The sequence below is a fragment of the Vigna unguiculata genome, chromosome 1 (assembly GCF_037176805.1).
Source record: "Vigna unguiculata cultivar grain cowpea cultivar isolate G323 ecotype 2 chromosome 1, ASM3717680v1, whole genome shotgun sequence".
Taxonomy (NCBI): domain Eukaryota; kingdom Viridiplantae; phylum Streptophyta; class Magnoliopsida; order Fabales; family Fabaceae; genus Vigna; species Vigna unguiculata.
The window spans coordinates 33,935,679-34,002,368 of NC_140792.1; the positions used below are offsets into that span (position 1 = coordinate 33,935,679).

Here is a 66,690-nt window from a genome sequence, read left to right on the forward strand (position 1 = left end):
CGTTTCAAGCACATTTCATGATAGTATTTAAGTTAATATTGAAGCAAAAATGTGTCAAACAGTGTAAATAATTTAAATACTATCATGAAATGCGCTTGAAACATCAGATAAACTTAACAAAATTTGGTTAAAAGGACTAAATTCATGCATTTTGAAAGATGAAGGACTAAATTGATCAAAAGTTTTGATGAGGAACTAATTTCAAATTTCGCTGAAACTTGAGGGACCAAAAACATATTTAACCCTTATTTTTATTATCAATATTAAAATCAAAGATCAAACTAACATTACATATATCTTATTCTTTGATGATAAAAAAAAACATTACATATATCTGTTGAGTGTCTTAATTTAATCTCCATGTAAACGGTTGAGACATAAATATACGTGAAAATATTTATTTTTTTGATAAAAAAAATTTTATATATTTTAAATAAACATTTTTTTTGTATTTTAAAGTAATTCTATTAAGAAAAATACTTAATGATTTTATGGTAGTCAATAATTATCAATTACTAACATGAGTTTATTTTATTGTCAATATTACGAAATATTTCCACTAATTATATGTGTGATGTCAAGACTATATTATATAACTTACTGTTATAACTAAACATTACTGCATTACATAAGTTTAATAACGCATACATTTTCTCTCCAACTTTGAAAATATAAAATCTCACTTTGATGCGCCCTCTACTCCAACTCACAAACCTCTCTCCAAATCCTCTCGAACAATAGGTTGAATACTTATTATTATTATTATTATTAATCGTTTTTTTCTTTTAAATTTATTTATAAATTTCTAGTGACTAGTTTAATTAAATAAAAAATGTTAATATAAATAAAAAATTAATATTGCTAATATTTAATTTTAAAAAATATAAAAGTTCGGAAAATGCTCTTGGTTCTCAGACTCATCAAAAAGAGACCAAGATCACCTTGGCAAAGAAGAGGTTGTAGATATAAAGTAACGTTTAAGAGTAAATGTATAGTACAAAACATGATTAAAGTGCATTTGAACCTCAATTAATCCATAAATAGTGTAAGACCAAAACAAAAAAAAAAACCAATTAACTATCCCTATAAGTAGGAATAAGTGTTGAGGTAAAATGTTAGCTTTTTAACACTCTTAATCTATCTGTTCGAATATGATATAGGAAAAATAAGGACTTTAGTGTCTTAGTGTTTTGTACATGTACCTCACTCACAAAAACCGAATATCTAGAACAAACCAACTAAGAACATATCAGTCCTAGAAAAAAGCAAGACAACTCAATAGAGAAGTTCAAGGTTGTCTTAATTCTATAAAAATAGTCCTATAAAAATAATGTGTATGAAGCAACTATAATTAACTTTGTGAATTATGCCAGAAATCATTCTAACAAAATATTTTTCACGTTTTATTCTAATTCTATTAGTTAAAACATAGACATATTATCAAGTAATAAAATATATAGATCGTCTACCAACTAAGATACATTAGATGCTTACTAACATACATAAAGAGTAAACTATAAACAATCTTAAACATAATTATTTGATGAGCCAATACAACACTTATAATATTTTCCTTTCGGAAAAATTGAAGATAAATTATTGGTAAAAATAAAATCAATGGATCTTCTAGTTGAGGTGTTGCAAGTACACACAGTTAATGCAAATTGCCCCTCAAAATTTAACTGAGCCTAATAAATATTATTCTTGACTAAATTCCCATATATGTTATCTGCTGAAAATTTTTAATGATTTTAATTAGTTGTATAATTTTTTAGGCATTCTAAATGTAGTCAACCTTTAGATTCAAATGAATGAGTTCTTTATGGTGAATCACACAAAGAAGGACGATAGTTGAGTTGATATGCAATTCATTGATAATTAATATTCAATTTAATTGATAAATTTGCAACTATTTAGAAATAATATAATTTACTAGAAAAATTATAATGAGCGTTTATTGCAATTCAATCATAAGATTTTGATAGGCCCACTAGTAACTTTACAATAGTTAAATAGAGAAAAAAGATTTAGTGTTGAAAGGAGTTTTTTGGAGACAAAGATTCGGGGTCAATGTTAAGGCACCAAGAACTTAACTTCTTACGTTTGAGTTCCGAACATTACGAGATCATGCCATACTTAGCTACACACAAAAGTATTATCAAAGACACGAATCCATGATAATTAGAGAAATGGGTAGTAATTGAGCATAACAATATTTTTATGGCATAGTTATAACTTGCAAATGAATTAACATCTGTTATTTTATGTTATTTCTTACTATGAAATAAATGATTGTTATCAATAAAAATATTTCAATTCATCTCAAAACACTTGAAAGAAAAAAAAACTTAGATTAGCGTTACCCAAATAGGGATGGAAAATTTTTGGGTAAATATAATCAATGAATTCATGGTGTATAAAGAAAAGGACTCATTAGGTAACTTTACCTTATTGATTCCTTTAGATATGCAACCAATGAGAATAAGATCAAAAGGCAATGCATGAACGTCATAATCCACAAAAATTATATTTGCGTGTTTTGTGAAATATATATATTTATATTTGTATGAAATGATTACCATGCCTTGGGGTAGGAACAAAATATATGATCCTTTAAATAAATGGACCACTCTAAGAGGGCTAATTTGAGGTACTTTTGATCCTCCTCAAAGTAGATGAGACAACTTTGTTAGTGAGGCCCCAATCAATAAAAGGAAAAGGGAAAAAGGAAAAAATAATTTTGACCCATAGTCACCGTAACTTTGAAAGGAAAAATATATTTTTTCTAAGGAAATTATGAAAAATAAAAAATGTATACTAAGGAGAAGAAAACACAGAAATAAAATTTCTTCTTTTGAATTATACCCTAGAGAACTAAAGTTTCCTTTTATTTCCATTTTTATTTTCTGAATTATGATTATCCAAATGACATATGCTTGGTTGCTTTGATCATTTTCTTTTCTCTTTGATGCTTGGCGATTCCCCAAGTTGTGGGTATAGGGTATTTTTTGTTTGGGGAATATGGAGAAAAAACTTGAAGCAGAAGTAAGAGACCATGCTTCGACAAAACACACACACACAAGCCGTTATCACCATATGAGAAAGATTTTTGGAGGTTCCTTTTCCTTCTTTTTTTTTTCTTTTTTTTTTTCTCAAGGTGAAGAGTGATTAAAGGTTGCGTTTGACGTTCATGGCCATGGAATCAGATTGGTAAAAATCTATTCTTTTTATTATTCGTTTATTTGTTTTGGGACATCAATTAGGTCTACTTGCTCAGATCCTATTTGAGATAAACAAACTAAAGTTAAAGAAAGCCGCAGGGAAGGACACTCATTAGCACAACCCACACGAACAACCTTTGAAAGGTACTTCCAAACTGGAAAAGCAAGCATCATAGGATTAGGATCATCAAAATCCTTTTTCTTATGTCCACTGCTGTTTCACCTTCACAGTAAAACCATGAACGTTAATTCTCACAGCATTAAAAACAACAAACACAAAGAGTTATTAAGTGATTCTTCTAAGTGAGAATGTCACTGCCTTATCTGTCTCTATCTTGATATGACTATACTTGGGCAAGTATATATCATGTTCGTTTCCCACCTCATTCTACTTTAATTCTCAACGACATGTGTACATCACATATGTGTCGATTGCCTCAGCTGAAAATAAGGTTATCACATAAAGTTCAGACCAGATAGCATCATTATTTAATGCTCGCCAAAACTTCTACTCAGTTATTTAGAACTTCCCTTCCTCTTTGATCTGGGCTACTGCTTCAACTTGTAGTTATCGTTGTTGCAGAGACTCAAACGGAAAAATAAATTATTGCAGGAGAATCGTCATTATGCAAAGCCTTCCATCAGTATCTTTCTATAAAGTGATTCACTGTTGTGTTTTCTTCTACCAACAATAAAGCATTCGGTTAATATATAACATTCATGAAATAAATGACAAGAAAGAACTACTCAACTAAAACCAACATATACTCAATATGTCTTATTTTTAGTTGTTACTAGACTTTTAATAATTTCTTCACGCCAAGTCATGTACATGTAGAGTTAGATTGAAAATTAGTGATCAAATGATGGGTGAAACGATAGATCTAACTAATAACAATTTTTTTGTTAGGATAAGTTCTAATCCATATACACATCTCAAGTGTGAGACTAAATATTAATGGGTGGTTTGATAACAGATGACACGATAGATCCAACAAATAACAAATCTCGCTAATTCAGAACTCTAATACCATATTAAGAAATAAACCTTAGGCTTAACTCATTACTAGAAATTCTCATATTACATGAAATTTTTCTTGCAAATTTGTTAAAAAAATTTGCAAGAAAAGACTTTTTTCTGTCATTTTTTCTAAGAATTTTAATTGACAGGTAATTCCTTCGTGGGTAATCATTTCCTACAAAATTATAAAATTTGCAAGTATTTCCTACAAAATTTATTGCGAAAAGTGTTTTATACAAAATATTTTGCAAGAAAATTGGTAGCAATTTCTTGCAAATTTTTTTTTCAAACAAAATTTGTAAGTATTTTCTTCGAAAAAAATTTCAAAACAAAATTGGCAGGAAATATGAGGTTTTTTAGTAATGACTCAACCCTATAAAATCGACTCATAATGGATGCTCTGATAACAGGTGACACAATAGACATAACAAATAACAAATCTCACTAACCCATGACTCTTAATACCATGTTAAAAAATGAATTTTAAGTCTAACTCAACCTTACAAAACCAGCTTATAAAGATGAGCGTTGCATTCATTTATATACTTTAAACTTGCTTTATCTTTAATGGACATGGAATTTCCAACACTTCATGAAAAATATTTCACAACATATATGTAATTTAAAAATTATCTTTTATGTGAAAAAATAAATCAGAAAATTCTAGGTTTCTATTGTATTTTATAGTGAGCAGTACCAAAATTAAAGCGTTAATCGATGACTTTGGTATATTGGGGTATGTGGTGGCGATGGACATTTAATTAAAAAGAAAGTGTGATTATGATTAAGGGTTTGGATATGATTAAGTTTTTTAATTGCATTGATTTGTTGGATGAATGGTCTGGTTTGGTGGGGTAAGTGTGATTCTTAAAAAACTGAAAATGTTAGCCCTTGGCGGGGCCATGCATGCATAGTGTTGATGATATCTTTCTCAGAAATACAAGAAGAAAATTTAAAGGGGAAACTTTTCCTTTCAAAAAGAGAACTTTCACCAGCTTCCGAGAAGGATCCTATCCTTAGATGTTCATCTGAAACGAAAAATGAAAAGAGGAACAATTGAAAAACGAAAGGTTAACATCGCACTATGTTGCATGCATTACAAAAAAAGTCTCTTTTCTTTTGTGATTTACATAGGTAATACTACAAGTTACTCCACCATCTCACGTCCTCATCATAGCCTGAAGTTGAGGATGAGAATTCAAAATTGTTCCAAACATGTAGTATAAAGGCTACCAAAAAGACAAGAAAATATCATGCAGATTCTGATGGTAACAATCCTTACTTTTAAAAAATACTACATCTATAACCTTTTTTTTAATATTCTTCTAATGCTATAAACAAACTATTACTGAACTTAATTAATCTCACATTTAGAAACTTATTATTTTGTTTAGTCAACACTCAAAATATCCTCCTTTTTAGTTATTGAATTTAAATTTTAATCGTATTTTAGAAAATACGACTTTATTGTTATAAGACTGATCCATTTTTCAATTCGAAAATTCTCCAGTCATATTTCACTAATATTTTTTAGAATTATTTCTAGGAATATTTTATTAGAAAATTAGTATTTTTACCAATTAGTCACTTTCACTATTTTTATTTATTATATATCTTTTGCAGTAGAGAAGGATGCACAAATGGGATGTTGGTCGGGTTAATTAAGGAAAATAGTTAGTATATTTTCTTTTATATATGGATTATAATTAGGATACAATTTTAATTCTATTTTGTATTTTGATTCTTCTTTGATACCCTTTATTTTTATTATGTTTTTGGTTCACTTAAAAGAATAAAGGTTTAGAAATTCTAAGACAGGGTTGTCACTCTAACGTGTGAAGGCTAGGATTTTCTATATGTTTAACGTGTAGTTATTATTTGTAAGATTTTTTCTATTCTAAAGATAAACAAAGCTAACATTTTTTTACAAACTTTGATATCTAAATTATTTTTATTTCTTTTTCATTAAAAAAAAGTGTTAATGATTAAAATAATTGATGCTAATATCATAATTATATCATTATTTAAGTACATGATGAAATAATCAATGGATCTTGATATACTGGTTTTGATGGATATTCTATATATAGTAATACTTCAATGTTAAACTTCAAAGAAAATTGTTATAACTATCTTCATCTAATACTTGTCATTATATTCACTGAAGATTAAATAAAATTATTTGTTACATTGGTTTTGTTATATTATATTTTTATTGTATTTTTGTATCTATTATAACTAAACGAATTCGGAGAGTGTTAGTTTAGGTTATTAATGTTTACTTTTGATTAACTGTAATTAGTTCATATTCTATTATAGGTTAATGGTCCATATTATATTTGGTTAATTTGATTTGTTATATTATAATTGGTTAATTTGATTTGTTAGTATCATCTTCATATTTGAAAAAAACTATTATTATTATTATTTTTATCTTGCACGGCATCAATCGTCCCGTGCGGCAGAGACTAGGTGGACCAAGTCACAATCCAAGTGAGATTTTTTATAGGACAATTGTTGTGGGGGAGATTGTTGTAGGTGACATCAATTGTCCCATGACAAAGTCCAAGTGGGCCGGGTCACAATCAAATCGTGACGTTTGGACGGTTACACTCTTAAGTAACCCTGATTAATGACTATAACTTTTGACCTAGTGGTAAGCGCTCGATCCTAACAATTTATACTATTCCACAATTTTTAGGATCGAGTGCTTACCACTAGGCCAAAAACTATAGTGGTTAGTCAGGACGCAACTCTTTTAACTTAAGAGTATAACTGTCCCAGCGTCACGATTCGATTGTGATCCGGTCCACTTGGACTCTGTCATGGGACAATTAATGCCACCTGCAACTAATTATTATTGAGAAAATATAAATTCGTGTATTATATATATATATAGATGTAGTGTTTGAATTCCTGAAAATGATATTAAAATTGAATTAGAAAAGGATAATATTGATTTAACATTTATTAGGTATGGCAGAGGCATTGATGGAAGGCACACGCAGAATCTCTGCTTCTGCTTATGCTTTATAAGAAAGCTTCCTTCATCCTCACACCAGTCATTGAGTGCAACTTTTTTCCTCCATACCCATACTTCAATGGGATAAACAGGTCAGGCATGTGTTACATCCATCATAGCCATTTCACATCCTTCAACTTGGTATACCAAAATTTATTACTCAGATGATTAAAGAGTAGAAAAAATAAAGTTCTTTATATATATAGCATAAAGCTAGTATCCTAAATATGACTTTTTTTTCAAGACATTGTCTATGGAATATTAATTTTTAGTTAAAAATATGAGGAAAATGTAAGCTTTACTCAAGGTGGGTTTATTACGCCATTGTATATGGAAAAGGAAAGTTAAATGCATATTGATTATACATTTAAAATCCCTTATTTGAAATGCTGGATAATACGAAAAGATACAGGTTTGGTTTGAAGAAGTGCTTGCGTAAGTTAAACTAATTAATGAAGTTACATTTTAAATTCATATTTCGTCTCTTCTATCGCAAACTAATTGATGTTAGATAAATAATAAAACCATTTTAGAGGGAAATTTTATTAAAACTAACAAACATTTTTCAATTTTCTCTTCAAACTCCTACGTTGAGTTTTAACTTTAAAACTAACAAAAACAAACAATATATTTGGTAAAACTAGTTAATAAGTTAATTGGGCTAATTGATAAGCTAACTTCTAGCTGACAAACTGATTTTGTTAGCTGATAAACGACTTCATGTTGATAAGTTGACTATTAGCTAATGAGTTCTTAATATATAAGTTTCGAATTAATAAAGTTAGTTTATTAAAATACAAGTCTTTAGAAAACTAGTTGATATATATATATATATATATATATATATATATATATATATATATATATATATATATATAATAAAATAAAAGGATATCACTATTTACTGTATAAATAAAATGTGTATTCCTAAACAAAAATATAATTTTATATTTTTTTAAACGATTAAATTTTAATAAAGTTTTTAATACTTCTATTTTCTTTTAAAAAAATTATTTTTTATTTTATTTGGACAAATAGTTTCTATTTAAATTAGTTTATATAAAAAATATTAATCAAATTTAATTTTTATTTACTTTTCAAAAAATTAATTTAACTTTTTCATTTCTCGATTTAAGTTACTATTATATTAAATTAATTTTTTCTTACAATTTTATTGTGTGTGAATTTCATATAACATTAACATTTATATTAAAAATACATTAATAGATATGGAAGAAGTTTTTATGTTGACTCAAACTAAAGTATGGGCTTGGATCACCAATAAGTATCCTTCAACAACATTCTCTTATTCTGACTGATGTTTGAGTCCAATTACTTGCTTCCTCGCAATCTAAAAGTTTCATTTTTTTGGGGTGGTTTATAATCTTTTGACTCATCATGATATAGCTTCTCTGATTGTTGCATGTGGATTCCATTCACTAGTATTTGTAGTCTTGGTTTGGTTTACATCAAAAGTATTGTGAAATTAGCTTTTTGCATTGTCTTTGTGTGTATTTGTGGTTTCATATTTTGCACAGGATAATTGATGCTATTGGGGAAGGACGTTTAAGCTTTGTATTCAAAGCATAATCATGAAGGATCTGCTTCTTACTTGTAATCTTTGTGTCTTCTCTTTTGTGATGATTGTGAGTTACTATTCTATGTGAAGCTATGTGAAGAATGATGAAGGAAAATTATAGTTTTTTTTTTAATCTTTTATTATTGTTTATGGGTTGAGGTAACCCAATTACCTCCTATTAATATATATGTTCTTGTTGATAAAAAAAAATATAACATCATGAAACATTTATTACTTTAATTTTTAATTTTAAATATTTTTTAATTTGAACTACATAAAAAATGAAGAAATTATTCAACAAATATTAAAAATAAGGTAATATTTAATTATCTCTGTAAAATTCAAAGGTAAAACTAAATTAAGGATGATAAAAAATTATTAAATACAAGATGTGATAATAGATGAAAATTAAATAAGGTAATTTTTCTAAGTTAAATTAAGCTTATAATTTATAAATTTAAAACTTCTACTAATTAAGTTAATTACTTGAAGGTGTTTATCGAACACTTTTTTGTTAGTCACACTACTTTATAAACTAATCAAATAAATTTTTAACTAACTTATTAATCTCATCAAACATATTTTAAAATGATAGTTATTACGAGCCACTGATATCACTAACTTCTATTGGATTCAATGGCAGATCTTGCTTAATGATGTTGGGAGCCAAAAAATATACTCAAAATTTATATTTTTAATTATTATCATTAATACAATAAAAATTAATACATAATTTAATATAACTGTAACTACAAAACAAATCATACATATCTAAACTAATATTTTTTTTATATTTTTGAACTCATCAATAATTAAATAAAAACTAAAATTTTTAGCTATTTTTTTAATATAAATATGAAAACCTTTCTAAAGAATTAATACAAAATTTCTCATGTAATTTATTGAACTTTAAGAAAAGGATACTCTAATTGAAAAATATAATCATTAGTATTATGTTTCAGAATATGTAAAAAATAAATTAGTCTTGTTTTCATCTTCACATTTAGCTTTCCTTTTATCACTTTAAAACAATGAATCTATTATCTTATTCTTCATCAATATTTATCACAACCTAATAAAAGATTGAGAGTTCCTAAAAAAGATTAGAATCAAAAAATAAGTTATCATAATCTAATAAAAATTGAGAGTTCCTAAAAAATATATATGATAATGAAGTCACAATTAATATGAAAAAAACACATCTTACATTACTTTTACTCCTATATTCATAAAAAATAAACATAAGACTCATGAGATAAAAGATAATGCTAACTATTAAACAAATATTTTAGGATCAAGTAAGACATGAGAATTACCTTTTATCTTCAAGACTTAAAGAGAACAAATAAAATGAAAGAAAAAAAAATAATGAGTTTGTATTCAACTGTTTTTTTTTTCAAAAGCGAAAAGAAAACATGAGAGAATAAGAGATGAATTTAATATGTAAGAAAACTCAAAAAGATAATAAAAAATATGTATCTTAATAAATATTTTTAATTTTTAATATATTTGATTTTATGTTTTATCATTTATTATTATTAAATGTTATACTTTATAAAAAATTTTAAAAAAAATACCTAATTTAATAATAATCACTTTTTTAATATAAACTAAATATAATTTAAACTTTTTAAAAAACATTAAAAATTTCTAAATTACATATAATATAAAAAAAATTAAAAAAATTGGGAGGGCCATGCCCCCTTCCCCTCAAAACATCCGCCACTAATTGGATCAGTAAATAAAATGAATAAATTTTATTGTTTTTTTCATTTTTTATCAACAAATATTAGTTGTTCTCAATTATCCCTCTTGAATCTATCAAAATCAATCTTATTTTTCCATATTAATAATAGAAAATCAGGTCCACGATCTTTCTCTCTCTTTTCTTCCATCTAACTACTAAGTCATCTTATCACTTTATAGAATAAATTTTTATGTGTTTCTATACTGCAAAAATTAACAATAGGAGTTGGTTAAATGGTCAAACAATTTGGAGTTTGGACAAAATGATGTAAGTGAATTGGAATATATATATATATATATATATATATATATATATATATATATATATATATATATATATATATATATATATATATCAATAATAACTAATATATAAATAAAAAATAGACATTAGGATCTCTCAACACATGTACAATACCATCATACTATATATCCTTATCAATATACAAAACTCACAAATAACACTCAAACCCCGTATAAGATAAAACACAAATGAAATACATTTTATAATTTCTAAGAACATAAAATATTACAAAGAATTTATTTATACAATTGTACCATCTCCCACCAAATGAATTCAAAGTAGAGATGCTAAGATGAGTTGCAATCCGTGAGCCAACCTGACTCATCACGGGTTTGAGCCGGATTTGGTTGAGAAAAATTTATTTTCTTCAAAAGTGGGTTGAATTCAACCTGACTCACTTAATGCATAGGTTAAACAGGTTTGAGCCGGGTTGAAGGTGGGTTGACCCCACTTAACCCACCGACATTTTTTTTTACAATTTTTAATTCTTATAAACAATTTTTTTCTAAATTAGCATGACAATAATGTGTAATTTTTTATTTATATTTTGTTGAATAACATAACAGAAAATGTGTAATATTAGTCATGTTTTCTTCGACTATATAAGGACACTTTCAGGAAACAATTCACATATATTGGTGGTGAGCATGATAAAGACATTGGTTCTTGATTTTACTATAATTGTCATCTCATGGGTTGCTTAAAACATTATTTAAATATTTGAATACTTAAAAATAAATAAATTAATATTTTTTATGTAGGTTGATGAGTCAACTTGCTTAACCCACCAACCCGTGGTGGGTTGAGCCGGATTTTTAAAATTTATGGTTCATTATAAAATGAGCTGGGTTGGGTTCACTCATTTTCAACTCGGCTTGCGGTGGATAACCCGTATAAGTCAGTTTGGCTCACTTTAACATGTCTAATATGAAGATATAAATTTAAACCCTACATTTTGCTCTCTCATTAGCTATAAACATGAAATAAATAGCACAAAATAGTTAGATGTTATTATACATGATTAATAATATAGTCAAAATAATGCATATACATGAAAATTAACTCATTCAATAAATAAAATAACTTGTAGGTCAAGTTTATTAAATCCAAATTATCTATAATAATTAGTGTATAATGATTATTCTTAGATGTATACGTATGTTTAGTTACACAAATTTGAATTAAAATAACCTAATTTTGGATGATTGAAGTAATTCTAAGATTACCAGTTCAGCCTGGAACTAATTTTTAGAAATAAGTAGTGGGACCTGCAGATTCCTTTTTCAGTATAGTATTAGCGTCTATTCAGCATTAATGTTGTGCTATTCACAAATTTACTAACCAAAAAGAGATGACTTGGATCATGTCAGCCTCTCCAGCAAAGTTTTCTGTGTAGCAGAAAGCAGGACCATTGGATTGCAATCTAATGATTAATCAAGGGCTGTGATACTTCAGAATGATTTCATTGCTGCAGGTATCTACAAGATTTCGCATGTGTATTGCAGGTTTTTGAGAGGGTTGAAATTTGGACCTGCCACATGTATTTAAGGTGACGCTTCCCCTTTATTTTGTTACAGTAACTGTAATCTGACATAGTTTCAAATTTATTTTATTTTTTATGACAGATCTAATATTAATTATCACCTTGACCACAAGTCAGGTCTCTTGATAGATCTTGAAACCCTATGTCCAAAAACACACAAATTTGCAGAGATCATGTGATCACCTTGTCTCCTCAAAGAATATTGTCGGAAATCAATTATGGTAGTTCAGTCGGTGGGCCTGACGATCTTTATTTCAATGGATACATTTTCTTTATCTCAATGGAAGGCTTGAATTTCACCCCAATTAGTTAGATATATACTTGAAGTAATCACGAAACTAATAACCTAACTTTATATAGCTGAAATTTTTTTCTGAATGCAGTGACATAACCTAGGGTGTGTTTAGTATTTTAGTTTAGTTTAGTTTTTGGTCTGTTTGGTTTTCCTCCTAGGTAGCTTAGATTACCTATTATAGCTCCCTCCTTTACACCATTACAATTCATTTGTTTCTTGGGATTTTAGCTGCTTCAACAATGATGTCTTCTGAGGTGGAAAAAATGCCAACCAGGCAACAACGTTAGGCAGAATTATTGTTTCAGCTTTGGACAGTTTGAAGAAAACGCTTTAAGTAATTAAAATTTGAATCATATTTTCCCAATGTAAGAGGTTGACAGAGCATGCAGTATTACGCAGTCCATAAAAACCATGTAATTGGGAAGAACTGCATGATCTGTCTCCCGTTGATGGAGGTACGGTTTTCAGTATTTTCAATTGGAATTTATTGAACAACTTAATTGTCAACACGCTTTTGTACATGTTACTCATGAAACATTGGAAAAGTCCTTAATTAATTAATTAATTAATTAATCAGTTAATTAATAAATGCATTTGAATGAGTTAAAGCCGCCCCCATCTTTAATGTGGTGGTGAGAGAAAAACGTGCAGACACATTAAACATCTTTAAACCCTAACAAATCAAATCCTCTTGCTGATTGATTTGCATGTTATGTACTCTTTTTCACGATATTTTATTTTATTTTTGAATATGCCGTCTTATCAAATAAAAAGTAGACCAATAAGTTCACTTTCATTCTCCATATAAATCAATCAAGCCAAGTATTTTATCTTCTGTTCATCAACAGTTACTATAATGAAATTACAGTGCTATAGCTTCTGTACATATATACATATATATATATATATATATATATATATATATATATATATATAGTAGAGAAATGCACGCATGAAATGTACAGTAACGAAATCTTGTGTGATTTGGTCCATGTATTAACTCTGTGAATGGATCTTGGTGCAGACAAATAGAATAAAGGGCACAGTGTGAAGGTGACAGAAGGAGTCCCCACAGAGAGTTGATTATGTCTGCATAATGAAAACTTGGATATAGTATATGGGATGGATTAGTGTGTAGAGAGAATGTTAATGTAGAGATTGAAGAGAGAGCAGAAAGAACACATGGGTAGTGGAGCCTACAAAAACATAGGATCATAAATAAGGGATGAAAATGAGGGTAGGCAAGAAGAAAGTGGTGGCAGAAGGTGATTCTCTTCTCTGGTTAAACCCATAGCCATAAGTCCTTCATTTCATTAAGTTTCTCTTAGTTGGCAAAAAGGACAATATCACACAAGTCTTCCATCACTCAACCAAACTTAATGTCTTTGCACATTAGTCAGCTATCAATTTCCTAATTATTAATCACCCATTTTCCATTTCTAGTATTTTCCTTCCTTCCTTTTCAACCATACTATTGCCCCTTCAATAATAACTCTATACTAACAATCATGAACCATCACTATGTAATAGTTTATTTTTCACTACAATCATCAATGTTTTTTTCTTTATCTGTCTTAAGGTTTTCTCTTGGTTTTTCTTTTCCTCTTGCTTTTCCACGGATGCATATACCCTTTAAGGATGTCAAACCATCTTTATCCTATCACAACTATCACTAATTCTGCTTTTCTACGTAAGAACGTGACTGCAAAATTGAATAATTGGTGTAAGATTGTATCCTCAACTCTAACTTTGTGTGTCTTTAGAAATATAATGTTCTTGAAAAAGTGTCTTTGCTGCAAAAAATAAACGTCCATTCAGAAAACGCTCCCTTGTTTGTACTTTTTTTTTTGTGGGCACTCCCTTGTTGTACTTGTATAAGATGCCCCGCTTCTGAAAACATATTACGCGTTATGTTTTATTGAGTTCATAAATTAATTCATATATTTTACAGAGAGGTTTTCAATGTTTTTCTTAACATACACCCACACATGCGTATCATAAAGCATAATTTTCTTTAAAATAGATATGAGAAAATCATCTTTCATCAGAAAAAAAAAAAAAAACGCAAACAATGTCATAGTTTTCATAAATTTCTCTCTTTAAATGAGAGAGAGAGAGAAGATATTGTTTTGTATTAAGTTTGAAGTAGTTTATAATTTATGTTCAAAACAATGTTTCTTTATTATCAGGGTCTTACTTTTGTACGAGACTTTCATGATTGAAACTTAAGAAAGAAAGAACAAACTATGGTGTTCATATATACATATACCTCAAACTTATATGATAATGATAATGATATATAATGATAGAGCCAAACATTCTTAATTTATTAATTTGTACAGATCACAGCTAAGAGGTTTATTTTTGAACAAAGAAATGCATCTAGTAATGATTGGTACGCGAAAGCAATATGTACTCTACATCAGAGCATTCAGACACGACAGGATAGGATATGTACACTACGTAACCAATAAAATAAACGAATATACATGTTTTAGCAGGTACGTTTCCTGACATATAATGCAGAAGCTAAAATAAAATACTATATGTATACAAATTACAAGCTAAAACCTCTCTTTACAAATACAAAAATAGGTAATAAACGTTCTTTAATTAAAAAATAATAATAAAAATTAAGCATCGGATAAACACTACAATTAAATATTTAATTAATAATAAATATTAATGATAAAAAATTGTTACTTATTATAATGATTAATTTAAATACTAATTTAAAAAATAAAAAATTATTGGTTACTAAAATAGTTATTATTATAAATAAAAAATTATAATTGGTTACTAAATTAATCATTAATTAATTAGAGACTAATTTAGAAATTAAGTCATTTTGGTAACCAAAATGTAAGTAATTAATTTTTAGGCACCAACTTATTTTGGTATCAAAATCATGGTAGCTAATTTTAAAAACTAATTTAATGACCGATTATAATTTTTTATTCACTATTTTAGTACCAATAATTTTTTACTTTGTAAATTGGTATATAAATTACTCACTATAGTGACTAACAATTTTTAGTCACTACAACGGGTTACTAATGAAGCATTTTCTTATAGTGAAATATCTTTGTAAATAAATTTAGAAGAAAATAAAATCAAAAAATAAAATATCTTAAGAAATGAACTTTAAATATGATTTAATCTCTTAAAATCAACTTATAAGATGAGGTTTACATTCAGTTATATACTATAAATTTGTCATATTTTTATTTAAGATCTCCAATAGACCTCTTAACTTGATTCATATACACTTTGAGCATGAAATTAGACATTAATAGTGATATGAGATCTGATAATAGTCTGATAGCGAGTAACATGATTTCACTAGGATATGTTTTAGATGATTATGATACCATCTTAAGGGATAGACTTTAAAGTTAACTCAATCCTGCAAAATTAACTTGTAATGTGAGTATTCACTACAAGAAAACTATCAAAGAGTTTTATAACAACAAAATATATTTAGAGACCAATTTAGAACCCAATTTCATAAGTAAAGACTAATTTAGAGATCAATTTTTTGGTACCCAAAATCCAGGTAGCTCATGTTAGTGACCAGAGATCAATTATAATTTTTTTAAACTATTTTATTAATTGTCAATAATTTTTAGTTTATAAATTGATATCTAAATTGTTCAATATTGTAATTAATTATTTTTTGTCGTTAAAATTAGTCATTAATTTTCTTGTAGTGATTACTCATTTATTTATTTTAAATTCATTTTATTCACTAGTCAACGTGGGATCTCAATCAAAAATATTATTTTATAAACTAAAACTAATTTACAGGTAAATTAAAATTATAGTTTTTCACAAGTTAGATGAAAAGAGTTCTATATGTATAAGTTAGTTTCAAGCAGAGAAAATCGTTTTTCCATTTTGAAAGTAATTATATTAAAGTCACGGCAATAGTGATTTTTAATTGGTTAATAGTTAGAGTTTAGCACCATCAATTGACCATTCGTAATTGTGGTTATGTTTAAATGGTCGTATTCTAGCAAAAAATACCTGTTAACTAAGAATATCGTCGTCAATAAATTTTTTAAAATAATTATTATAAAAGTTAATATACTTGTCATGAATGACCATTATATTTTTAAAATCCTTCAAATCTTTTAAAATTATTAATTTTGATATCAGTCAATAATTCGATTACTAAGAATTACTGTCATTTTTACTTGCTAATATAAAATTTATCAAATTTTCTGATACTGATTGTTAGATTTATTTCTCTATTGTTACCTGTTAACGATAGGACATGCATTATAGTTGTTAAAACGAGTTTAAATTCGTGAACTAATCCGACTTATCATGACTTCGGTTGAGTTGGGTCAAATTTTTTTTACAAATTTTAATGTGGGTTGATTTTTGACCTGATTCACCTAGAATCTGACTCACCCGGATTGAACTCGTATTGAGTCGGATTGGTTTACCAACCCGCAAATAAAAGATCACATAAGTATTTTTTGTTAAGTTGAGCTTTACATTTGGGTTAAGTTAGGTTTTTTTTAGCCAACACAAATAATTTGTATTTTTGTGATTTTGGTTTGTATTTGAATTGTATTAAAGTTTATTTAAATGTTAATTAGAATTATAATTTAGTTTTGATTGAAAAAAAAATAAAAAATTTGTATTTTTTAATTAAGTAAGTTCGTGAGCCAACTCATTTAATCCACCAACCCGTGGTGAGCCGAACTGGATTTGAATTTTTTTGGTTTGTTAATAAATGAGCTGGGTTAGGTTAACTAACCAAGTGATCAATCCGTAGTGAGTCGAGCTAGATCAGACCAAATTACCTGTTTTGATATCTCTAACATGCACTTAAATATACATGCCACATTTTGCTTTAAAGTCTAATAGTATAACATATTTAAATATATAGTAAAAAATTTACATAAAGATAATGCAAAAATATTATATCACGGTCAATATAGTAAGTTTTTGTTTACTTCTAGCAATCGTATTAATATTTTCTAATTAGTTGGCAATATAAAACAGGTTTAAACTGTGCAAGCAAAATAAATCAATGTGCTGCATTGCCATTAAATGACAATGGAGATCTTAGAAAAATGGGGATCATCATTAAAAATATGAAGGACTGAAAATTATAATTTAATCTTTGCACATGGCCTATAAATATTTTTGGTATTGTTAGTCAATAAAAAATAAGTAGATGTACTTTAATAATTATTATAAAGTGAACATATTTAGGATGTTTATCTATGCACTTGGATCATATTGTTAAATTGCTGAAAATAAATTTAAAGTATCTATGGAGAATTGAAACTAATTGAAATTAAAATTATAAAAAACTATATGTGTGGATAAAATATATTTGAATATATATATATATATATATATATATATATATATATATATATATATATATATATATATATATATATATATATATATATATATATATATATATATATATATATATGCTTGAGAGTTTTCAAGCATGTTATTTGTACTACTATATGTATCCAAGATCATCGGTGGAACATTGTATTGACAGGGGAGAGTCATGGCTCTCTCAAAATTTTTGAAATTCTTTTTATATATATTTATATATTTTTTAAATTATAATTATATATTATTTATATTAATTTTAATATAGAAAATAATAATAAAAAATAAAATAAAAATTTAATGGAAATATTGATTTATAAAAGAGATTAGGGTTTTGTTTTTGCTATAAGATTTTTCTACCATATGAGGAGAAAAAAAATACAAAGAGATAGATTAGGAAATAAAGGTTGCAGAACATAAATTGAGATTGAAATATACATTTTTGCATGATCTCGAACCTAAACCTCCAACCCAAGTCGAGTGAAGTCGAACCTAACCAAAGTTGAGTTGAGTCAACCCATATTCAAGTTAAGCCGAATCGAGGCGGGATCACATTTAGTCCAGTTAGACTAGGCTTATATCAAGTCAAGCTTGGTCAAGCTTGATCTAGGGCTAGGTCAAGGTTGGCTCAGGTGACACCGATACAAACAGAATCGGGTTTGCACTACAATAATACATTTGATTAATGATCAAATTTAGTGACAAAAAATAATTAGTCACTATAGTGACCAATTTAGATACTAATTATAAATTAAAAATTATTGGTAACTAAAATAGTTTCAAAAAGTTATAGTTGGTCTCTAAATTGGTAACTAAAATAGTTTCTATTATAAATTGGTTTATAAATTGGTCACTAACTTTAGCTACCTAGGTTTTGGCTACCAAAAGAATTGGTCTTTAAATAGGAAATTTGTTTCTAAATTGGTCTCTAAACATATTTTTTTGTTGTAAAATTAGTTACTATTTGATAGTTTCCTTGTAGTGTTGACCAAGTTGAGTTAGACTCGTGCTGGATCGAGACATTGGGTCAAGGTCGTGTCAACCCAGTTGGATCGATCCTACTGAGTCGAGCCTACAACTTAGGTCCAACCAAATTGACTGAAATTCGGGTTAATCTAAACCACGAAAACCATACTCCTAAGTGAAATTTAAAATTCTTTAATTTTAAGTAATCCAATTATTCTAATGAAATTATAAAATTTTAATTTCTTTAAAAATTCCATACTCAAATAACATATTTGATCATAAAATATTTTAAATTAGTCTTATCTAAACACATTACATGATCTCCTAACATAGCATTGAGGCAAGGTGGGTATAAATAACCAAAGTGATGATGGGGTTTTTCTTTATTGAAGTGAGTGAATGGGGAAAGAGAGAGAGTGAGGCCTTTGAGTTGAGAAGAAGTTAGCCCAAAGCAAAGCAAGAAGGATAAGAGATGAAGTGGTACGTTGTCCAAAAGTAGTGTGCCGTATGTATGGGATGTTTTTCATGTCATCGTTTAGGGAAAGCCATGGTTCGTTCGTACCACATGTAAGAAATAAAGAAAGAAAAGAAATCCTATAGTATCTTGTCTTTTACTTTGAAATTTGAGCGTGTCCTCAATTTTCACCCTAACAACATTTTCAGCACCACACATTACTCACCCATGCCTTCCCATCACCCCTCAGCCAAATCTTCCTCATGTTATTCCTCACTTGCTCAGCCTTCTGTCGGGTGATTTTCAGATATACATCACTCTTCACATCACCATTCACATATCCAACACTTTCATTAGGTTAGTTATGAGTACTTATCAACAGGGTCTAGACCTAGACTAGCTACCCACTTCCTCCTCTTCCCAATAAACTCAATAAAGTCATCTTCCCATCATTTCCATTTTATACTACTTTTGCAACTTCTGTTAATTACCAATTTATCTTTTCATTCAAACTTTCATACTTGGTTCAACCAACTAGGTTAAACATTCTTCATGCTAACAATTAAACTCTACTAAAGCATACTTTACGGAGAGAAAAAATATAACAGTTAATATGGTAAAAAAGTGCATGCTTTCTCATAATAAAATTAGGGAAATAATAATTTGTCAAAGTTTTTCTTAACAAAATCCGTGTTGGTACATCATTTATTAGTATAAAATGATACTTTCACCCACTTTACGAGAGAAATGATACTTTCAAACATCATTAATCAGTACTGCCACGTCAGTTTTGTCTACTTTGTCAACAAAAAAAAAAACATCTTCCATGAAATTTTATACTTTTGTGTATGGAAAATATAGTAAAGTTGTTTTATGTTTAGTGTTTAGGATTTTACTGATAGACAATGTAAATATACCCCAAACCCTAAATATTACACTTGTTGTGAAATTGTTGATAATTTGTGAGACTTTATTTTTTAAAATAGATGCTGAGTTTTGTTATATTGAATGCATAGCGATAGGGGAACAGGTATATATGAATATGATGATTATGCAGCAACAATGGTACTCTTGATATATATACTGCATGTGCTTTATACAAGGATCTATTCCTTTTGGTAACTAGATATTGGTACGTATGGTAGATACGATAACAGAGGTACAAGAAAACTTTGCTTGAATATCTGTACAAAGGTCTGGTTTGTTGAGTGGATGCACCCTTTTTTTTCCTGTCTTTTCTTTTGCTTTCACTTGTTCCGTAACTGAAGGTGTCTTTATCTCCCTCTTTTCCATTCCATATGAATAGATATTGGAGCACCAATGAAAAGCTCTCCTTTTTTTTTTCCCTTATGAGGGAAAGCAGATTCAACATAGATGCACACAGCTTTTGTAGTCCCGAACGAAGGAGTTCCACAAGTTTGTGATATTTACAAGACATTAAATATTTGGGACATGGTAATCCCAAACCCCATTAATTTAAAACTGACATTCTCTTTGGAAAGCACGGGCATGAGTAGTGGTGTTGGTGTTGATGTTTCAATCACCATCCGTGACATTAACTGATTTTGAGTGGCATGTCTAGGGAATTTATGTGGCACCTTTAATGAGAATCATAAATGCAGATTTAGGAAATGGTTCGGCATTGGGGTGTGTGGCTTCACTTCCATTGCTTTCTTGGTCTCATAGATTTCAGCTGAATTTATTGACATGGACAAGGCACATGGAGGAGGAGGTGGAGGACTATGGCAAAATCCAAACGCTGCATGTGACCCCCGACTGTCACGTGCATCATCATCCATTTTATTTTCTCCTTTTTCTTTTCAAAATATCCGCTGCTAAATTCACTCACTCACTCTTGCTCATGGAAAACATCTGTCCCCACTTTGATGTGTGCCAGATGCTTGTGTTCCTATAATGTCTCAACGGGCTTGCGTTCTTTTTTCTTCATTAAATAGATTTTATGGGAGAGAACAAACACCAATAAAACTTGAATCTAATTACACATAAGATATTGACATCACTCTCAACCCAAAATCTTAACATAAGATATTGACATCACTCTCAACCCAAAATCTTAAGATAATGGATTTATGTATTCTTATATAGTGATTTACTTTCTCAATTCTAACCAATGTGGAACTTAGACTCATAGTTAAATTCCTAACAAATATTATACTGCAACATTATTTTCTGGTTTCTTCTTCCTATATATTACAAACATTTTTATCTCCATCTTTTTCTTTTGCAGAATGGATATTTTAGAACATAATTGTGAAGAATGAGGATAGGTTTTTATGGAGTGTAAGGTGTTACGCAAGTGTATTTGATAGATCGAAATATTCTTTTAAAATCTTTTAACTTGGAAAACTATTATTCATACGGAAAGCTTTCAGTAACAAATAAGGGTGCAAGGTGTTCTAGAACACATAGTTCAAAACAATGTCAAACACATTTTGTAACTATTTTTGTAATAACGGTGGAAGATATTTTCAAATGCGTATTCTGGAATTAGGTAAAATAATAACTCTTACGTAACTAAAAAATATTTCAGAAAAAAAAAATGATGAGGGTGGAAATTGGAATTTTAATTATAGAGGTTCATGAAGAAAAAGACATTTCAAAGGCGGTTGACTATTCTTTTTTTTCTTTTTCAGTTTTTATTGGGCTAGACCCAAATATAGATGGGCCGGAAGAAACTGTTTTTTTATTCAATTGTAATACAATGTGAATAAAAAGATATGTGAGGTGAGCCATTTGATTGTTAAAATGAGTGTAAGAAAATCTTATACATATTTTTTATTTTATACAAATAGACTTTTGGTCTTAATACGTTCGAATAATTTTTTTAATGCAAAAAATTAGTAATGAACAAGTTAATGTATTAAGTAGGGATTTAAAATCCCTAAAGGAGACTTAATTAAGTGTTGATTTTAATCTTAAAAATTAGTATTTTTATATATACGATTTATTTTTTCTCTCCAGTCATGATTATTCTCGTATTCAACCAATAAATCAGCTAGGGTTTAAAACAAAAATGAACGCATTTGAAATGTGAATACTATATTTTTCAAGACTCAGTGGGTTGATAAGAAGGATTCTCTAAATGGGCCCAACGAAAATACACAGCAAAATAGGCCCACTTATGATCAGAGGGAACAAATGTTTCATATTAGGTTATTACTTTTTACACCACCCTCTTTCTTTTGTTATTGGTTTTCCTAAATTATTTATATTTTTAACCAGAAAATTACTTATATATTTTAAGCAGATGTTATATTTTTCTAATTAACTCTCTTCGTTAATTTTAATTTTAAAATTGATTTGTAAATTTTCTTTAATAATTTATTCCGAAACCATGTTTTAGTATAGTGTGTGATTATCAGCAAATGCCTGATATTTTAAACCTGTTATAATCATTTTGATCGTCAACACCATCATAATTTAAACTTTACCTTGAACTATTCTGTTCACAGAATCAAACTACTTACAAGTGTTGCACCGTTCTTCGAAGCAATGAAGAAGCCAATTCTCATATACTAAAGAGTTTAATAAAAGAGACAAAAAAACTTTATTTCTTTTAATATGTATATAATGGAATCAATATATAATTACACCAAATCTATTCACACCATTAACGGATTCCAAGCTGTAACACTAAGTTATACCAATGCCAAAAACAACATCTTTCAAGAGGCAAGCATATATATATGCATGGTGAGGAAAGAGAAACAACACTTCAAATTCATTATGAACATGTATGTATATAACTTTAACTCATAAGACAAATCAAACATGAATAATCCTCAGCAAGTGACAGATTTTCAACCCCAAATGCGTTCCAGTTCACTGCATCATGAATGCCACAACAGAAGCCAACACAGAAGAATATAATGTCACCTCAGAAACAGACAAAGCAGATCCTGCACCAGTCTCCATTTGTGATGTGGGTGCTATTGCTGAATCCTGTGCCACACTTTTGGTTACGTAAAACATGCACAAAGTCATTACTGCAATGCAAAAATGGGCTTCAAAGCCACCAAGTTTTGCCATATTTCCACAGAAATGTTATGTTACTGTGAAAACCTGACCAAAAAGGATTGAACTGTGAATAGAGTTGTTGAAGGACAGGGTCAAGAGTTGAGTTTATATAGAACTTGTTACGTACTATGTTGAAAGGTTATCTCTGTGAAGTTGGTAAGTGATGCATCATTAACCATTCTCCATTACTATGATGCCGTTTAGATTAAGGCTTTTGTGACCCCACTAGGCTGATTAAAGCTAGTGATGCAAGGTGGTATTGTGTCCTCAATGAGCTTCTTACGTTACAGTTGCAGCAAAAATCTGGTACCTACCATTTATGATACTTTATTCCTGAAAAGACTATTAAAGTGGAATTTTTCTTTACTTTTAACTGAATATATTAATTCATTTCAAATCAACGATGTACATAATATAATATCTTACATTTTCATTCTACACAGTGCTCGATTTGAAAGGGTGGTGTTTTTGTTTTCTTTCATTGATTTTAGATGGTGGGAAATCACTTTCTGGCAGCTGAAGTGCATGACTTGACATAGCAACGGTGGCAAGACGCTGAGAGAGGACAAGTTGTGGTTCAAATATGGTGTCTTTGTTGCTTCATAAGGAGTGGTCTAGATATGTTGAATAATTTTGCAATATCCTCAGAAAGTTCATAAAAGGCACTAAATGGCAATATTTTTAGTTCACTATGGATAAAGATATTTTTTTCACATATTAAAGAAAGAAAGAAAACAATTGAAAAGTAAGAGAGATGGATAAAAATAAAATATTTTATTTAAGAAAAATAATAATAAATGTGTTTTTAGTCCTTAATTTTTTACTCGAAATTGAAAATTGTTCTCTCCCAAACTTTGATATAATTTAGTCCCTCAAACTTTAAAAACAAATAGATATAACATAACAAGAAAATGCCTAAATAACAATCAATTTTAGAAATAAAAAATAATCAATCAGTGTATTAACCAATTTAGATATTAATTTATAAATTAAACATTATTGGTATATTTTTCTCTTATTACAAAAAGAAAGAAAAAATTAAAAGAGCGATGGATAAAATAAATAATTTATTTAAGAAATACAATATTTAAATATTTAAGAAGTTCGTCTTTGTCTTAAACTTTGATTCAATTTAATTCTCATTAGTTTTCAAACTTCAAAAATAATAGATATAGTTATCCTCATCCAAACGTGTTAATTTTTGTTTAAGTGTCAAACAATGTTCAAATTGACATTGGAAGTTGACACGATGCAGCTCAAAATGTCAATCTGGAACATCGTTTAATGCATAAAAAACTGACATCATTGGGTTAACAGGATTATATACATTCATTTTTAAAGTTTTGAAACCAAAATATATCAAAGTTTAACATAGAAACATTCACATCAAAGTTTAGGGACTACAACTATATTTAGGGTGTGGGCTCGAGGATAAAGCAAATAAAGCACTCACTTTAGGCCTTCGGAAAAAAAAAACCCTCAAATTGTTTTTTCTTAGTACTAATATTTCTCTATTAAATTAATTATAAAATTATATTTAATAAAAAATACCTAAAAATTGTTGTTTAGTACTAATATACTTCTACTCAATTAATTATCAAATAATTTTTAAGCTAAAAAAGACCTCCAAACAAACATTTGGTACTAATATATCTCTATTAAATTAAGAGTTAAATATGTTTTTGGTCCCTTAACTCTCAGAGAATTTTGGAATTAGTCAATTTCGAAACTTTGGACCAATTTAGTCCTTCATCTTTCGAAATACGTGGATTTAGTCCTTTTAATCAAATTTTGTTAAGTTTATTTAACATTTCAAGTGTGTTTCATAATAGTATTTGACTTAACATTAAAGCAAAAATGTGTCAAACAGTATAAACAACTCAAACACAATCCTCAAATGCGTACGAATCATCAAATAAACCTAACAAAATTTGATTAAAAGGACTAAATCTACGTATTTCGAAAGATGAATGACTGAATTGGTCCAAAGTTTCGAAATGGACTAATTCCAAAATTCACTGAAAGTTAAGGGACCAAAAACATATTTAACCCTTAAATTAATTGTAAGTTTTTGTTTAAGACTAAAATTTAAATAAATTATAATTAGTGTATGCTTATTTTTATTGGTATTAAAAATAATATTTAATGAATTAAAACCTTTTTTCAATAAATTATAATTTTGTTTGAAAAAAAAGAATAATTAGTTATTTTTATTATCTTATAATTAATTTTGATCCTATTTTCTTGTTCTATCTTTCAGTGATTTCGATCTTAATTTTATTTTATTCTTTTATAATTAATTTAATCAATGTCATCAGCAAGGTGACATATGTCAAACTAGAGGGATTCCAATGTAAAAAATATCCAAATTTTAATGAGTCACCCTTCAAATGATATTAATATCAATTTAATGAAAAATATCGTATGAAGTCTATTTAACAAATATTAAAACTTAATTAAGTAAACAAAAAATATAAAAATCAAAGTAAATCGAGATTAAATTATTAATTAAGTCTATAATATATATATATATATATATATATATATATATATATATATATATATATATATATATAATAAAAAGCCACTAGTAACCTACTATAGTTATACTATAAGTTGAAAAGCCGCATCCACCTCTGAGGAGTTGAGAACCTTCATTGATGAAAGACAAGTTCATAGACTCTTAGGTTTAACTTCCCAATTCTTTCATAATTTTATCTCTTTAGTTATATAATTTTTGTTTAATTTGTAGTAAATTAACTAATGTCTTTAATTGATGAAATTAAAAAATTTATTAATTTTACATACTCAATACTTCATTATAATTAATAATTAGAATTTTATTGTAGATATTAGAATTTAACTTATAATATTATTACAAGTTCAAATAATACAATAACAAAAAAGATTTTTTTTTTGTTAATTTCTAATTTAAGATAACAAGGTCTAAAATGTCAACCTCTTTCAATGTAATATAATCTATTAACACAATTAAAAAGTATCAACTAAAATCACTTTGTATATAAAAATTATAACCTAGAAGAGTAAAATCACACAATTGCAATGCATTAAAGAAGAAAAGTAATAAAATATAAACAAATAATACTTAGCAACAAGTGTTCAATTTTTATAACTAAGGTGATAATACCTTAACAAAAAAATACATTCATTTAACGATTCAATTTTTTTTTTAATTTAGAATATTATATTGTTAAAATGAGTTCTGATGTTTTTCCGTTGGAGAGGTTTGTTAAAATATAATTTTTCGTATAGACACATACGTGTGGTTGTAATTTAATTAGAACTTGTCAACGCACAACATGAGGTTGAGAAACCTTTAATTAGAACGCATGTACGATGTATTTCAGCCGAAACCTACGATAAAGTCCTGAAAACATGCAAGACCATGAACTTCCAAAATAACTCAAACCCGCTTCTTTTAAATACCATGCAAGACCCGTCGTTGTAACTCAGACCTGCAAGCTAAGCAATAAAACAACACATTTGTCTGTTTCTTCAGCACACAAGCGGGTCTAAAACAAATCATTTTCAACTCATCATGGACATGAAGAAGGTCACTTGCGCCATCCTCATCGCTGTCGCCTCCATGAGCGCAGTAGCAGCTGCCACCGAGGTTCCTGCCGCGGCTCCCGGCCCAGACAGTGGAGCCACCGTGCCCCTTGTTGGCTCTTTGGTCGGTGCCTCGGTCTTGTCTTTCTTTGCCTTGTTCCACTAAGCCTTGTATATGTGGAAAAGAGGGTGCTGCAGAGAATAATTTATGAGGAAAATTGATACAAATGAATATGTATTTTGTAATGTTTTTGATGATTTGTTAATGAAATATTGATTTGTTTAATAATTTTATGTTGTCTTCTTGTAACAAGTATATCTCATCACCCTCAAATATAACCACTTTCGATCACTGCTAAAAGAATCTTAGAAAAATAAAAGGTTGTTCAATGTAGGTAATGGAATCACATCTTCTCTAAACAGTGTATTTTGTTCTGAATGAGTGCTCTATCGTATCAGGAAGAGAGAAATATAACCTCCTTTTGCGTCATCTTATCAGTATCAGATCATGGAATCGGGTATTCTATGTTAGCAATGAGACTTTCTGAAATAAAAATTAATCTCTTTGCAGGAATCGTCGTCTTAGATCTCAATTTTTAAAAGTATCAGCAATACTAATAAAGTTATTAAAAACTTTACGACTCAATAAATAAAATAACGCACAATATTTATTTTTATGGTTTCCAATATGGCTGTAATTTGCTTGCTAGCAATTTTGTCTCCATTTTTTATATGGTTGTAACACTTTCACTGCCCAAATGATTTAAGAATAGGGATAATGCAAGTGTTGACCACCCTTTGATTTTATAGGTCATGAATAACAAATAAACCAAATAAATAAAACATGAAGCTCTGAAATTCATGGTTACCTTTTAGTTAGGAAAAGGGGAAGTGAAAAATTTATACAATCAATGACGCATACACTGCTGGAAAACAAGCACAAATGACTATTCAACCTAACTAAAATAATTTAATTCATTTACTATAACCACTCAAGAAGATGTGGCAAGCTATCTTCGTCTCTCCAATCTTCAACCAAGCAACAATCTCGAACGGAACAAACTCATGTAACATTTGAGTTACACGTTTCTTACAATAATTTATAAACTTATAACCAGAACCTCTTGTATCTAGATCTGAGGATTACATTTTTGCGCAGATATGAGGCTTTTTGCCAGCCATATTGCTGTTTCTCTTGATGATACAGCTTCTTTTCCAAATGGTCTCAGAACCCCAGCAAGCTCGTCAAGTTTATCTTGCTTAAGTAGCTGAGCACATAATTCCAGCAGAGATTCCAGAGCATCAGCTCTTTGTTGGCAGGGACTATCCAACAGATTTGTCTCATCACCATCGACTTCTGTTATTACACTCAATGCAACGCCACTTGTCTGATCAACCTCCACCGTGCTACCATCTTTATGCGTGGAGAGAATGTGTCTGTTAGCTGTGTCATCAACCTTAACTAGAAGTGCATCATTACAATCAGATGTCAAGCCGTTCATATATGAGCCTTCTGTAAATACATTCAAGTGGTTTCCAGATTCGGTATCATTTTCCACCCTAATAGGATTCACAGTTAGTGATGGCTTTTCCTCATTGATGGACTTATCTTTATCACTGCTGCTACTGCCTGCACTGGACATTGTTGATTTACCAGAGATGTCATGGCTCGAATCTTCCCTCGGTGCTTCAGCATTGTCCAAACCTTCATTGCAAGAAGCGTCTTCAACTTCTGGGGTCACTGCATTAACGCTGCCATCTTCTAATTTATGAAAATGTCTAGCAGCAAATATTTGTTCCTCATGCAGTGATTCTTGTGAACTCTTTAAAGAGATTTCGTTGTTAGTCGTTTCCCTTGGAGGTCTACCTTTAAAGTCCTCCTTGCAGACACTGCAAATAGTTGATTCAGATGTTGTTGACCCATCTTTTGAGTCACTAATACTAGTAGAAGATTCCACTATGTAGCTGGTAAGATCAACCATCCTGGTCTCCATGTTGTCTTCTGCACTGGTTGAGATTGTAACAGCATCATTAGGAAGATTGCTTACGTGTGTATCTCCATTTCCCTCAATTGGATGAATCCGTTCCAAACGATTTACTAAGCTTGCTTCTTTGTCCTTATGGTCCTTGCCACCATTAGATTTATTAGATCTTCTTGTTTTATCCTTTGAATTAACTATGGGATATACTGGAAGAATATTAGAGGATGCATTATGACAACGAAGAACATAAGGTTGTAAAAGCGGATGCCTTAACAATTCAGCTGCCTGTCAATGAAGAGAAACATCATTAGAATCCACAATTCCAACCAAAGTGAATCAACATAAGATAGGTTCAGTTGAACTCACGGTTGGCCTGTGCTCTGGATTTTTTCTAAGCATGCTCTTGATAAGTTGTTTCCTGTCACAAGGAAAAATAATTGAACACCAAAAGCACAGCTTAAAAATATATCATGACAGTAGTGTGAGTGGCAATGGTTTGAGGATGTTACTTACAGTGTGGAAGAATAAACAATAGGCAGTGGAGAAATGCAGGATCTGTTTATTTTATTAATAAGTCCAGCCATGTCCTGTTTTATTCATTCAAAATCATGTGTTAATTGTTTTGCTTGTTTAAAATATATTGAAGAATAGAGACTATGTTTCCATTGATTAAAATAAATTCCTACAGATGGTTAAAGTTCTTACTGGAGCACGAAATGCCGGTTGATGTCCAGCAATCTCAAACATGCAGCAACCTTAACATACAAAGAAACATCATTGTTACACAACGTTAATTGTCATGTGACTTTGTCAATTAGAAGAAGGTGTTCATGAACCTTACCAAGAGACCACATATCTGATTTATAACCATAAGGTATATCAGCGAGGAGCTCAGGACACATGTAATTTGGAGTTCCAACAACCTACACAGGATACAAGTATGCAAACAAAAAACAGATATCACTATGTGAATCAAGTTAGGCATCATTTACCTTTATCAATAAAAAGTTCATAGCAATATATATATATATATATATATATATATATATGCAGAAATTTAATCTCTTTTGGCTGAACCAAACTATTCCCCAACCCGAAGTTATTTCTCCAAAATACTGAGACCCATTTAATATTGTCAGCTGAGATGCGTCAAATACTAGGCATGACAACCAATTTCCATTGGATAAAATACAGGTAACTTCCATCCTAGATGGAGGCATCAGATAAAAAAGCTAACATAGCACACGTGTACCATACCGAGGAAGTAAGGTCTTCTGCATTAAGTCGCTTTGCAAGACCAAAGTCGCCTGTAAGGATCATGCAATAAACATATTTCTTCAGAAAACAGTTTTTGAAAGCCAAAAGTTCAGTTTTCAAGGAATAATACTACATACCAAGCCGAATGTTGTTGTCTTTGGTGAGGAATATGTTGGAACACTGAAATTACATGAAGTAGCATTAGTGTAAAAATTATAACAGAATTCTTGATCAGCATAAGCAAATGAATATGCAATACCTTAAGATCTCTGTGGATTACACGATTAGAGTGCAAGTAGTCAACGGCTATCAACAACTGAGTCAGCCATTTGCAGACTTTCTGCGGGAAGAATTGACAAGTCAGGGTGGGTAAGGAACAGTTATAAGAGGAATTATCAAGGAAGAGCCGATTAAATGTATTCATTACCTCCTCAGGAAAAAATGATCCTCGAGCTTTCTTTATGTTATCTGCCCTGCTCCACAAAGAATGTAGAATTCATGATTAGGACTTCACATTACTGCTTGTATTTGTTCTTTCTAGCATATAAATGCACGCATGTATACTATGTTGCATGAATACAAGACCCACAGAATCCCAATTACTATAAGTGTATTTCATCTCAAAAATAACGATGCAGACAGTCAATATATCTGTCTATCAAACTTCTACATGGAAAGGATACTACGGACACTGCAAAAATTCAACATCAATCAACAAGGACTCCTTCCAGATCTCCATGATATGTATTAATTACAGAACATGTTCATGCCAAATTTTCAAAAGGAGGTTCCAGTGCCTTTTCCAACACCTTAACCTTTTAGGTCAAGGATCAGTTTTAAAATTCAGTTCTTGTCATCCTGTCTTATAATTAAAAACCATTATAACAGTTTGATTACTCCTTAGATAGCAGCTTTTATATTGTCAACATTGCAATTCCAGTAGGTCTTCATCTAAAATAATGTGTTAGGAGTTTGAGTACCATTCTGTTATCCTTGTTTAATAGATTACACTTTTTGGTTTAACATTTAGAAAGTATGTATTTAATAAATATTTTCTTTCCTCTTGAGATTAATTGAAAAGTAATAAGCTCAAATCCTTAATTTATGCAAGAAAGAAACAGTGTTACTAACAGAGATTGTTTTACTTACATGTCACCTCCTTCACAATAGCCAGTTATAATGCATATGTGGTCCTCCTACAAAATATAAAATATCAGAAACATGCCTATGAAGTGTGGTTAGATCAGAATGAGCTGATTGTCTGTAAATATTCAAACTTAGTTTTTCATCTCTATATAAATGTATGACTGAAAAGTTTTAAATTAAGAAGAAAAGTAGTTCCTACCTTCTCCACCCAAGCATCTTTGTACTCCACAATGTATGGGTTATTCAGCTTTGCAATCAGGTTCATCTATTACAGAGAACTGAGTCACTTTTATGTTGGTAGAAAGAAAACAATCATTTGAAATCAGCTTCACACAACCTCTTAGGATTGGATTAAAAAGCATGAGATCATTATTAAAAATATCCACTTATATCTATTAAAGTGGCATTTGGCTCAAAAATGAAAATGACATGGCATATGGTGTTCACAGCACTTTGTGAGCATAATAACATTCACAAAACAAACATCATCTTGTCTGTAAGTTTGATCAACCATGAGACAACAATAATGAGTAGCATATATCCTACCAGATTTCATAAATAAAAATTAATTCAGTTTGAGTTTACTATAGTAAATTTCTTTGTTTTTGCAGTGAAGATTCAATTTCATGATTTAACTAAATATCAGGCAACACGTTTATTTGCGGTATCAAAGAGGCATAGCCAGCAATGTCATATTCCTAAATCATTATGGAAATGAAAAATAAAATATTGAAAAGGGCTAACAGATAGTTAAGTTGGCCTGATTCATGCAAAGAAAATAAAATAGATTAAAACAAAAGTTAAATAAATAATTGCATTATGGACACCTAGGATTCCTCAGGTGGAAGGATTTGTTACACCAACCTCTTGGTGTGCAGTACGTTTGAACTTCTCTGTCTGTTTGGCCAACCGAATCTTTTTCAGCACATACCTACCGAGGATATGAAATTATGAGACATTATGAGAATGAGTCACAATTGAAGATGAAAGGCTGACTGAACTGAATGAAAAGGCTGGATTTTCATCGCCAACAATTAAAGACCAACATCCAAAATAGGAAAAACCAAAAACTTTTTCAAACTTTCTTCCTATGGTTGTCCATCATTTAACTGAAAAAATCAATTTCCAAGTTTCAACAGTCCATGTTCCACTGTTTAGTAGGAAAATTATTGAAGCACAAAAGCTCTAACTGCCATCAAACTTCTCAGGCTTCAACTCCAACAATTAAACACAAAAGTCTCTAAAAAAGTTGAATTTTTTCCTCATGGGGCTGTTCATTTTCGAACTGGAAAAATAAATGGATCCTCAAACCGTTTATGTAAGCATAGATGAAGCAGTGAAAGGTGTCATTGACCTACCTCTTTTTCTCGGACTTGTGAAGAACGAGGAAGGCAGAGCCAAAAGTCCCTCTTCCAATTTGCTCTATCACTTCATAGTCTTCCATCTTTTTGGACTTGGTGTCACCGTTCTCTGTCTCCATAGAAAATTCCAGAAGGTAGAAGACAAAGGGTGAAGAAGCAGTGAAGCAGCAGATCCTGATTTGCTACTACGAACTTGGGAAAGAAAAAGAAAGAAAAAATTCTTTATGGCAAAGTGTGTGTGAGTGTGAATTCTACTACCAAACCTTTCTACCCTTTTTTTCATCCAAGTGCTGTAATTGAAGACACCCCCTCTATGCTGAAGGGCATTAATTGGGCAAAGTAAATGTATCCTTATGGAATGAATTTTGGGGACTATTCAATAGGTCGTAGCAACCATATGAAGGGGCTTCACATGAAAGATGAGTAAAGCCACATTCCACAATTATGACACTAAACTACCTCCTCAGAAGACACAATTGGAGAGAGAGAGAGAGAGAAAGAGAACTCTGGTAAAGTAGAATATATCACCACCAAGAAAATTGAAAGGTTATGAGTTAACTTACCCAAAACAAAAGAACATGTAGAGAGAGAATGGGGACATTGCAACAAGGTCAAGTACAGACTATATATATACCAAGGACGTGGTTTCACATTTACATATTCTTCTCTTAAATTTTTAGTCAAACCAATATTGGGTTTATGAAACTTACCAGAGTCAAAAACAGATTTTACCACCAAAAATAAGATTATTTCTGAGTAAAGTCTATGCATCAAAAACAAAATTAGAACTTGAACATGTATATAGTAACTGTACTAACCTTCGATAAATGTTTTTTAATGTTGACACAAGAGTTGTAGTGGTGAGCGTATCATGGGTGCAACCCCACACAATGACTGAAAAGAAAATGGGGCTGGGGTAAAGGGCATTGGAGGACAGAACTTAAAGGTGGCAGGTGTGGTGTGGAAAACTAAAGAAAAAGGAAAAGTCTTGCTTGCGTTTGCAGACTCATGGGAGATCGTTCAAAACAAGGAATGTTCTTAGCTCGCAGATGTGATGTCACACTCCGTGTACCTCAATAAAAAAAGATTAAATATTGAATACAATCTTTATTAAAAGTATTAAAGAAAATATATTTTTGTTCGTGGTTAATTAGATAAGTATTCTTATTTGTTTATCTAAAGTTTTTTTTATTTAATTTATTAAAGAATGAAAATTATATCAATTTGATATAAGAGAATTAAGGTTTACATGTCTTTTTTTTATGTCATTTTAATATTGTTCAAGATCTTAATCTTATGCTTGAATGAGATTGTTCCCGTTTTTCTCTCGATTAAACACCATTTAATATGCATCAATTTTGTTTTCTACAACAACGTCAAATCAACAAAACGTAACGAATTAAGGAATTGCAGACGAAGTATCATGAGATACAATAACTTCATTTGTAGGTGTATGGATCTTGTTCCATTCCATATACTGAACTTCGACACTGCAACACATTCAAAAGTAAGTTTCAATGAAATAAACACAAATGCAAAGAGGTTGATTCGCCTAAGATAATGACCGACGAGGTTGACAAATATGTTCTTCTCGTTATTAGTGCACCAAACAACTCAAGAATCAAATTCTGATATAACAAAAACGGGAGAAGTCTAGAGTAATGACTTGAAATTGAGAGAACGTGAGACTTGATTTCAGTTTAGTTGTTCTGCATCAAAATGACGTTGAGTTCCGCATCAAAGTGACATAAAATTTACAAAATTTGATTCTCTAATATAAAACATAAAATCAATCTATGTTTGATTTTCAAAATCAATTAAAGAATGAATAAAATATTATGTTAAATGAGCTGCCTTAAAAAATTGATTCAACTAAAATCAATTTTCCAATGCAAAAACAATTTCCAGAACCAAATGACAAATTGTTTTGAGAGGATGAATCCAAATAACACGTCAATAACAAAGCAACAACTAGGAGCACCAAAGAAAATAAATCATAACAACATTGCATAAATGCATGAAACACATTCTTTTTATGTAAAAAACTCCTCAATGTAAGGGTGAAAACAATAATTCATCCATACAAAAAAAAAAAGTTCACTATGGTATGGTCTATAAAAAGTATAAAAGTGTCTCTAATAAGTAATCATAATTGATGGTTCACTTTAGTAACCAACTATGTATTTTGATATACAGGTATTTTGATAAATAAGTATAACTACTAAGATACACATTTACACATTAATTATAAAAGAAAAAGCAAAACAATATATAAAAAGAAAAATACACTCATTATCATAGAACTTTTTATAAGAAATGTTATTTTAATTTCTTATATAAGTTTGCTCATGTCTCGTTAACCTAGATTCAATCGAAAATACATCAATTTATGAACAACTCAAATTATTTAAAGAAAAAACAAACTCATCAAAATTGGGCCAAAAGAGTATAAATAGTCTACAAAAAGTAAATAAACTAATAAAAGTTGCGTGGGTTTGTGCTAGTATAGTGCGCTGGCCAACCACCGTAGCTGGTCCAAAGGCATAATTGTGGTTTAATTTAACAACTCCACCTTTTTTAGAGGCCTAGAATTTTTGTTTTGTTTAAAGTTCGATGTAATGATATGATTAGTTTTAAATTAAGTACTCATAGCGAGTGTGTTGATTTATGCAAATATGACAGATCAGCAACAATTTGTTGCATATTTGCACAACTTAGGTGGAAATCCAGTTTATTTAGCTCTAAGAAATGTGCTTAAGAGCTAACAAAAAAGTTTCAACTGCTAATTTGGTGATCATGGTGTCAGATCAAAACCTAATTAGTTTGTTTAACGAAGCAGTAAAAGATGAAGGTGCAATGTCATTATCATAGTAGACCATAGAGGGCCTGCCACACGATATAGGTTTTACAACATATTATTCTCGCAAACAAGAAAGTCAAGTCAATAATAGTAATAATAATAGTACCAACATCAAACGAAAACAAAACCGCAAGATTGGAATTTTCGTTATTCTGATGAAGCTGACGCAAGGAATTATAATCTAAAACTCTATTAAGATTATGAAATGCTCTAAACCGAAGCACAATTTTTATTAAAGAATAAAGTTGTACGTTTTGAAAAAATACATCTAGATTTTATCTTTTCATAAATCAATAAAACAAAGTAATGGAGTGATCCTCCATACTCTCATCATTGCCCCTTTCCTTTTGCTTTCTTAGTTAAATACTTTCACTTAGATGAGATCTTTCTTTTAGTTGTCGGAGACAGCAAGGACCTAATAAAATTGCTAGAAGAGACAGGAAGCAGTTACTGATGAGAACAGTTACTGGTGAAGTAGTATTTATCTGGACATCAACCGCAGTTCTCTCATGTGCTGCTCCGATTGTTACAATTACCATTTTCCTAGTAAAAGCAACTATGCAGTGTCGGCAGCAATCATTCCCCTGTCTTTGCTTTTTAAAACTTACCAGCAGATCCAAAATTTCATTAAAAAACCTATAAGCTTTTGATTTGATCATCAAGATACTTATGGCATAATGGATAGGTGATAGGGAAAGAACAGTGTACTAGGAACTAGGCCTAGACAGATGACCAAGACATAACTGGGACATGTTTGACGATTCCCGTTTTATACAGCTCGTGTTGTGCTTTCCCAACTATGCATGCAGAGAAAATGTAATGCTGAGAATCGCAATTCCTCCTAATTGTTCAATTTGGGCCTAAAACATTGGGCTTCATTCATGTCCATATCACATTCGCTACCAAAAATATGTGCAAGCACAACAAATCGATTTACAATCAATTTACAGAAATCATTTGTACTAAAGTTTTAACCAGTGGAAACTCAATTTTAAGCGTATCAACCTTGATACCAATCACTTGCCGTAGCAGCAAAGTAATAAAATGGTCCCATCTCAGTTTTGAAAATGAACAAATAACATCAACTTACAAATTGAAAACAACATCCCTTTAGGTCTGCTAAATACACCAACATTTGAAAACTAAAAGACAGGAGCCAACGTAATGTCACAGACAAATTTACTATACAGTATACACTTGCTTATATTATTTTTACTTTCGCTTGGATTGTTTTGACTTTTTGGAGGATCTACCGGTTTCTAGCTTTCTCCGTGTAGCTTCAAACTCCTCTTCGGAGGGTTCCGGCATATCACCTCCACCATATTTTGAAACTAAAGATGAGAACATTGAATCAAACTGGCCTTTCCTCTCGTTTTGGCGTTGTGCTATCATTGCATATAGATCTGTTTCTGACTGCTTATTAGACCTGTAGAAAACAATGGATCATTCTTAAACTAGAACATAAATAGCACTAGTAATGCAAACACCTGCTTGATCAACTTACTTTTCCCTCTTCAAAGGATTTGGAGGCGGTTTGGTTTCAGATACTTCCTTAGCCCATTTCTGGTAGGCTTTTGTTGTCTTTAGTTCTCCTGCAGGATATGAAGAGAAAATCAATAATCATCCAGGAAAAAGTTAAACAACCCAAGAATGTAATGGACTCTGTCATGACATCGCATGTTAGTATACTGATTCACTAACCTAATGCTTAAAAGTTAAAAGTTAAAAGTTAAAAGTGACGTAAGTTTATGCCATTTTCTTATTGGCTTTAACAATCAAAATACACTTTTTCCTGCAAATAAATTTAAAGTCTAGAGCAAATGTCTACCTAATACCCTAGTTAACAAAACATAGTTAATATCCTTACCAGCAGCTATAGCCTCATCAAGAATATCTTTGAATCGGTGCGAGTCAAATTTAGGATCTGAACAAAGCATTGAACAAAAAAGCCTGCAAAATGGAGTTAACTCCTGATATCAAACTCAAGCTTTTCAAATATGGCTCATGTACATCACAAATTTACAATGCTTTCTTACCTATTCATGTTACCCTTGCACTTCTTGTACAAATCAATCAAATCATTCTTTTCAGAGTCAGATCCCCTATAATTCGCTTCAAACTCCTCAATATCAGCTTCCGTGACCTATAGCACATTTTTAAGCACCACATAGATAAACACTAATGAACATAAATACACCACAATGAATCAGAAAACACAATATCGTAAGGAAACAAATACCTTCTTGTACATTGTTCTGAAGAACTCTTGAAGATTCCGAACATCTCCAGCAAGGTCCTGATTTAAAAAAATTATTATTATTAAATGAATTGTAGTCTAAGACTTGTGGCTAAAGTATCCTGAATGCTACCCTTCCATCGTATAACACTTTTTAAAATAATTAGAAGCATTCAGTAAAGAAAACCTAACTTCATTTGAATGTATTGTAAACCTGGTGTCTTTAAGAATGGTTTCTCCTATGACAGTTAATAGAACAAAAGGATTTCAGCTCTAATTCTTTCATCCCTAATTTCTATACACACTTTGCACCAATCTCAATCTCTATTTTTTTACCTTAATACATAAGTCACTTTCTTTCTCTTTTTTCTTTATTTCTCTCATCCCTCCAAGATGCATATTTCCTAATAGGGTAAATTCAGCTTCTCCTAGAGGTTAAAACCAACATATACACTTATATAACCTTTTCATCTAGCTAAGTGTAAGTTGGAAAATATTCAATTCACTTTCACTTCATATTTTCTTTTCCTATAAATACTAATTAAAAAAAATCTCTAAATCTATCTTATCAGATCCTAATTATCACCGAGGAACAAAATAAAAATTAAAAGTTGGACTTAAACAAAATCAGAGTCTGACTCACATCATCATCAACACATCCAGTCTGATCATATAGCGCCCTCTTCTCTTCATCCCCCAGAATCGATATCACCTTCTGCAATTGCTGAAATTTCTCTTTAGCTTCCTGTAACAATAACAACAGCAAATTATTGTCAATTCTAAAACCAATCTGGTAAAGAAAAAAACATGACAATTGTTATATCGGGCTTAAAAATGACCTCATCACCAGGGTTCTTATCTGGATGAAGCCTCAACGCCAATTTGTAATAAGCCTTCTTTATTTCCTGCTGAGACGCGGTTCTCTCCACACCAAGAACCTGCAGCCAACAACTCAAATCAAATGTTAACAAAGTCGCATATCACTCACAGTAGCAACATAGAATTTTAGTTGGAAGAGTTAAATGTTCCACAATCAAAAATAATAATGAATTTAAGGTACCTGGTAGAGGCTGGTTTCATCTCCCTGCACATCCATTTCCTCGTCGTCAGAAACCCTAGCTTTCTTCTTCTGCGTCATTTTGTCTATGCACGAAAAAAGTGTTATTCCAACCTCCTTTGGCGGGTCTATCAAAACTTGCAGTTTATGTTAAAATGAAATTATTATTTAAATATAAAATAAAAGTTAGGACGGTTTTCCCGCCAAATGATTACTCCTCTTCCCGCCTTAATATGTCCGAGAGGTCAAAAAACATAATTCCTAATTATCCAAATTTAAAATATGTAAAGCAACAAAGTCAAACAAATGAAAACACATTAATGGAATTACCTACTATCCAAATTCAAAAGGCATTTGTCTACAATATACAATTTAACACCTACAAAATAACTTAGTAGAACTTGTGAACAAAAAGAAATAGCAATTTAAATATTAAATTTTAATTTTCTTAATAAGTGAAAAATTACGTTTCAAAACTTTGGAGTTTATATATTAAATATAGGGTTAAATATATTTTGTATCCTTCAGGTAAAAATTGAATTTGTCTCTTTTTAAAATTTTGGTTTTATAAGTGTGTGAATTTAGTTCTTTTAACCAAATTTTGTTATTAAGTTTATTTAACTTTTTAAACGCATCTGGCAATAACATTTGAGTTGTTTACACCGTTTGACACATTTTTGCTAGGCTAAAAAACTATAATGAAACGTATTTGAAACGTCAAATAAACTTAACAAAATTTAATTAAAATGATTAAATTTATATAACTTTATAATTTGAAGTTAGAGAACCAAATTAAATCAAAATTTAAAAAATAGACTAATTCTAATTTTCAAGTACATTTAATCCTAATATACTATAATATAAAATAGAAAGGACATAATCATTTCAAATCTTTTTCTATCAATTTTTTTAGAAGAAAGAAATTACTTATTCATCAAGCTAGGCCCATATCATTGTATGACTATATAGCACACTGGACTTTTTTGGGTCCGGGTACATCATAGTGTAAAAATGAGGTATTAGGAGTCCATATTTTTTACTTCTCTGGTGGAACTGTGTGAAACTCCATCTCAGAGGACGAGGCTCATTTTCTTGGGCCTGGTATATGTTTTTATCTGTTTTTCATAAAGCAATATTTGATTATGTTTGTAGTAAATGAAATTTGAAGTGAATTTGATTTCGATTTCTCAAATTTTAAATAAATTATTATGATTTTAAACTTAAAAAAAACTCTATTTCATTTGGTATTTTCCATTATTTCGCTTTCTATTACATATTTTGTCAAAAAGCAATGTAACAACAAAAGAGAAAATTTTTAAATAAAATCAATGGATCCATTTATGTAATATATTGAAATGGGATAAGATGGTGACAAGTTTAGTTCTACTGATTCTGAATTTTACTGTAAAAGCACATTTTATTTTCCTCTTTCGATAAAATGTTATATTCCAATGATCAGGCATATCGTCCACTCTCAAACTCATTCATCAAATTATCACCCAAATTATTGTGTGAAAGAAAACATTTTCAGATGAATTAGATGCTGACAATGCAGAGTTTTCCAGATTAGAGATTCACGGGTGTTACTGAGGCTCTATGCCTATTTACCTAGACCTAGTCTCGTAGTTCAGGAATCAAGAAATGTCTGCAAAAACAGCTATGCTTCTTTCTGTATTCTTTCTGTGCTCAACAGATACGTGTAACTAACCAAACACGAACCAAGACAAAGCTTTCACCTTGCACAATTCAAAAAACATCTTGCTTTTCAACTTTTCTTTCTCTCACATAAAACAATATACTCAAACCATATTAACCATCAATTAGTAACTATATGGTAAACAAAGTGGTATCCTAGAATACTCAGATTCTGTAAGTTGATGTTTTGTGTAAAAATTTGTATGGTTTAGAATACTGACATGATTCATAAGAGATAGCATGCATCATGTATAAGAAAAGAGGAGAGGTTGTACCTAAATTATCCATAACATAACATTGATGTAAACATGGACAACAAAATGAAAGAAGGGTCCCCACAGCAAGGCTCGTATTGGTACTATGAGAGGCTAAGCTATGGAATGCTTATTATTATTCCTCATGGCTTTCTTCAATGCAATAAGTGCAATTTGATAACAACATTGCCTTTCCCTCACAGCCACCATTTTGTGTCTCCTTTCTTTATAAAAAAGAAAAACCTTCAATACCTCACTCATTTCTTAGCTGTGTGATATGTGATTTGGGGTCAGGGAATATTGCAAACAAAGAGGAGGGAAACACACAAAAACTCATGCTCATCTTTCTTCTAAAATATCAACATCTATCAAATCTCAACTTCATACAGCTATAGGGTGGTACTATTGAAAAAAAAAAATCAATTAATTTACTTTGGTTTAATAGATATTTAATTAAAAATTTGACCCATTTACTAAAATTCAATATAATTTATTCATTAACATTTTTTTTTTGTGTATGAATATCCCATTCATCTATAAAAATAATATTTTTTTCTAAAAGGATACTTTTTTGAAATTATATTTCGAATTTCCTTTCCCTCTATCGAAAGACCTAATAATGAAAAAACTAGGTAGATTAAGTTTGATGTACTAGTAATTAAAGAAAAAATATTACATTTTTGAAATATAACTATCACTATTAAAAAAACTCATATTTCTTGCTGATTTTGTTTTGAAATTTTTTTCGTAGGAAATACTTACAAATTTTGTTGTGAAATTTTTTTTGCAAGAAGTTGCTACCAATTTTTTTTTCAAAATATTTTGTATAAAACACTTTTCGCAACAAATTTTGTAGGAAATACTTACAAATTTTATAATTTTGTAGAAAATAATTACCCACGAATGAATTACCTGCCAATTAAAATTGTTAGAAAAAATGGTAGAAAAAAGTATTTTCTTGCAAATTTTTTTAATAAATTTACAAGAAAAATCTCAATATAAGAATTTCTAATAGTGTATATTAACGATCTCATCCATTATATTATATTTTTTCTACGGATAAATTACGTGTGGGCAAAAAAGATAAATGGTAGGTAAATAAAACCTGATTACTCTTTCGTATTTATTACTTGATAAGTTGATGGTTGCTTCATATGTAGTATGGGAATATTTTCTGATATTTTCAAGGGGGACAAAAAGAGATATATGTTAAAACAACATTAAAAATGACATTAACAATACTTTTTTTATCAGTTAACTATGAAACTTACATGGAATTAGCCTCGTACTTTTACTGAAAAAAGTTGGCATCAATGGAAAAGCATGATTTCAAAGGGCACGCACTGGTTTGATGCCTTTGACTGCTATGATCGATTTGCCAAGCTAATAGTCCTTGGTGATTTCACACACCTAAACAATTATTCTTTGCAACCACTTTTTCAATTATTGTTCCAACAATCTTCATTAGTACTACAATATACTATATTATATTATTATATCATTGACTTTATTAGTAGGTAATCAAACATGATGATTGTGTGTAAGGTGAATTGAAAGAGAAAAATTAATACTGTAGAGTCTTAGTTTCTTGGTTTTCTTTTATGACCCTGATTAAAACCAACATTGTAGTTGGTGATTAATTAAAACCAATATTATATTATTTTTTTTAATATAGGTTTGGGTACCATGCACAGAAAAGTCAAAGGAATTTATTGGTACGATGCAAAAATTGTTTAACCTCTGTGTTTGTCTTTTAGCTTCTGTCTTTTATTCTTTCTTCTTATTCATCATTTTTGTGAGGGTGTGCTTCAGTGCCAAGAATCTAAAACCATAGGGTTTGTTTCTGATGCTGGGGCTCTTCACTTTTAAGTTGTAATTGTGTTTTGGCCCTAGGAGCTTCTCACTTTCTCTTTGGATTTTTCTTTGCATTTTCACCCTTCTTTCTTCCATGTCACTGCAGAAAATTTCGTTATCATGGTTCTCAGACTTGGACAGAAGAAGCTCACTCAAATAATGCTACTGCTATCATGCCATGTCTTAAACAAAAATTTAAGTCAATGGAAAAATCACTTCAAAATGATGATGCAGTGAATTCTGCAGATGACAAAAAGTAGACAGAATTATTTTAATTAGGAAAAAAATATTTGACTGAAAAAGAATACATATATGTTTCAAACCTTAAACCTTCTATAATTAATATATATATATATATATATATATATATATATATATATTCTCAAGATGTGAAAAAAAGAAAGTAAAAAGGTGACAATGTAATGCATTGTAACTCCAACCCATCCGAAGAAGAAATCCGTGCAAGATAACAAAGATCAAAGTGAAAGCGACTTAAAAGAAGAGTCTATTCCTCTCATTTGATAAAAAAATTAAAAAGAAAAGTGCACACAAATAATAAGTAGAAAAATGATACGTTAACAAAGTTATTTTTAACAAACTTTGATAAACTACTTATTTAGGTAAAAAAAATACTACTTTATTATATTATTTTAATTAAAAAATAAAAAATTAATCTATTATAATTCTACTCATAAAGACTATGTCGAGTTTGTAAAAAAAATTGTCAAAAAGATAGTTTTTCTAATAAGAATTGTTTGATTGAATGAAATAAACTAAAAATGCTTTTTAAAATGTGAGATTTATCATTGTTATTTATATATATATATATATATATATATATATATATATATATATATATATATAAATATAATTTTTTTACTTAATGTTTGTCGGTTAAATTTAGTTTTAACTTGAAAACGAACAAAATTATTTGATTTAAAAAAAATTAGAACTAAATTGAATTGAGATTTTTAAACAAATCTAATAATCAACGGAATATTTTAACTTTTTATTTTCATCCAATTTTATTTTGATAATAGGATTTATTTAGTTGAAATAACTTATTAGGAAAAGAGAAATAAAAAAATAGTGAAAACATGTATATTTTTAATCGAATTTTGAATTTTTAACTTGAACGATCCTATGTTGCTTGAGTATGAACATATTTAGCTCAAGCGAGTAATTATCATTGAAATGCAAAGTAATAAAAAAAATATAAATTATTATTTTTAGTTAAGCGAAAATCTTTTTTAACGAAGATAATTTCTTCAACTTGATTTTTCTAGAGTGAGAACAATTATTTCATAATTAAATTGAATTTGGTTATTTAATGTTTTTCATAAATCAAAATATTAGTAAAAAAATCAATATACAATAATAACAAATGTTTAAACTCATTTCATCTAAATGTTTCACTATTATTATTATTGCAAGCTAGGTTTATAAGGTCTTTGATATTTTAATACTAAATTTTAAGGTAAGTGAGAAATAAAATTTATAGACAAAAGTTAGACATATTTTCCTTAGTCTTCTCTTTATATTATCAAGACTCTAAAACAGATTTTGATGGTATGAAGTTTATCAAGTTAAGATTCGAGAAACTAGTAAAGAAAACATTCTTTCAGACATATCAAAACTTAGTTTTGATGAGTATAGTCAACCTTATATAAGTTTTAAGTTCTTTATTATCCTCTTCTCAAATGGGTTGGTTAAAACTAAATACTAACACTAATGCAAAAGCAACTTTTTATGACAACTTTATAATTCACTTAGCATAATAAGTGACACGGTGGCAAAATTATAAATATTATAAGGCTTTCTATGTTGGTTATCATTAGAAGTGATATAAAAAGTGAGCGCGGTGACAATGTTGTAATAAAATATAAGACTCTTTATGCTAGTTGTACATAGAACCAACATAAAAAGTGAGAGTAATGATCATAATAAAGTAGAAGATTTTCTATGTTAGTTATATTTAGAACTAACATAGAAAGTAGACGCATAATTTACTTTAAATTTTTAAAACAAATACTACGAAGGTTTTTCACTATAAGCGACATATAATCTTTAATTTTCGTCTTCCCCCTTCTCCCTTTCGTGTTGCACTTTACTACGATGCTCGTACCTCTCCTCCCTCACATTGTTGTCCTCCTCACACTGACTCTTGTTTTTCTCCCTTTCATTGGTGGCTCTCATCTTCTTCCTTTCACTGCACTTGGCTATCACTCTCGCTCCCACTCTTGTTGTGCAAATTTCTCTCATTTTCTCTTTGGTCAGCCTTGAAACTTAATTTGTTATTGTGTGTACTGGATCTATTATTGGTGTTTATTATGTTTATTGGGACAATATCACAATATGTTTATTGTGTTTGTTATGTCAGCATTAGAGTCCCAAGTTCCTTGGCGAAGAAGTGTGTGATGAGAGAGGTAATGTAGGTGAAGAAAGGGTTTGTGAGAACACATACCTCGTGGATGTGAACGAAGAAGCGATGTAGAGAGGTAATGTAATCGACAGTGAGCATGAGGTCATGGTAAAGCATGTCATCCATGGCGAAATTAGGATTATTGGAGAATTTGGGAATGAAATGAGAGTTAGACTATGTCAGTAATCAGCATAGAAAGTGAAAACTTTCTATACCAGATGTATCTATGACGACATATAAGTACATTCATGATTATAACATGAAGAATTATGTTGGCTAAATGGAGATTTTGAGTTGTATTTTTCCATGAGGATGAAATATTCTTGAATTTGGATGTCATAGAATGATTTATAAATGTTAATGCATTGATACTTTCTTTGGGCCATCAATCTTTGAAGTGATATAATGTCATTCAAGCGAGGTTCAAGAAGGGTGCATTAATTAAACTAATTGATTTACATTGATAAAATGATGTGTTGGTTACTCAAGTTACATGAAGTATGACTCAAGCGTTAACTTGCAACTTGAGGGAGAGGGATTCTGAGATGGTTATCTCTCCTTAATAAGCATATCGCTCAAATGTTGGACAAAATGCTTGTGCAATATTTTCTATTTTTCTGAGATATCTTTTAAAGACAAAATCGTAACAGAGTTTTACGCTCTAAAGCGAACAATATCTCGAGACTGGTAGTTGTTCCTAATGAAACTATATATTATATACATATACATATATATATATATATATATATATATATATATATATATATATATATATATATATATATATATATATTTTTTCGGTACACCCAATAAGTCTCACATCACTAAGAAGTTGAGGCCAAACGCAATTTAAATACTTCTCATTCTCTTCACCATCCGAGATGTCTTTTAAAGATAAAATTGTGACATAACTTCACATTTCAAAACGGATAATATATCAGGATCACATATACAAATAAATAAATCGCTTGTGTAATTTGACCTATTTGGATATTAATAGTTAATAGTTTCCCACTTTACACTGTCCGAGTCCTAATCAAAATAATCAATTACATTTTTTACTAGTAGATCATTATTTTACTGATTTAATAAGTGAAGATGACTTTAACATCAAATAGTAGAAAAACGAAATGGCAGTGGAATAGAGTAGGAAAACAAACTCAAATTCCTGTAAGAAATTTAAGTGTGAGGGCATATTTTGCGTAATTTATTTTGTGAGAAGAAGCAGAAGATTATCTGGGAAAATAAATAAATAAATTGAAATATGTCAGAAATTTTGGTGAGTCTTGGAAAGTATATCCTGGTGGCCTGTTACGTGTTGATAAAAATCACAGAGAAAGTTAAAGAATCTTTGGATTTGTTGGTACCCTTCGGAACTTTTTGGATTTCGTTCACTTTGTCAGAGAAAGTCCACATTTTTTATGATTCCTTTCTCCTTTTCAAAATATAACGCAAGGGTATCTCACCTTCTGTAACTCTTAAACTTTTGCTTCGACTAATAATATTCTCGGAAGCATGTCACTTTCCTAAAAATGAAATCATTATCTTCAAAATAAATTTATATATTTTTAATAATTTTCTAGTTTTTTTACAAAAAGATATTTAATTTTTATATAACTCACTTTATTTTCTAAGTATTTAAAAATTTTATATTATTATTATTATTATTATTATTATTATTGAAAATACATATATTCTTTTTTTGTGTATCGCGGTTATAAAAGATTATTAAAATAATATAAGGACAATGATATTTTGACTACTAATTTTAACAATTTTCTTTTAAAACATGAGGTGTCATCTTTTAAATAGTTTTGGAAGATTAAGAAAGAAAAAATGAAAATCAATTAAAAAATGACACCTAATAAATTGTAAGATAAAGTTGTCAAAATTTAGTAGTCAAAAAATTATTTTCCATAACATAATTATTATAACAGAATAATTACTAAAACAACAAGATACTAAATTCAACTAAATTACTAATGATTAAGTTGGATTGGAGAAATAATTTGTGAAAAGTATTAAACCATCAAATAAAATCGACAAACTAAATTAAACTGTTGTTAATTATTTCCTGTTAACTGTTTTGAAACTGAATTAGTCTTTGAGTTACGCCAAAATAATTATGAAAAGTGTTTAAATATTGATCAATTTTACAATTGATCTTTTAAACATTAGGCAATTTATTTCCAAAATTGAATAAAACAATTGGTAACCTTTTGATACAATATTGGAAGTTTTAACATTTGCATAAGATGTTAAATATAGGTTCACATGAAGTCATGAAGCAATTTGATTATAACAATGGCAAAAGGTCCAATTATATTATTCGTCTGATTGAAGTAATAACATAAACTATATTTTGATAGTCAACATAATTATTTTGATAGACAATATCTTAAGGTCAATAGTTTACTCGAATATTTGGTAGAATCTAGGTTTCATTGTCCTCACCAGTTCTAATTTTATTTATTATATTTTTGAAAATACGTGAGTCTTATGTATGGAAAACGAATTTTATAACTTACTATTGTTCCGGATCCCACCTATATTCTTTTTGCATGAAAAATAAGTTAGGAAACATAGTTGAATAATAAAATGTTAATGTAAGTAACCATTATAGAAACATAGTTGAATAATAAAATTACCTTAAGTAACCATTATATAAAATTGTGTGCAAACACATTATCAAAATAATCACATATTGAAGAATGTCAAATAAATTAAATTTTTCTTGCTCTCTTTTGACACGTATGAAATCATGGCCTTTTATCAAAGACATTAACAAATTCATACTCAGGTGTAAAATGATCCTTGTATCGATGTTTGTCATTACGCTATCTGCATTATGCTATCACAATTCACAATCACTTTGTTAACAGTTACATTAAAAGTGACAGTAATTTCAAATCGATTAACCACGTAAACTTTTATATTGACAAAAATTCTTTATCACTCCTACATATTTTTTTAAAGGTTGATTATTTTTAGAAAACATTATTTCGTTAAACCATGAAAGAAAATAGTTTATTTTGTTAATTTAAAAGGTATGACAAATAAACTTCATTCATGTTTAAAAGAGTAAAAACATATTGAAGTTATTATTATTTTTATTTTTCTGTCCTAGATAAAAAAAAAAACTTTATTGGTGGAGCTAGATTCATAATTAATCATGTTGTCCTCCACCGCTACAATAAATTGTGTGCAGCAGAGGATCTACCAGTTCATGTCCCATACGCTTACTTATTTCCTCAAATACCCTTTTTCCTTTTGTGGTCTCATGCATATAAAAAATTGTGATTATTATATCGATTAAGAAGAAAATGTACTTTTACTTTTTGAAATAAGATAATGGGAGGTTTAAATAAATTAAGCAAATAAAATAAAATACTGCGTATATTTTGTAGAAGCAGTATTATTATATATATTACTAAAAAGTTACATATCCCAACTTATCTTGACCTTTGTCACTCTTATTTTATTATTTGGTGTTCATGTAATTCCAATCCATTCTGATGAAACGTGCGATGGGGACCTCTGTCTCTTATCAACAACACTGTCGCTCACGAGAACACTTTCTTCATAATTTAAAAATATTTTAAAAAGTTTTGATACCGAATAAAACAAAATTCTTATAATAAATACCTAATAAAAAATACTCAAATTTATTAAAAAAAATAAAAGTTAATTAAATTATATTAATTTTTAAGATTAAATATATTTATAGTCTCTAAACGTGAAATTAAACTTAATTTCTTGATACTTTAAAAAAAGTATTAAATTACTAAAAATATATTTAATTTAATTTTTTTATATTAAAAATATTATTATATTAGATTAGCAGTTGAACTTATTTTCCCCGAGGAGAAAAGATGCGAAGTTTAATGAAAAGTTTTGTTTGGTTATGGGGCATAATCAAAGCTCTCTGACTTCTGAGTTCTGACGGTCAATAGGGGACCCCACTGCGGAACACAAATGGACAATGTGGCCACGTGACCCAGTGACCTTGCCAAAACGTCTTCAATGTAATCAGGTACTACATAACATGCATTCAATTCGTTGCCCCTCAAAGGTAATATTAACAACAATACTAAATAAAATACATAAATCTTTGGTTTCGGTGTTCCAAGGTCAAATCCTACGTTACTGTTGGCTTCTTTGGATTCGATTTCAAAACGTTGAAAAAACTCACCTCTTTCCCTTCTTGGGGGTGAAAAGTTCCGCGATATTAGTCACTCAATGCTTTATAACAGTGACAACTATTTTCGGACAATGCCTTCTAACTTCTCACCTGACATTGTTTCCTCTGTTTCGGAGAAATTTACTACTACTGGTAACAACAAATAAATACACTAATAAGTGAAACAGAGCAGAAAGGTAAAGAGACACTGTGGGTAGGTTACTAGGGTAGATAGAAAGTTCAAATTAACTTTAGTAGTATACTATTTTATAATGTTGAGTTCAGAGACATGTTCATATTTTTTAAAGGAAGTGTCTCAGACAAATAAAATAATGTGGAAACATAAATCTATGTAAAATCCTGTTTCTGCTGGTTTCCAACATGTGTTTTTTTTACAAAATAATCTTTATTTTATCACCCGTGTAAAAGTAAAACTTGACACATTAAGCATATTAGTAAACACTAAGAACATATTTAATCTTATGTTTATGATATTATGTGTTTCTTTTTTTTATGTTTACGACAGTTTGACATTTTACGTTTTCTTATCTCTTGATTCCCTTCTATCTCTTTCTGTGATGAAATTATTGTACCATTTTGTTGTCCAGATACAATTCCTTTTGAACACAATGTCACGAATGGAAAAAAGTCTTTAAAAAGAGAGTGAAGGGAGACTTTTGTGGTTTTATCAGCAAATTTCTCAAAGGCCATGATGAGTTTTTGCACGTAAAAATGCAAGCTTTTTTTCTTTCCAGCCCATCGAGCTCCAGTAATCTCACAAGACACATTCCTTCACTAAACAGTTAACACCGATATATAGAAACCGTTGAGAACAACTCAACTCAAAGCAAGTTGTTTTGCAGTCACCAAGCTCATGGCCACTACTACATTCTGTACATACCTATTCCTTCTCTCTGTGTCCCTTTCAATCTTCGATCTCAGTTCATCTTCTTCAGAAGGGGACACCCTTCTCTCCTTCAAGGCCTCCATTGAAGACTCTAAGAAGGCCTTGTCTACCTGGTCCAACACTTCATCAAACCATTACTGTAACTGGACTGGAATAACCTGTTCCACCACACCTTTACTCTCTGTAATTTCTATCAATCTTCAGAGCTTGAACCTTTCTGGGGATATCTCATCTTCCATTTGTGACCTTCCACATCTGTCTTATCTAAACCTTGCTGATAACATCTTCAACCAGCCCATCCCTCTTCACCTCTCTGAGTGTGCTTCCTTGGAGACTTTGAATCTCAGTACCAACCTCATATGGGGCACTATCCCATCTCAGATTTCTCAGTTTGCTTCCTTGAGAGTGCTTGATTTGGGAAGAAACCACATAGAAGGAAAAATCCCTGAGAGCTTAGGCTCCTTGAAGAACCTCCAAGTCCTCAACATGGGAAGCAACTTGCTTTCAGGTACTGTGCCTGCTGTCTTTGGCAATCTAACTAAACTTGAAGTTCTTGATTTGTCTCAGAATCCTTACTTGGTGAGTGAGATTCCAGAGGATATCGGCGACCTTGAAAATCTACAGCAGCTTATGTTGCAAAGCTCTTCTTTTCAAGGCAAAATTCCAGATTCTCTGGTGGGCCTGGTTAGTTTGACCCATTTAGATCTCTCTGAGAACAACCTAACAGGTGGGGTTCCTCAGGCTCTACCATCTTCTCTCAAGAACCTGGTTTCGTTAGATGTTTCACAGAACAAGCTTTTGGGGCCATTTCCAAGTGGCATCTGCAAAGGAGAAGGCCTTGTAAACCTCTGTCTCCATTCAAATGCCTTCAATGGTTCAATACCCAGCTCCATTGATGAATGTAAGAGTCTTGAGAGATTCCAAGTCCAGAACAATGCCTTCTCTGGAGATTTCCCCGCTGCCTTGTGGTCATTACCCAAAATCAAACTCATAAGAGTTGAAAACAACAGATTCTCAGGACAAATACCTGAGTCAATTTCAGGAGCTGTTCAGTTGGAGCAAGTTCAGCTCGACAACAACAGCTTTGCTGGTAAAATTCCTCAAGGTCTTGGCTTTGTCAAGAGCTTATACAGATTTTCTGCTTCTCTCAACCGTTTCGATGGTGAACTTCCTCCAAACTTTTGTGACTCTCCTGTTATGAGCATAGTAAATCTCTCCCACAATTCTCTTTCTGGTCAAATACCAGCGCTGAAAAAATGCAGGAAACTAGTTTCATTGTCTTTGGCCGATAACAGTCTAACCGGAGAAATCCCCTCTTCTCTTGCCGAGCTTCCTGTACTCACTTACCTTGATCTTTCGGATAACAATCTCACTGGTTCAATCCCACAAGGACTTCAGAACTTGAAGCTTGCTCTTTTCAATGTCTCCTACAATCAGTTATCGGGTAAAGTACCATACTCCTTGATTTCTGGTCTCCCTGCCTCGTTTTTGGACGGAAACCCTGGTCTTTGTGGCCCTGGATTGCCTAACTCTTGTTCTGATGACATGCCAAGACGCCACATTGGTGGCATTACAACCTTAGCATGTGCTCTCATCAGTTTAGCCTTTGTTGTTGGAACTGGCATTGTTGTTGGTGGTTTTATTTTGTATAGGAGATATTCCAAGGGGAATCAAGTAGGGGTCTGGCGCTCAGTGTTCTTTTATCCTCTCAGGATTACCGAGCATGATCTACTTGTAGGGATGAATGAGAAAAGCTCAATGGGAAATGGTGGGTTTTTTGGTAGAGTTTATGTCGTGAGTTTACCTAGTGGTGAACTAATAGCTGTGAAGAAGTTAGTCAATTTTGGAAGCCAGTCCTCCAAAAGTTTGAAAGCGGAGGTGAAGACTCTGGCAAAAATTAGGCACAAGAATGTTGTTAAAATTCTGGGTTTCTGCCACTCCGATGAGTCAGTGTTTCTCATTTATGAGTACTTGCATGGAGGGAGCTTAGGGGATTTGATTTCTGGTCAGAATTTTCAGCTGCAGTGGGTGGTTCGATTAAAAATTGCCATTGGAGTTGCTCAAGGGCTGGCATATCTTCACAAGGATTATGTCCCTCACTTGCTTCACAGAAATGTCAAGTCAAGTAACATTTTGTTGGATGCAAATTTCGAGCCAAAGCTCACAGATTTTGCTCTTGATCGAGTTGTGGGAGAAGCTTCATTTCAATCAATTTTGAACTCTGAAGCAGCATCTTCATGTTACATCGCACCAGGTATGATAAGTTGTGTTCAAACAACATCAAATGCATTCCCATAATTGAGCTAACGCATTGGTAGAGTTGTATTTTTTTTAATACAAATTAAGACCAACATGCATACTTGGATGTTCACTTTATATGAAATAGCTTGAACTTTGAGATAAACTCTTAAGATCATTCTTGTATTGTTGCAATGCAGAAAATGGTTACAGTAAGAAAGCATCTGAACAATTGGACATCTACAGCTTTGGCGTGGTACTACTGGAGCTAGTGAGTGGTAGGCAAGCAGAAGAAACCGAGTCAAGTGACTCGGTTGACATTGTGAAGTGGGTTAGGAGGAAAGTGAACATCGCTAATGGGGTGCATCAAGTTCTTGACCCAAAAATATCAAACACTTTTCACCAAGAGATGATTGGAGCTTTAGACATTGCACTTCGTTGCACTTCTGTGGTGCCTGAGAAAAGGCCATCCATGGTAGAAGTTGTTAGAAGACTTCAATCCCTGGAGTCAAGAAGTTGCATTGCAAATTTGCATGAACCAAATGAGGAATCCTCACCAGTCTGAACTTCTAAGTTCCAATTCAAAGACTGCTTTGTTTTTTGTTGAGTCTTTGTATGTAAAGTTTAAGCTCTGTGTTTCACATAATTTTTGTTTCTTCTTCTTTCTATCTGATGAATTGAGATATAGGAATGGTTTGGCATGATACATTCTCTATTTGGCATTGGATTGTAAGTGTTAATGATACTAAGGAGTGCCATGACGTATTGGTTTAGACACTTACATTTCTGATGCAGACTCGAGGTTGAAGTTGAAGTAGACAACACCAACTTCAGTGTACTTTTTTCTGTCATATGGTGGAGAATACACTACATCTAAGACAAAATGATTATGAACGAAGGGTTAAGCTTATGCATACAAAACCAAGCGAACTTTTTGTAATGGATAACGAAGAGTTGATAGAAGATTTCTGTAATAATAAGGCAAGTATGAGTTGTGAAAACTGGTTTGACAATTTACATTGTGTCTAAACTTTAGTTTGCCATTTCTTTAGTCAAAGTGGTAGAGACTAGCAAAAGAAAATAATCCATAAGAGTAGTGGTGATTGAGTTTTAGATGGTATATATGAGTTTTTTATTATTATTATTAAACTTGATTCTTATTGTTGTCATTATAAAAAAAGAAAAAAACGAAAGTAATAGAATAATTAAAAGACAGAATCAAGAGTCACTAAACATTTTAAATATGGATTTATAAATGTTCCCTAAATTGACGTGAGACTTGCCAAAATTATATGTTCAATTTCTTGAAGATAGTTTGTATCTCTAAAAAAGATATCAAGTTTGAACAAATAATGATATGGTAGTGGTAGAAGCATGGAGATAGAGTAATGAAATGCGTTTGTGAGGAGGGTAGATGTTATAAGTTCTTGGTGGATGTGTCTTCCCAAATTACGAATATAGGTATCAGAAATTATCTTTAAATTATCATATTACATTATTAAAAAAATAAAATAAAGATGATTAAAGAATGATTAAAATGATGAATTAAAAGTGAATTAAAATATTATTACTAAAAATAATGTACAAAATGATCTAAAGATGTATTATAATTGTTAGATATAGTTTGATATTATTAAGATATTGTTAGATATTGATAACCACAATATCAAACAATATCTTCTATTTAATCTTTTTATTTTCAGTTACTCTTTTTACTTGTACCTCTCTCTATTATAAATAGATTACCCTATGTGTGGTTTATACACAAGGGAGATTAATCTCAATCCATATCTTCTTTATTCTCAACATGGTATCTAGAGCTTAGGTTTGTTTTTTTTTTTTCCGCTATCGCTGCCTCCGCCTCTGCCGCCACCGCCGCTGCCACCGGAGCCGCCGGCGCCACTGCCGGCGCCGCCGCCGGAGTAGTCGCCGGAGCCGTCGCCGGAGCCGCCGCCGAAGTCGCCACCACCGTTGTCGTCGCCGGAGTGTTAGTTCCGACCGGCGACCATACAGTTTTGATCATCCCTCACGCGCCATTCGAAGTCGCATTCGAAGCCGCTTGTCTTCCAGTTCCTCTATGGCGTCTTCCGCTGCCTCTTTCAGTTCTGAACTCTCTTCTGTTTAATCCGATATACTTGTTATGTACAACAAATTTCTCAAATGGTATAAGGATCAACAGTTTTCTAGTTCCACTGCATCTGTTGCTCACACAGGTACATCTTTTGTTGGTCTGACTCAATCTTCTTCTCCTGGTCCGTGGGTTTTTGATTCAGGAGCCACTGATCATATTACTGGTAACAAATATTTGTTCTCTTCTTTATCCTCTACTAATCCTTTACCTTCTGTTACACTGGCTGATGGTTCTAGAGTCTCATCTCATGGTGTTGGTACTGTTAAACTTTTTCCTTCTTTAACCATTGATAATGTTCTTTATGTCCCTGGGTCTCCTTTTAACCTGTTGTCCATCAGTCGCCTAACTCGTTCTCTTGATTGTGTTGTTTCTTTTACCAATAATTCTGTCTGTTTACAGGATCGGAGTTCGAAACAGGTGATTGGCACAGGATATGAGTCTCCTGGTCTTTATCATCTTCGTCCCTCTACACACATTGGTGCAGTTATGGAGTCTCCCTCTCTTATTGATGCTCAGTTTGGTCATCCAAGCCTTGCCAAGTTACAACAGCTTGTCCCTGCCTTGTCCAAGTTGTCTCGTTTGGATTGTGAGTCGTGTCAATTAGGCAAGCATACTCGTACTTCTTTTCCTCGTAGTGTCACACGTGATGCTTCGTCCCCTTTTGCCTTGGTTCACTCTGACATTTGGGGTCCTAGCCGCGTTAAGTCTACTTTAGGTTTTCAATACTTTGTTACTTTCATTGATGATTACTCCAGATGCACTTGGTTATTTCTAATGAAACATCGTTCGGAATTATTTCATATCTTTCAATCTTTTTTTAATGAAATTAAAACTCAGTTCGGTGTTTCTATTAGAGTTTTGCGTAGTGATAATGGCCGTGAATATCTTTCTCATTCTTTCAAACAATTTATGGCTTCTCATGGCATTCTGCATCAAACTTCTTGTGCTTATACCCCTCAACAAAATGGTGTAGCTGAACGTAAAAATAGACATCTTATGGAAACCACTCGCACTCTTTTAATTCATGGCGAGGTTCCAGAACATTTCTGGGGTGATGCCATTCTTACTGCCTGTTATCTCATTAATTGTATGCCTTCTTCGGTTTTAAAGAATAACATACCTCACTCCATTTTATTCCCTCATGAACCTCTTCATCCCTTACCTTTAAGAGTTTTCGGGTCTACATGTTTTGTTCATAATTTTAGTCCTGGTCTTGACAAGCTTTCTCCTAGATCACATAAGTGTGTTTTCTTAGGGTTTACAAGATCACAAAGAGGATACAAATGTTTTTTCTCCTTTTCTTAACCGTTATTTTGTGTCTGCAGATGTTACCTTTAATGAGTTCTCCCTTTATTTTAAGAGTCAATCTTCACCTCTGACTCCATCCAATCCTGACAACTCTTCTAATACCTTTAATGTTCCTATTGTTTGTGACCCTCTTACTGTGTCTTCTTCACCCTCGGTTCCTGCTCCACAGTCACCTACTCCTCCACCACCTCTTTAGGTTTATAGTCGCCGTAATCGATCACAACCACCACCATGTGACTCCACTCCAGTGCCAACTACTCTGTCTCCTCCGGCTCTGACACCTGAGTCTGACGTTCCCATTGCCCTCCGAAAAGGTATGCGTTCTACCCGTAATCCCTCTCCCCATTATATTGCTTTGAGTTATCATCGCTTGTCATTACCTTTTTATACATGTCTTTCCTCTCTTTCTTCTGTGACCATTCCAAAAACTGTCCGTGACGCTTTAGCCCATCCTGGTTGGCGTTAGGCCATGGTAGATGAATTAAGTGCTCTTCATAATAGTGGAACTTGGGAACTGGTCCCGTTGCCGTCTGGGAAATCTGTTGTTGGTTGCAGGTGGGTGTTTGCTATCAAAGTTGGACCTGATGGTACTATTGATCGCCTCAAAGCTCGTCTTGTAGCCAAAGGTTATACTCAAATTTTTGGGTTGGATTATGGAGATACTTTTTCCCCCGTGGCAAAGATAGCTTCTGTTCGTTTATTTATCGCCATGGCTGCTCTTAAACAATGGCCTCTTTATCAACTGGATGTTAAGAATGCTTTCCTCAATGGTGATTTGCAAGAGGAAATCTATATGGAGCAACCTCCTGGGTTTGTTGCTCAGGGGGAGTCTTCTGGGATGGTATGTCGTCTTCGCAAATCACTATATGGCCTAAAACAATCTCCTAGGGCCTGGTTTGGAAAGTTTAGCAATGTTGTTCAACAATTTGGTATGACTCGGTGTGAAACAGATCATTCTGTTTTTTATCAACACTCGAGTGCTGGATGTGTTTACTTGATAGTATATGTTAATGACATCGTTCTTACAGGGAGTAACAACCATGGCATCTCTCAGTTGAAACAACATATCTGTCACCATTTTCAGACCAAAGATCTTGGCAAACTCAGATATTTCTTGGGTATTGAGGTGGCACAGTCCAATGATGGTATTGTTATATCTCAAAGAAAGTATGCCATGGATATTCTGGAGGAAACTGGATTGATGAGTTCAAAGTCTGTTGATACACCCATGGATCCCAATACTAAACTTCTACCAAATCAGGGGGAGCCTATATCTGATCCTGAGCAGTATAGACGATTGGTTGGGAAATTGAATTATCTTACCGTTACTCGTCCTGACATTTCCTTTGCAGTCAGTGTGGTAAGCCAATTTCTTAATTCTCCATGTGAAGATCATTGGAATGCAGTCATTCGCATCTTGAAGTATATTAAAAAATCTCCTGGAAAAGGATTGTTATATGGTTCTAATAACCATACAAGAGTTGTTTGCTATTCAGATGCTGATTGGGCAGGATCTCCTTCTGATAGAAGATCTACATCTGGGTATTGTGTCTCCATTGGTGGTAACTTGATCTCGTGGAAAAGTAAGAAACAGAGTGTTGTAGCAAGATCTAGTGCAAAAGCAGAATATAGAGCTATGGCCTCAACTGCCTGTGAACTTGTTTGGCTTAAGCAATTGTTTCAAGAGTTACAATTTGGAGATATTACTCAAATGACACTTGTGTGTGACAATCAGGCTGCCCTTCATATTTGCTCTAATCCTGTCTTTCATGAGAGGACTAAACACATTGAGATTGATTGTCATTTCGTTCGGGAAAAGGTTATGTCTGGAGACATCAAGACTGAGTTTGTTAACTCAAGTGATCAGTTAGCAGATATTTTTACGAAGTCTTTACGGGGGCCTAGAATTGATTATATTTGTAACAAGCTTGGCACATACGATTTGTATGCTCCAGCTTGAGGGGGAGTGTTAGATATAGTTTGATATTATTAAGATATTGTTAGATATTGATAACCACAATATCAAACAATATCTTTTATTTAATCTTTTTATTTTCAGTTACTCTTTTTACTTGTACCTCTCTCTATTATAAATAGATTACCCTATGTGTGGTTTATACACAAGGGAGATTAATCTCAATCCCTATCTTCTTTATTCTCAACAATAATTTTTTAAGTTGTATTCAGAGAAAAAGAGAGAAAGTAATAATATTTTTATAATGTCAAATATATATCTAAAATATAGTTAAGATGAGAAGTGTTTTCTTAAAAATAAAATTTGAATATTTTATTACTAAAAGTATAAAGTTTAAAATTAAAAGAATTATTATTCCACTTTCATTGTAAAAAGAACATTATTTATTTTAATTATTTATTTTATTTTCTCTCTTATTTTTTTTAACATTATGTATATGTTATTTTTTTTAATATCAGAGTCATAATGATCCATTAGTAGAATAAAGTGTGATTAGATTTTTTATGAGTAAGTTCATCTTTATTTTTTTTAGTCAAGTTTTGGAAGTTATACGCTTACGTGTAAGTCAATTAGATTGTAAGTATTGCTTTTAGAGTCAAGAAACTTAATCTATATAAGATAAGTTAGTTTAATTATGATAATGTTATGGGTTAGAGAATCTAAATTTAGAAGTGGAATGACCATAAATTAATGAATTTTAAAGATGTCTAATGTTTTTTATTTAATTTAATATTTTTTAACTTGAGTGTGATATAATAAGTATCTTTGATAGTCTAATTTTTGGTTAATCGAGTTAAATTGGTTTAGTATGACTTTATATAAAATAAGTGTATAAGTTTTGGTACAAAAAATACAGAGATAAGGAGTGAGTGACAAATATGTTTACCGCTGATTAACATTTTAAGTCTGTTGAAGTGTTTTCGAACATGTATGAGATTAAGGAGTGAGTGACACAATATGTTTACTGCTGATTAAACACAACCAATGTCACGCCAATAAGTGCTGAAAAAAAAATACAAATATGAAACACAGTAATTTCATAAGTTCAAAATGTTACAGTAGCTGATAAAGTCAAAACAACTTTATCTTTAACCTAACATAGGTGGATAATAAAAACTTCAATAATCAACCCTCTCTTAACTGAAACAAGACTCACAATGATAATAAGGAGGAAAAAGTATTTCTTCATTGGTGTGAATCCTATAGTAGGAACAGAGATATTGATGTTTTCCAATCTATCTCTTTGCCTTTTTTTCTCTTCTCACACGTTTTTGATGGGTTACCGTGAAAAGAACCTTATGGCCAGAGACAGAACCCCTATTCCTTTTATAAACCAACGTCCATCAAGTTGGTTTTTATTTTATCTTTATCTTTAATTTATTTTATTATCACTTCCCATAATAATAACCAATAAGTCTTTATATTTTATTAAATCACAATTGGACCCATCATAATATTTCAAATGAGTCACTAATAGAATTAATTCGTCAATTAATTCTAACATTCTCCCACTTGACTCATATGATGTCATAACATTATGTGATTTAATACATAAACATAATGCGCAATAAAAGACTTTGCATAAATTGGTTCCATCATTATTCATAATTAAAGATACAGAAATAATAAGAGTCATGGCGGTCACACATCATTTGATCGACATGATCCCTTCCATGTACTACTATATCATCTCTTTCTCCTTAATATGACCTTAAAAACAAGAAGTCCATAATGGGTTCAAGTGTAATGTCATTTTACAAAGCAATAACATAACATAATTTGTTTTCTTCATCATAATTTGCATGCATAAACATAAAGAAGAAAACACAGATTTCAGAAATTTATACATTAGGGAGCTCAGAGTGTCATATAAACATTAAAAACATTAACATTCAACATTCACTAGTAGACATAATGCCCATATTCTTTACATGACCAGCATACAATTTGGGTGGTAACCCTTTTGTTAAAGGGTCAGCAATCATAAGATCTGTGCTAATATGTTCTATTGACACTTTACGTTTCTAAACTTCTTCTTTAACGGCAAAGTATTTCAACTCCATATGTTTAGCACCTGTAGAATACTTGTCGTTTTTAGAAAAGAAGACTGCTGCGGAATTATCACAATAAATTTTCAGCGGCTTGGAAATACTGTCGACTACTCCAAGTCCTGAAATAAAGTTTCGCAACCAATTAGCCCGAACTGTGGCCTCAAAGCATGCCACAAATTCAGCTTCCATGGTGGATGCAACAATGACAGACTGCTTCGCACTTTTCCATGAAATCGCTCCTCCGGCTAAAAGATACACATAACCAAATGTAGACTTTCTTGTATCTACACAGCCGGCAAAGTCTGAATCTGTATAACCTATCACCTCAAGGTGATCAGATTTTCTATAAGTAAGCATGTGATTCTTTGTTCCTTGTAAGTATCTTAAAACTTTCTTTGCAGCTTTCCAATGCTCCAGACCTGGATTACTTTGGTATCTACCAAGCATACCAACTGCAAAGCTAATATCTGGCCTTGTACAAGTTTGAACATACATCAAACTCCCAACAACAGATGCATAAGGGATATTTTCCATCTGTTTTCGTTCCAAATCATTATTTAGACATTGCATGAGACTAAACTTGTCTCCTTTCTGTATTGGAACAGGAGATGCTGAACATTTATCCATTCTGAATCTCTCTAAAACTTTATTAATATATGCATTCTGAGACAAACTTAACAGTCCTTATGATCTGTCACAGAATATTTCTATTCCTATCACATAGTATGCCTCACCCATATCTTTCATTTCAAAGTTATTAGAGAGAAACCTCTTAGTCTCACTTAATAGACTAAGATCATTAGTCGCAAGCAAGATATCATCAAACAGAATCAGAAATATAAACTTACTCCCACTGACCTTCAGATATATACACCGATCAACGGTGTTTTCCTTAAATCCAAAGGACACAATAGTATCATTGAACTTAAGATACAATTGCCGAGAAGCTTGTTTAAGTCCATATATCGATCTCTTAAGTTTACACACCATGTGCTCATTTCCTTCTTCAGCGAACCCCACCGGTTGGTCCATATAGACACCCTCTTCTAAATTCCCATTCAGAAAAGCAATTTTAACATCCATTTGATGCAACTCAAGATCATAATGAGCTACTAATGCCATGATAATTCTAAAAGAATCTTTCTTAGAAACAGGCGAAAATGTTTCCTTATAGTCAATGCCATCCTTCTGAGTAAAACCTTTGGCAACAAGATGGACCTTGTAACGTTCAATATTTCCTTGAGAGTCACGCTTAGTCTTAAAGACCCATTTACACCCAACTCTCTTGCATCCTTCTGGCAATTCCACAAGGTCCCATACGTCATTATATGCCATTGATTTAAGCTCATCTTTCATGGCATATAACCACTTATCAGAATTATCACCATCAATGGCTTCTGAAAAAGAAATTGGATCATTATCAATGTTTAAGTCATTTTTTGACTCTTGTAGATAAACCACATAATCATTCGAAATAGCAGACTTTCTATCTCTGTGAGATCTTCTTAATACTATTTCTTGTGGTTGTTCTACTATCGATTCATTATTAACCTCAGGATCATTAATTTGTTGTTCTTCTTGATTGTTATGAGTTTCTACAACATGTGGAACAACAACTCTTGATAAAGAAGTACTAGTTATAGGAACTTGTACTCTAGCTTCCTTAATCTCCACATTTCGTGAAGCTTCACTCCCACTAGTTTCACCATTTTCAATGAACCGAGCATTTCTAGTTTCAACAATTCTTGTACTATGGGTAGGACAATAAAACATATACCCCTTTGATTTTTCTGGATAACCAATGAAAAATCCACTAATTGTTCTTTCATCCAGTTTCTTTTCTTGCAGATTGTATATTCTTACTTCTGCCTGACAACCCCAAACATGCAGGTGTCTCAAACTGGGTTTCCTATTCGTCCATAACTCAAAAGGAGTCTTTTGAACAACTTTACTAGGAACCATGTTCAACAAATACATGGCAGTCTTTAAAGCATACATCCACAATGATACAGGTAAACATGAATTACTTAACATACTCCTAACCATATCCATTAAGGTTCGATTACGCCTTTCTGATACACCATTTTGTTGTGGTGTGCCTGGCATTGTGTATTGAGCACAAATACCACGTTTCTCAAGGAACTTAGCGAACGGACCAGGATGTTGTCCACTTTCATCATATCTTCCATAATATTCACCACCTTTATCAAACCTTACGATTTTCACCGTTCTGTCTAATTGCCTTTCCACTTCATTTATATAAACTTCCAAGGCATTTACTGACTGAGATTTCTCATGCAGTAGATAGACATGTCCATAACGCGAAAAATCATCAATAAAGGTGATGAAGTACTTCTCTTTATTGAAAGAATTTACATCAAACAGACCACATATATCGGTGTGTATGATTTCAAGAAGCTGAGTGCTTCTCGTGGCTCCTTTTTTTGTGTGTTTAGTTTGTTTGCCTTTAATACAATCCACACACACATTCAGATCAGTAAAATCTAAATCCGGAAGGATTTCATTCTTTACTAATCTTTGCATCCTTTATTTGGAAATATGTCCCAAACGTTTATGCCACAAGTAAGCAGATCGTTCATCCACTAAACTACGTTTAGTGCCAACATTGTGATGCAAAGTCATAAGAGTTTCAGCATATAAATTATCCAAATTCAATTTATATAAACCATCATAGAGTGTACCAGATCCAATCATAAATGTATGCTTAAACAAACTGAAACAATCATTCCCAAACTTAAAAGAATATTCAGCAATATCAAGCTTAGACAAAGAAATTAAATTCCTAGTGATACTAGGTACATAAAAAGTATCCATAAGGTCTAAGTGATATCCAGTGTCGAGGATTAGACGATAAGTCCCGATCGCTTCCACTGGAACTTTCTCTTTATTGCCCATGAAGACAAACTTCTCATTTGGGTTTATGGTTCGGGTTGTAAGAAATCCCTGCATCACATTAGAAACATGAGTCGTACATCCAGAATCAATCCACCACGTATTATGGGGAACTTCAGTTAAGTTTGATTCAAAACATACGTAAGCATTATGCTCACCTTTCTTTTCGAACCAAGCCTTACGCTTTATGCAGTCCTTTTGGAAATGTCCAGACTTCCCGCAGAAATGACATTTGTCATTTTTCTTCTGGATTTTGGTTGAGGACTCGTCAATCTTTAGTGGTCCTTTACCCTTTCCATGTTTCTTAGCAACTTTCTTTCCAACAGCTCCTTGATTCTTCACATATTGAATAGAGTGGCTTCCTAAGTTCTTCAGTCGGGTCTCCTCCTGAACTAGCATACTGTGCAATTCATGCACATTCCACTTGTCTTTCATGGTGTTGTAGTTCATCTGGAACGGACCATACTCAGACGGTAATGAGTTCAGAATGAACTGCACGAGAAAACCTTCATCCACTGTCATTCCTATAGACTTAAGTCTTGCTGCGATATTTGTCATCTCGATCACATGCTCATGCATGGTACGCGAACCGTCAAACTTCATAGTGGTCAACGTACTCATCAGTGTCCTAGCGAGAGACTTATCAGCAGTTTGGGAGTGCTCTTCCACAAATTTCATAAATTCTTTTGCGTCATCAGTTTTGGGAAGAGCTGACTTTATATTGCTTGCTATGCTCATTCTCATAAACATTAAGCTAAGTTTGTTTGATCTTGCCCAAGCTTTGTAATGGGCTTTCTCTTCATTGCTACTAGCATCCGTGATAGCAACCGGCTTTTCAACTAGAAGAGCTAGATCAAGATCCAACACACCTAAGTGAAATTGGACTTGCTCACTCCAGTCAGGAAAATTCAACCCATTAAAGACTGGAACAGACGAAGCATGCGCGTGTAAAGATACTGGAACAGAGACTACAATTAACACATGCCTAACATTAATGCTTTGAGTCATAAAACTAAACGTAAAAACAGATTCAGATATAAATAATCATTCTATGTATACTAATGTTCTCCTTTGGGAGATCCACTAATACACAAACATAAACATAATGATGCTAATCACATTATAACATTATTGATAATTAAAATATGCATAAACTAGAATCACTTACTAACTTTGGGTATATAAATAAAACTAGTGACGCATACAAAATTATCTACAATCATGTTCATTAATTATGAGAACAATTAATCAACCTTTGGGCGATTCTTAAATGCCTTATAATTAATGAATTTTAATTAACCCATAAATTTAATTCTTCATAATTTAGCATCCATACTATGGTTAATTAAAATAAAAACATTAATAATTTGAAATCATATAAACTTTAAAATTTTGGCCACTTTGATGACTAACAAAATTTATCATACTTAATTTCAAATAAATAAATACACATTTAATTGCTATAAACTTTATATAGCATCTTCATTAATTTTAATTTAACAATAATAAACATAAATATTATTGCAAATTAAAATAAAATTATTAATTATTTATATAAATAAAATAATTAATATTAATTTATTGGTGATGTAAACCAATAAAACAATCCTAATAAACATCAATCATTCGATTTTGAAAAAAAAAAAGAAACAAACACAACCCATTCACTTTCGTGCGTTGGTTGAGAATGATTTTCATTCAATTAATAATATCATTTATTGCAATCATAACACACAATTCATGCTGCATCAGTTTATATATCAATGACATTAATATTCACGTAATGGTTCACATCACTCCATTAATTATATGTGATTCCAAAATAAAAACTGACGCACTCACATAAAAACCAGATCATGTCACTTCAGGCATGCACTATTCAAATATTATGGAAAAAGATGAAACTGCCAAATTCAATTACGCACATAACAGGAACGCTTTCACCACAAACAGTGACAATGTCTTAACACGCGACTTATCCAATCAAAAGAGAAACGGTTATAATTTACATCAACGTAGCATAAAACAATTAAAACCCCTAAATCTTTAATTAGGGTTTATAATATTGGGGAAAACATCATAAGATAGAAACATCACATAATAGGAGAATCATAAATCCTACAACCTTGCTCTGATACCACATGTAAAACTAATTAAGGATCTTTAAGATTTATAATTCTGACACGTTCTTGATGGGTTACCGGAACCTTATGGCCAAAGACAGAACCCCTATTCCTTTTATAAACCAACGTCCATCAAGTTGGTTTTTCTTTTATCTTTATCTTTATTTTATTTTATTATCACTTCCCATAATAATAACCAATAAGTCTTTATATTTTATTAAATCACAATTGGACCCATCATAATATTTCAAATGAGTCACTAATAGAATTAATTCGTCAATTAATTCTAACATGTGATATCCCTATGAATGAGAGACACTCATGGGAGTATACTAACTTAGCAACCTAAAAAAAAGTCACAAATGAGAAATCAAAGAAATCTTTATCCAAATAAGATGACCTCCATAGATATTTTTTCTTTTACATTTTGGTAGAGTAACTTGAAAGTTGAGAATGAAATACTGAGATATTAAAATTCCTCATAATTAATAAGACAATAAATGAAGAGATGATATGTTATCTAAATTCTGAAATCCCCACTCTAGGTTACACAATCACAGGGAGAGATGCAAGAAGAAAAAGTAAGAGGAGAGCATGTCTGGTGTAGATTACACTATACCCTCCCTTTTCCACTATACGGTATTACAATGATAGTATGAAAAATATGGAAGATAAAGAATTGATAAAAGAAGATAAAAGTTGAATGTACAAAAATGAACATAAACGAACTTATATAACCTACATCAGCTAACAGCAAGCAACTACTATAAATATAAATAATAGATTATCAACAAACTAACATTAAGCAACCATGCTACATACATCCATTCCATCTCCTAAGGTCTTACCATCAATATTCTTTCCAAATTCTCACGCTAAGCAACTTTTATCCTCTTGCTGGACTTGGTTGAAGAGATAAGGTTGTTAAACTCGAAACAGAGTTTACACAACTCGAACTCTTTCATCTTCATGACTCTCTCTTTATGGGTGCAAGGTTAAAAGAACAAATCACTTATACAAATGACCATAAGACGCGAGTGAGATACTTGTAACAACATCATTAATAATGTTGGAATAGAAACCATGAGTAGAGAAAAGTCAACCACAAAGAAGGAGAACACAACTACTAATGTCACTACAAACGTCACCTCAAGTGACTACCTACGAATGTGACAACCAAAGACAATAGTGACCACCAGCAATCTACAACCATGAATAACACGAACATAATACTATCGCAAGTAGAAAATGGATCATTCTATATTTACAAAAGAAACCATTTTGATTTGCTAACTCGGTTGCAGATTCACAAGTTTAACCGATTTCATTGAATACACAAGTCTGCCGAATTTGCTTCAAAAATGAGTTTGTTTTCGAATCAATATTAACCTAAACTCCGTCGAGTTAACTCCTTTATATGGATTGAAATGAGATAAAAAGATATAAAAGTGACATAATTAAAGTGATATGCAATTATAGGAAATATAATTTGAAATATTTGTAAAAAAATATTTGATGATAAATAAAGAAATATTTATCCTTTTCAGACAAATATAAATTACATAAGTTTAAAGAAATTATGACATTTGATTTTTGTCAAATTTGTTTAGT

At 31.1% G+C, this 66,690-nt stretch overlaps 3 protein-coding genes and 1 pseudogene across 6 annotated transcripts; 1 reads left to right on the forward strand and 3 right to left on the reverse strand.

The window, feature by feature from the left end:
* Nucleotides 1-27,963: 27,963 nt before the first annotated feature.
* LOC114191336 (serine/threonine-protein kinase Nek6-like) lies at nucleotides 27,964-33,831 on the reverse strand. 4 transcript variants are annotated; one of them, XM_028080516.2, is made up of 14 exons: nucleotides 33,694-33,831; nucleotides 32,873-32,984; nucleotides 32,379-32,445; nucleotides 31,714-31,779; nucleotides 31,518-31,564; nucleotides 30,796-30,841; nucleotides 30,628-30,708; nucleotides 30,506-30,548; nucleotides 30,369-30,418; nucleotides 29,953-30,034; nucleotides 29,817-29,866; nucleotides 29,625-29,698; nucleotides 29,478-29,529; nucleotides 27,964-29,396 (listed from the first exon to the last, which is right to left on the reverse strand). In XM_028080516.2, exons 2-14 carry the CDS (start codon nucleotides 32,956-32,958, stop codon nucleotides 28,260-28,262), a joined length of 1,881 nt encoding a protein of 626 aa, XP_027936317.2. In that variant the 5' UTR covers nucleotides 32,959-32,984; nucleotides 33,694-33,831; the 3' UTR covers nucleotides 27,964-28,259. The 4 variants fall into 4 exon arrangements, with proteins under 4 accessions (XP_027936317.2, XP_027936309.2, XP_085527969.1 ...); XM_028080508.2 differs by lacking the exon at nucleotides 33,694-33,831 and adding an exon at nucleotides 33,439-33,625; XM_085671843.1 differs by lacking the exon at nucleotides 33,694-33,831 and adding an exon at nucleotides 33,139-33,432.
* A 2,893-nt stretch (nucleotides 33,832-36,724) lies between these two features.
* On the reverse strand, nucleotides 36,725-39,184 carry LOC114194380 (chaperone protein dnaJ 6-like). The gene is made up of 8 exons (XM_028084564.2): nucleotides 39,032-39,184; nucleotides 38,811-38,909; nucleotides 38,615-38,716; nucleotides 37,975-38,031; nucleotides 37,772-37,878; nucleotides 37,603-37,685; nucleotides 37,240-37,327; nucleotides 36,725-37,161 (listed from the first exon to the last, which is right to left on the reverse strand). Exons 1-8 carry the CDS (start codon nucleotides 39,107-39,109, stop codon nucleotides 36,948-36,950), a joined length of 828 nt encoding a protein of 275 aa, XP_027940365.2. The 5' UTR covers nucleotides 39,110-39,184; the 3' UTR covers nucleotides 36,725-36,947.
* A 10,863-nt stretch (nucleotides 39,185-50,047) lies between these two features.
* On the forward strand, nucleotides 50,048-53,359 carry LOC114194802 (Leucine-rich repeat receptor-like protein kinase family protein). Its single transcript, XM_028085214.2, has 2 exons — nucleotides 50,048-52,594; nucleotides 52,779-53,359. Exons 1-2 carry the CDS (start codon nucleotides 50,308-50,310, stop codon nucleotides 53,141-53,143), a joined length of 2,652 nt encoding a protein of 883 aa, XP_027941015.2. The 5' UTR covers nucleotides 50,048-50,307; the 3' UTR covers nucleotides 53,144-53,359.
* Nucleotides 53,360-59,868: 6,509 nt separating this feature from the next.
* Nucleotides 59,869-60,670, reverse strand: LOC146888886 (secreted RxLR effector protein 161 pseudogene; annotated as a pseudogene).
* Nucleotides 60,671-66,690: the final 6,020 nt, after the last annotated feature.

Bases quoted from the DNA above. Each gene is read 5' to 3' on its own strand.
- LOC114191336 (XM_028080512.2), bottom strand. From the start codon at position 32,994: ATGGAGACAGAGAACGGTGACACCAAGTCCAAAAAGATGGAAGACTAT. The intron at 29,867-29,952 runs GTAAGGTTCATG...TTGTATGTTAAG, and splicing joins ATCAGATATGTGGTCTCTTG to GTTGCTGCATGTTTGAGATT. The intron at 29,397-29,477 runs GTGAGTTCAACT...CTTCATTGACAG, and splicing joins ATCCAGAGCACAGGCCAACC to GCAGCTGAATTGTTAAGGCA.
- LOC114194380 (XM_028084564.2), bottom strand. From the start codon at position 39,109: ATGACGCAGAAGAAGAAAGCTAGGGTTTCTGACGACGAGGAAATGGAT. The intron at 38,910-39,031 runs GTACCTTAAATT...TGTTGGCTGCAG, and splicing joins ATGAAACCAGCCTCTACCAG to GTTCTTGGTGTGGAGAGAAC. The intron at 38,032-38,614 runs GTGAGTCAGACT...TTTTTAAATCAG, and splicing joins CTGGATGTGTTGATGATGAT to GACCTTGCTGGAGATGTTCG.
- LOC114194802 (XM_028085214.2), top strand. From the start codon at position 50,308: ATGGCCACTACTACATTCTGTACATACCTATTCCTTCTCTCTGTGTCC. The intron at 52,595-52,778 runs GTATGATAAGTT...GTTGCAATGCAG, and splicing joins TTCATGTTACATCGCACCAG to AAAATGGTTACAGTAAGAAA.